This window comes from Impatiens glandulifera, chromosome 3, assembly GCF_907164915.1.
Source record: "Impatiens glandulifera chromosome 3, dImpGla2.1, whole genome shotgun sequence".
Classification (NCBI taxonomy): domain Eukaryota; kingdom Viridiplantae; phylum Streptophyta; class Magnoliopsida; order Ericales; family Balsaminaceae; genus Impatiens; species Impatiens glandulifera.
In genome coordinates this window covers 16,126,988-16,199,076 of record NC_061864.1, presented here as the reverse complement: position 1 = coordinate 16,199,076, position 72,089 = coordinate 16,126,988, and the positions used below count along the sequence as shown (strand labels likewise).

At 31.1% G+C, this 72,089-nt stretch overlaps 7 protein-coding genes and 2 non-coding genes across 12 annotated transcripts in view; 2 read left to right on the top strand and 7 right to left on the bottom strand.

Annotated features, from left to right (window-relative positions):
• Positions 1–11,723: 11,723 nt before the first annotated feature.
• LOC124929842 (aspartic proteinase 36-like) lies at positions 11,724–15,622 on the bottom strand. Its single transcript, XM_047470230.1, has 11 exons — positions 15,446–15,622; positions 14,009–14,109; positions 13,802–13,931; positions 13,079–13,299; positions 12,781–13,002; positions 12,544–12,709; positions 12,385–12,455; positions 12,206–12,315; positions 12,073–12,139; positions 11,919–11,990; positions 11,724–11,848 (listed from the first exon to the last, which is right to left on the bottom strand). Coding segments are annotated over exons 1-9 (1,200 nt in total). The 3' UTR covers positions 11,724–11,848; positions 11,919–11,990; positions 12,073–12,137.
• A 14,158-nt stretch (positions 15,623–29,780) lies between these two features.
• LOC124931515 (probable inactive receptor kinase At2g26730) lies at positions 29,781–32,280 on the bottom strand. Its single transcript, XM_047471997.1, has 2 exons — positions 30,779–32,280; positions 29,781–30,502 (listed from the first exon to the last, which is right to left on the bottom strand). The coding sequence occupies exons 1-2, from the start codon at positions 32,103–32,105 to the stop codon at positions 29,847–29,849; spliced, it is 1,983 nt and encodes a 660-aa protein (XP_047327953.1). The 5' UTR covers positions 32,106–32,280; the 3' UTR covers positions 29,781–29,846.
• A 2,226-nt stretch (positions 32,281–34,506) lies between these two features.
• Positions 34,507–43,117, bottom strand: LOC124930694 (ABC transporter G family member 32-like). The gene is made up of 24 exons (XM_047471034.1): positions 42,624–43,117; positions 42,051–42,171; positions 41,865–41,953; positions 41,713–41,797; positions 40,636–40,795; positions 40,478–40,554; positions 40,287–40,340; positions 39,632–39,722; positions 39,139–39,440; positions 38,791–39,072; positions 38,392–38,708; positions 38,146–38,306; positions 37,941–38,044; positions 37,664–37,817; positions 37,316–37,438; positions 37,137–37,228; positions 36,729–37,061; positions 36,346–36,636; positions 36,179–36,262; positions 35,949–36,082; positions 35,643–35,870; positions 35,398–35,569; positions 35,063–35,317; positions 34,507–34,984 (listed from the first exon to the last, which is right to left on the bottom strand). Exons 1-24 carry the CDS (start codon positions 42,896–42,898, stop codon positions 34,712–34,714), a joined length of 4,257 nt encoding a protein of 1,418 aa, XP_047326990.1. The 5' UTR covers positions 42,899–43,117; the 3' UTR covers positions 34,507–34,711.
• TRNAQ-UUG lies at positions 41,494–41,565 on the top strand. The gene has a single exon. It is a non-coding gene; the product is annotated as a tRNA-Gln (tRNA).
• Positions 43,118–48,268: 5,151 nt separating the features above from the next.
• Positions 48,269–48,339, bottom strand: TRNAG-GCC. The gene has a single exon. It is a non-coding gene; the product is annotated as a tRNA-Gly (tRNA).
• Positions 48,340–48,460: 121 nt separating this feature from the next.
• LOC124928680 (protein PGR) lies at positions 48,461–50,985 on the top strand. Its single transcript, XM_047468933.1, has 5 exons — positions 48,461–48,684; positions 48,773–48,886; positions 49,314–49,536; positions 49,761–50,009; positions 50,552–50,985. Exons 1-5 carry the CDS (start codon positions 48,533–48,535, stop codon positions 50,681–50,683), a joined length of 870 nt encoding a protein of 289 aa, XP_047324889.1. The 5' UTR covers positions 48,461–48,532; the 3' UTR covers positions 50,684–50,985.
• Positions 50,882–52,633, bottom strand: LOC124928679 (serine/threonine protein phosphatase 2A 57 kDa regulatory subunit B' kappa isoform-like). 2 transcript variants are annotated; one of them, XM_047468931.1, is made up of 3 exons: positions 51,434–52,633; positions 51,298–51,362; positions 50,882–51,204 (listed from the first exon to the last, which is right to left on the bottom strand). In XM_047468931.1, exons 1-3 carry the CDS (start codon positions 52,631–52,633, stop codon positions 51,036–51,038), a joined length of 1,434 nt encoding a protein of 477 aa, XP_047324887.1. In that variant the 3' UTR covers positions 50,882–51,035. The 2 variants fall into 2 exon arrangements, with proteins under 2 accessions (XP_047324887.1, XP_047324886.1); XM_047468930.1 differs by having other exon boundaries at positions 50,882–51,362.
• Positions 52,634–56,608: 3,975 nt separating this feature from the next.
• Positions 56,609–60,729, bottom strand: LOC124930744 (palmitoyl-acyl carrier protein thioesterase, chloroplastic-like). Of its 2 annotated transcripts, XM_047471094.1 has the most exons (7): positions 60,408–60,729; positions 59,162–59,731; positions 58,937–59,070; positions 57,718–57,831; positions 57,456–57,627; positions 57,299–57,367; positions 56,609–56,997 (listed from the first exon to the last, which is right to left on the bottom strand). In XM_047471094.1, exons 2-7 carry the CDS (start codon positions 59,666–59,668, stop codon positions 56,731–56,733), a joined length of 1,263 nt encoding a protein of 420 aa, XP_047327050.1. In that variant the 5' UTR covers positions 59,669–59,731; positions 60,408–60,729; the 3' UTR covers positions 56,609–56,730. The 2 variants fall into 2 exon arrangements, with proteins under 2 accessions (XP_047327050.1, XP_047327049.1); XM_047471093.1 differs by lacking the exon at positions 60,408–60,729 and having other exon boundaries at positions 59,162–59,809.
• Positions 60,730–67,073: 6,344 nt separating this feature from the next.
• The window catches only part of LOC124930757 (dnaJ homolog subfamily C GRV2-like), a 16,488-nt gene continuing 11,472 nt past the window's right edge, over positions 67,074–72,089 (bottom strand). For both annotated transcript variants that reach the window (XM_047471109.1, XM_047471110.1), the window contains 8 exons: positions 71,043–71,462; positions 70,620–70,965; positions 69,363–69,706; positions 68,609–69,076; positions 67,938–68,062; positions 67,715–67,838; positions 67,558–67,626; positions 67,074–67,479 (listed from right to left, as the gene is read on the bottom strand). In XM_047471109.1, coding sequence (XP_047327065.1) covers positions 67,258–67,479; positions 67,558–67,626; positions 67,715–67,838; positions 67,938–68,062; positions 68,609–69,076; positions 69,363–69,706; positions 70,620–70,965; positions 71,043–71,462 — 2,118 coding nt within the window. In that variant the 3' untranslated portion in view covers positions 67,074–67,257. The remainder of the gene's footprint in view (positions 67,480–67,557; positions 67,627–67,714; positions 67,839–67,937; positions 68,063–68,608; positions 69,077–69,362; positions 69,707–70,619; positions 70,966–71,042; positions 71,463–72,089) is intronic.

Sequence of the window (72,089 nt, the reverse complement as noted above, 5' to 3'; positions counted from 1 at the left end):
AAAAATTTAAGTTAATTTTTTAAAAATAAGGTTAAAAGAAATATTTATTTTATGTATCTAATTAAATTTATAAGTTTGAAACAATTCTACCTAAAACATATTTATAGTTATTTATGAAAAAAATTCACACCTTTTAAGTAAAAGGACTAATATTACACTGACACAAGCATTATGAAGAACATGAGAATAATATATATATATATATATATATATATATATATATATATATATATATATATATATATATATATATATATATATATATATATATATATATATATATATATATATATATATTGGGATCCATTTATTTGTGATTTATATATGATTAATGACAATGGACAGAAAGAATTTGCGCGACAAACATGCATATTCTCTCTTTTCTCTCACTGTTAATTATTTTTCTTTATTTCTTTTCTTTATTAATTTTTAAATGTATATTTATGTATTTTAAATTATTAATTTATTTATAATAATTATAAGGAGAATAAATTAATTAATTTAATTTAAATTAAATTAAATATAATATATATTTTAAAATATATATATCATATTTAATATATAAATATATATATAAGAATAAAAAATATAAAAAAATCTGTTATTAAACCAATGGTGAAAAAATCAGTTGCAAGTGATAAAAAAAAATATTTGATTTATTATATTTTAACTATTATTTTTAATATCAAATTATATTATTTTTAGTTTCTAATTTGGGATGTTAACGTGTTACTATGAAAACAAATTACATTTGAGTGATTATTAGGGACAATTTATGATAATATTATGTTGTTTTGATTTTATAAGAGTAAATATTTAGATAAAACACTTTTAAATACTATTTTTAAAATTTATACCCATATTTTTTTTATTAAATTATAATATAATAATATATATTTATAAATATGTCAATTATAAATTATTTTAATTACTACCAATTCCCCCATTTTTTATCCCAAATTACCTACACATTTCTCATTTTCTTCTCCAAATTATTTACATTTACATTAATATTCTCAAATTATCACGTCTTTTTAAATATATTTATATTCTCATTCAATTAATAAATAATTTAATTTTATAAATTATAAATTATTAATTAATTTTATTTAAATAATTATTTATAAGTTTTAAAACACATTTTAAATAATTATATTAAAATTATTATTTAAAAAACTATATGTTAAAATTTATATCTACATATTTTTGCCTATTTAACATATTAATTAGTTTTCTAAATAAAATATTTCACACCTTTAACTTATTAAATTAATTTAAATTTTTTAAATTAAAATAAATAAATAAATTAATAATTCTATTTTATAATTTTTATTAATAATATAATTTAATATATATATATATATATACATAAATAAATAATTAACGTGAGTATGTTAAGACAAGACATGAAACACATGAAAACGGACATCGACATGACACGAGTATGTCGAAATTTTAGTCGAAATAACATGAAACATGAATTTAAACACGAGTTAGCACGATACGAATAAACTCGTGAACACGAATTAACACGACACGAAAAAATCTGTAGATCATAATATTTTGAGTGAGTCAAGACACGACACATATAAGATTGAGACGCGACACAACACGATTGAAAGTCTAACACAACTTGCCTAAGTCGAATACGGTCGTTTATGCACGATGCCCAACTTTATTATATATTATTTGAACATCCCTTACCTTTTTATATATATATTTTTATTGTCATCTAAATTAATATCATATACAATAAATATATCATCAATAAACATGTCTTTCTTGTAATAGTTGGTTCTGCAACAATGGTTATGGTATAATCCAGAAGTTGGCACTCACAGTTTTAGAAATTAAAAAAAAAAAAAATATCATGTCAAGAAAATGTAAATAAAAAAAGAAAAAAAGAGGTTAATAGATTTGACTCACAATTATAATGAGCCCAACCAATTGTTGGTGAAGTAAATCATAAATTATGATATTGTCCTTCAATACAAGATTTGCAAGAATCATATTTTTTTTGAAATTCAATGCACATAGCTAAAATATCATCATGTGATAAACTTATAATATTCATGAAGATCAAACTAAATACTGTGTTTTTGCTTTTGCAAAACTCACGATGATGGATGTAAATTCAAAATGTAATCCTTCTCGTCAAAATCATTGATGCGTTGCCAGCAAAATTGAAAACAATGTCAGAAATCTGTCAATCCTGCACCAGAAGTGTGAAAAATACCGTTTAATTAGGAGAAACAAAATAAATAAAAAAATGTATAAAATATTGTCAACCTGGACAATTTGATAAGGTTCCATCATATAGGCAATGCATATTAAGAAACTACATTATTTACTTGAATGATTGGAAAAATCAACAAAAATTCTAAGTACTTTAGAATATGAAATAAGTAGAGAAATATTTAAAATATAAGTTATTTAAAAAAAAGAGGTTAAATGAAGTATTTATTATATATATATATATATATATAATTAATATTATAAGTTTGAAACAAATATACCTACAAATATTTACAAGTTATAAAACAATTTCACTATTTTAAGTAAAAATACTAAAGGTGATAATGTTGATGCGTGTGCAGACACTACTCCTATCGTGTATATGTTCGTGTTATGTCTGTGTTTGTGTCGTGCCAACTCGTGACCGTGTCAATTCATAATCGTGTCATAATCGTGTCGTCTCGTGCTTGCGTAGTGTCTAGCCCAAGACCCAAGTGAGATAATATTGTATAATGTCATTCTGTACCAATATCATGATAGTTCGTGTTAACTCAAATGTAGTGAAGTCGAATGTCGATGTGCTTTGTGCGCTTGTGAAACGTAGATTTCTTGGACAAGTGTATGGCGCTTTGGTTATCGCAAAACAACTCCACTTTATCGTGCTTCACCCCAAATTCACTAACGAGACCTTTCAACCACAGTGCCTCCTTGACTCCCTCCGTCACAGCGATATACTCGGCCTCCGTTGTTGAAAGGGCAACTATGGATTCTAATTGTGCATTCCAACTTACCGAAAATCCAAATAGGGTAAACACATATCTCGTTCGAGACATTCTCTTGTCCAAGTCACCTGCAAAATCAACATCAACATATACTCTCAACTTATCATCACCTACACCCGTCTGTTTAAAATAAAGAACGTCATCTAAAGATCCCCCAACGTAACAGAGAATCCACTTGGTCTCCTCCCAATGTTCTTTCCCTAAGTTCACCATAAAGCGACTAGCAAGACTGACCGTGTGAGCATTAGGCTCCCGACGACACTCTCATATGGGGTGTTTGTCATTCTCACATTTTCCTCCTCGGTACTCGGTGATATATTTGAGGAGAGCTTGAAATGAGTAGGTAATGGCGTTTGAATCGCCTTATCGTTAGACATCCCGAACTTGGTGACCACTTTTCGGAGGTAGTCACTTTGAGACACGAACATAAAGCTTTTCTCCCGATCCCGCTCAATCACCATCCCCAAAATTCCTTATTTTCTGATGCGATCAACGTATCATTCACGTATAATAATAGAAAGACTCTACAACCATCAATATACTTGACATAGACACAACTATCGAAATTGTTCATCACAAAATCGTTACGAACCATGAACTCATCAAAGAACAAATATCATTGTCTTGGGGATTGTTTCAAACCATAAAGCGAGTGTTTAAGGAGACATACATATATTACCTTCATCACCGGGTTTGACAAACCCCTAGGGTTGCATCATGAAGATCTTCTCATTCAAGTTCCCATGAAGAAATGTCGTATGGACGTCTATTTGCTCGAGCTCCAATTCAAACTGATTCACTAGAGCGAACAACACTTTAATGGATGTGTGATTCACTATCGGGGAGTAGATCTCATTAAAGTCGACCCATTCGCGTTGTGTGAAGCCCTTAACTACCAATCTTGCTTTAAACATTGGTTTATTACTACCCTCTACACCTTCTTTGCACTTGAACACCCACTTTGAACCAACTACCTAGTGATTCTTGAGTTTGTCCACCAATTCTCTTGTCTCGTTTTTGTCAAGCGATGCCATCTCCTCCGCCATAACACGCTTCCATTTGGTTCTCTCCTTACTTTCCATCGCTTCTATAAACAATCTCGACTCTGAATTTTGTACCTCATATGCCATAAGGAATGCAAAGGCCACCAAATTGGAGTAGCCAAATCTCTCTAGAGCTTGGGTTGTCCTACGATCTCTATCCCGCGCTAACTGATATGAGTTAAGGTTCTCTTCTGGATTCGTACCTTCCTCCTTTACATAACCGTTTATTTCATCCTGTTCACTAGCCTCCCCCGTGTATACCAATTCTTAGTAATCCCTCCTAGGAACTCCACCTCAAATTTTGTTCTCTCTAGCGACTTCGCCAGCTTCGACTAATTGTGTTGCTCCATAATAGTACTCAGTTTCCCTAAAGACCACATCACGACTAATGATGCACTTGGTCATCTCATTGTCATTGTAAAACAGTTTCCAACCCTTTACTCCATTAGGATATTCAACGAACATACACTTCTTTACTCTTGAATCAAGCTTTCCATCTCGTTAGTGAATGTAATCCACACACTCAAATACATCCAGGTTGTCAAGTTTTGTAGGAGTGTCATTCCAAACTTCTTCTTGTGTTTTGCATTCCAATGTCGTCGATGGCCAACGATTGATAAGATAAGTTGTAGTGTTAACTGTCTCACCCTAAAACCGTTTCGGTAGACCGACCTCAAACAACATACACTAGACACGCTCAAGTAGCGTTCTATTCATTCGCTCCGCCAAGCCATTTTGTTGCGGTGTTTTGTGACGAACCATCTCTTCTTCCTTGATAAACCGATTGAACTCATCACCTAGGTACTCCAAACTATTATTTGTTTGGAGCTTTTTAACCTTTTTACTGGTCTGAGTCTCTACCATCTTCTTCCACTCCTTGAACATATCAAATGCCTCATCCTTGAGTTTCAAGATGTATACCTAAACCTTGCGCGGAAAATCATCAATGAAGGTGATAAAGTACCAACATCCACCTAGAGTTGTAGTCCTCACCGGCCCCCACAAGTCTGAGTGAACATAATTGAGCATCTCCCGAGTCACCTCAACCGACCGGCCAAACTTCACTCTCGTAGATTTATCGTATATGTAGTTCTCGCGAAACTCCAAATCATCAAGTTTCTCCTTGACAAAATAGTCTCTCTTACTCAACTCCTTCAAACATCTCTCACCCACGTGCCCTAATCTCTTATGCCATAGACTTGTGGACGATATATCTCGAGGCTCCGTCACTATCGCTATATCACCAACCAAGGTGCTTCCTTGAAAGACGTAAAAACTCTTAACTCACATGCCTCTCATTACCACTAGCGACCTATTTGTGACCCTTAATACGTTTTCTCACCCTTACATGCAAAACCAAGTTGGTCTAGTTAGTCGAGAAAAATTAAATTTCTCCAAAGGTCTGGGACGTTTCGTACTTCCATCCATACCCTCTCGATTCCATCATGCATCTTTAAACGCACTATTCTGGTCCCCATCATCCTGTAAGACTTGTTGTTACCTAACAAAACCTCTTCCATTGAAGTCTTCTCATAGGTATTTAACCAACTCTCGTTAAGTGTCATATGGAATGAACACATTGAATACATAATCCAACGCTTGTTGGACTAATTAGAGGAGACAACGAGAACGTCTGTACTTTCATACCCATTCTCGACCTCTTGAACAACTTTCGCTTCTCCGATCTTCTTCCTATCGTTACTCAAACATGAACAATCTCGCTTAAAGATTCCCTTGTCACAATTGTAGCACATGGTAGATTTATTCTCGAGAGACTTCAAACGCCTCCTTTTCTTGATTTTATTGTCTCTCCTCTCGGTTCTCCCTCAAACTAAGAGTCCATCTCCACTTACATTGCTCTCTTCATTATTCTTCTTTTGGTCCTTTGATCTCAACACACTCATCACATCATCGATAGTAAGTTCCTCCCTCCAATGCTCAAGTATGTCTACGAACGTCTCATACGATTTTGGTAAAGAATTCAAAAGCATCAACGCTTTATCCTCATCCCGGTATTTCTCCTCGATGTTTCCAAATCAAGGAGAATTTTGACATAATCGTCGATATGCGTCTGCAAGTCCTTACCCTCAACCATTCTAAATTTGAAGAATCTCTACTTAATGTAGATCTGAGACAACATTGTTTTAGTCATATACAAAGACTCCAACTGAAGACACACCTCTATTATCGTCGTGACACTAGCAACCTCTCGCAACACTTTATCACTAAGACTAAGAATCAAGGTATTATATTCCCTTTCCAACACCTCCATGTTTTTCTCTACGTCCATCGATGCCGATAATTGTGATTCCCCCTCGAGTTCTTTAGCAACTCCCATGTTGCCTAAGTGTATCCTCTTCTCCATATTCGAACACCCAAAGTCCTTTGTCCCATTGAACTTCTCGATATCAACCTTAGAAGTTGACCCCATCTCAAATCTTCAAAATAATTGATCGAATCAAGAAAAAAACTCACAAAAAAAATATCGAACCGCGACCGCCTTAGCCCAACTTGTCTCTGATATTAGTTTATGACGAAAACTATCACCCTAAGAATGAAAGCGGAATAATAATAATCGTAGTGGAATGCAGAACAATAGTGTAAAAGTAAGAAAGAACGAAAGAACGATAAAATAATTTTACATAGGTTTAGACCAACAATGTCCTACGTCCTGCTTTCAGAGAATCGATTAAATAGAGTTATAATATGGATTACAAACTTTAATTCTCTATGTTTGTTCTAGGTTTTAGTCACACTCTCTCTTCTCGTTTACAATGTATATATAGATAGACTTTTAAAATTCATAATTAGGGTAAAGATCATTTTATATCTTTGACATCTCCACCATGATATGATCTTGTGACGATTTAGTTGACATTTTCATAATAATACGATTTGATTGACACATTCATCATTATGTGATTTAATGTCTTTTTGAATCCTAACATTGATGCACACCAAATTGGGCCTCAAAAATCCTAGACCCGATTTCACAAATATCATATACAATAAATATATCATCAATACAAATATCTTTCTTGTAATAATTGATTATGCAACATGATTAGGGTTTCATCCATAAGTTGGGGGAGACACTCATAGTTTTAGAAAAAAAAATACCATGTAAGAAGAACAAAATGTAAAGAAAAAAGGTTAATAGATTTGACTCATAATTATAATGAGCCCAACCAAGTTGTTGGTGAAGTAAATCATAAATTATGATATTGTCCTTCAACACAAGATTTGCAAGAATCATCTTTTTCTGTTTTCTGAAATCCAGTGCAGATAGTTGAAATACAATCATGTTATAAACTAATATTCTTGAAGATCAAACTATATACTGTGTTTTTGTGTATGCAAAACTCACGATGATTGGTCGTGCATTCAAAATGTATTCCCTCCCAATCAAAACCATTATGTTATATGTTGCAGCAAAATTGAAAATAATGTCAGGAAACCTGTCAATCCTGCAACAGAAGTGTGAAAAAGTCGTTTAATTAGGATAAACAAAATAAAAAATGTATAAATTATTGAGAACCTGAAAAATTTGTAACATAAGGTTCCATCATAGCTTTATAGGAAATGCATATTCAGAAATTGCATTATTTACCTGAATGAATTGTAAAATCAACAAAAATTCCAGCTACTTTTGCATATGAAATAAGTAGAGAAATATTTAAGATATAAGTTATTTTTTTATAAAACAAGGTTAAATCAAATATTTATTTTATATATCTAATTAAAATTATGAGTTTGAAACAAATATACCTAAAAATATTTATAAGTTATATTTGAAACAATTTCACACTTTTAAGTAAAAATGACTAATTGTGATAATGTTGATGTGGGTAGACTTTACTCGTATCGTATATGTTTGTGTTTATGTCGTGTCAACTCGTAATCGTGTCAATTCATAATTGTGTTGTGATCGCGTCGTCTCGTGCTTGTGTCGTGTCTAACTCACGACCGGAGTGAGATAATACTGTATTGTGTCGTTCCGTACCAATATCGGGATAGTTCGTGTTAACTCAAACCATTGCCCAACTCTACAACACGACACACAAATTTGAGCACAAATAGTAGGACACGAATTAATTCGTTGACAAGATTTAATGTGGCATGAATGAGTCTGTGAGTAATGATATTTTGAGTGAGTTAATGTACGACATGACACGCATACAACGAGTATCAACAATATGTCACGATTGAAAATTTGACACAAAATTCGAATCGAACAAGATTGGTTAGTAGGAACGTTGCCCAAATCTAAATTTCCTCTTTGTAGGCTAAAATAATCAAGAAAAATACTAAAAACACAACAAAGTAACTTTTTAATTATTCTATGAGGGAAAGAAAAGGGAATATGAAATAATTATGCTAGGTTAAGCCTTAAGTAAATTACCTTGTGATATATAGGCTTAATTACCCAATTTAGAACTTGACTTATCCTATTAAATTTGTAGGTAATATTAAAATTGGATTAAAAATATTTCTGATTAAAATCATGAATGTGATATATAGGCTTAAGCCTTAAGCAAATTACCTAATTTAAAATCAGGTCCTATCAAATTTGTAAGTAATATTTAAAAATAATCCTAACACGATTAGTATAATCTGACGTCTGTTCATCATCTCCTCCATCAAATGTAAAACATCCTTCATCTTAGGGGAAGTGTAAAGATTAAGAACTCTTAAATGCAGTTAATTGGATACAGCCCGGAAGGGCAATGCAACTGGTTAGATAGGTCCCATCTTTTAGGATCCCAATTTTTTTTTTATATAATATTATTATATTTATTATTAATTATATATTATAAAATATCTATTATATTCTTTTATATTTATTTATTCCTTTTAATTGGTTAACTTTATCTCCATATTATATATAATAATATATTTTTTCATTGTTTCTATATTAAATAATAATATATATTACTTATTTCTCTCTTTTATATATAATATAATAATTTTCTCTCTCCATATTATATCTAATATAGTAATATATTAATTTTTTCTCTCTCGTAAATATATTATTATTTTTTATTAGGCTCATTTTCTATTTATTCTTATTATATTATCACCTTTATATCACTAACCATAATTATATTATTTATATTTTAGCTGCTTTCCATCTTTAATAATTTAAATTTTCTTTTATTATAAATCTAATCTTAATTGTAAAAATCATCTTTGATGTTATATTTTAATGCTCTTAAATTAACTTTTTTTTTATTTGTTCTTATTTTTATGTTTATCTTTATAATCTCTTCTTATTTTAAAATATCAAATTATATATTTTTTTTATTATAGAGACATCGGATTAGTTATGATATCAACTGAAAAATAGTGTTTAGAGTATAATGACTTAATTGAAAATTTTGCATCAAAAAATACTAGGAATAGTTTTGTTGAATCAAATAGTAGTTAATTGATAAATTATTATGGTATATTTTTTTTTACATTTTATTATATTAATATTTTGATATATTTTTTGAAATATTTTTTTTTTACTTACGTGGGCCTCCTAATTGGGGGTGGTTTGTTAATAGTAGTTATAATCATATATTTGGGTTACTTAATGTTAGTTATGAAGTTACCTTTTAAGTTTTTAGAAGAGATGAGAGTTTTTTTTTTGGTATATTGAATTTTGTGACATTATAAATACACCAGTTTTTGTTCTTTGATATTTGCAGTTTTAACATCAATTTCTCTTATTACGAAGACTTCAAGAAATGTTCTTTAATTGGGGGTGGTTTGTTAATAGTAGTTATAATCATATATTTGGGTTACTTAATGTTAGTTATGAAGTTACATTTTAAGTTTTTAGAAGAGATGAGAGTTTTTTTTTTTTGGTATATTGAATTTTGTGACATTATAAATACACCAGTTTTTGTTCTTTGATATTTGCAGTTTTAACATCAATTTCTCTTATTACGAAGACTTCAAGAAATGTTCTTTAATTAAACGATAAAAGACTATGGAGAGAAATGAATAGTTAACCGAATTTGATTAACCGACAATTTTGCACTTTATTTTACAAACAGATTAACCGACCAATATTGATTTAGACGGTGAATGGTAATTCAATTTTAAGTAAAGTATTAAATTTATTTAAGTTGTTTTTTAATTTATTTTTTTATAATTTTATATAAATTATAATTTATTTTTTTAAAATAATTATATATAAGTTATAATTTTAAATTTTAAAATAACTAATATATATAAATTATTAAATATTGTAATATATCTAAAACTTTAAAAAAAATAATTAATATAAAATATAAATATATAATTAAATTATTATGGGTAGAAAAATAATTAACCGGTAAAAAAATTGATTAACCGGAAGTCCATAACCACTAGAACTAGTTGGTAAAATGAAATAAGTAAGTTATCTGTTTAATTCGATTTTTTATTTTTTTTTAAACCTAAGTACAATTTATAGTGTCAAAATCTAATATAGATACCCAACAAAATAAAATAAAATATAAACTCTTATTTATTCTAAAGTATCTAAACTAATTTCAAACTCAAAATATATTATATATAACTGACACTAAATAATCAAAATATATTTATAATTACTATCAATAAACAATACAATTAGTTATCTACAATTAACTAACATTTAATTCTTCTACAATGTTAAACTAACAAGTTTATCATTTTGATAAGAATGAAAGTTGATATTTGAAAAAAAAAATTGTAACAAAATAATAATAATGGATTTGTATATTAAAATGAAATAAAATGTGAAATTACAACAATGAATATGAGATGCCAATAATCTTATATTGTATTTACATTGAATATGAAACTGCAACAATATTGAATATGAGATTACACAGATTACAACAATATTGAATATGAGATTACACTAATCCCATTATTTATTTAGTATTTGTATTGCTGACTATAAATAATTTAGTATATATAGTTTAACAAGTACTACTTAGTGCATCTCATTAATTTGCTTTCATAATAGTCATGAAACCATTTTCTTCCCCTTTGGTGATTTGTATGTTAGTTTTCCTAGCTTGCACCATATCAAATTTCGCGTTGGTGGACGCTGCACCGAGTCGCGTCCCTTTGTTGATTGATAATACGGTTGATATTGGCCATGGGTCTCTACATCAGACTTTCAGTATGTATTCTCTAATAATTCCAATTTATTTATAATATTATGTATAATTCAATAATAATGAGTTTATTTGAATGTACAGGATGTCCAGATCCGGTATGTCCAGACAGCTGCTGTTATTGTGACATAAGAGTTACACCAAGAGTCTGCAGGAATTGTTGCCCTCCTTCATAAAGAAATAAATAAATATATGTTTCAATTTCATTATATGGTGGAAGCCAAATAAAACTTTGAATTCATTTTTTATTATCTCATATAACTCAATTCAATAAAAATAATAATATTAAGTTGACCTCTGTTTCTTAAAAAAAAAAAATTATCATTATAAAATAATAAAAGCTCTTCATTTTTGTTTTAAATCTCTACTGTCTCAAGACCTCTAATGAATTTTTACCACAATCATATAAAAAATATGCTAATGTAGACATACAAATAATAGTTGATACTTGAAAAATTAAAATTAAAGCACATAAAAGTAACTTACAAATTTAATGCAAAACGATTATATTACTTTTATGTTCAAACTAAAAGTAATATCATATACAATAAATATATGATCAATAAAAATGACTTTCTCGTAACAGTTGGTTGTGTAACATGGCTAGGGACCCATCCAGAAGTTGGGGAAACATTCACAGGTTTAGAACCTAAAAATATCATGTAAGAAGAACAAAATGTAAATAAATAAATAAATAATGGTTAATAGATTTGACTCACAATTATACTTAGCCCAACCAAGTTGTTGGTGAAGTAAATCATAAACTATGATCTTGTCCTTCAGTACAAGATCTGCAAGAATCATGATCAACTTCTTTTGATAAATCATAATTTTTTCTCCATAAAAAATAAATAAATGATGCTTCATCCTTACCTCCTAAAACTGTAATATTTTCATTCATACTTTTCTGAAATCCAATGCACATTGCTGAAATGCCATCCTGTGATAAAACCAATATTCATTAAGATCAAACTAAATACCGTGTTATTGTTTTCGCAAAACTCACAATGATGGGTCGTGCATTCAAAATGTAATCTTTTCCCGTCAAAACCAATGGTCAAAACCAATGATGCGTTGCCAGCAAAATTGAAAACGACGTCGGGAAACCTGTCAATCCTGCACCATAAGTGTGAAAGGTTTAATAAGGAGAAACCAAATAAAAAAAAAGTATAAAATATTGAGAACCTGGAGAATTTGTAACATAGGGTTCCATCATAGCTTATAGGCAATGAATATTCAGAAACTGCATTATTTACCTGAATGAAAGAATCAACAAAAATTCTTAAATGCATGAAGAATGTGTTAAAATTTCATTCATCAAGATATATATATATATGAACTCACAGCAATCACAAGGGAATCATATGCATCCGCAACCAAATATGCAAGAGTTGTCCCCGAATCAATAATGGTTCCTCCACCGCCATATGAACTACTGTAAATAATCGGATTGACTGGCAATGGTTTCCCTTTGACAGTAATACTTTTAAGATCTAAACTATAATAACCCCTGTTAAAATTGAGTTCAAATAAATGTTAATCTCCTTATTCTTACTAAACCAAAACAAATTGATTACATACGTTGACTGCACGAGAGGACTATACACAGTCCCCGGATCTTGAATTTCTCCCATAACGAGTACCCCTTTGTCATCTCCGCCCAAACAATGCGAGAATATTTGAGGGGTAATTCCTTGAGATGCTAATTGTAATACAACTGACGGATATATGTAACCCAGCCCCAAAGTCCCATCAATGGCATAGTTTTCTAGAGTTAATGTCCCCGATATATATGAACTACATCTGGTTAGAAACAGAGAAAACTAAATGAATTTGAGCAAATTCAATAGCATCATTAGAAAATTCATAACATTATTACCCGAAAACAATTCGAGCTGGTGTGTCATCAAAATGCAGAAAGTCGGTGAAATATGAACCCGACGACCCACTACCGTCTTCATATGTAATCGAAAAGTCACATGGACTACTACTACTACTCCCATTAGTACACTGACTAATGGAAGAAGTGCATAATGAGTCCGAACAATACAACGGTGTAGAAGAGGACGATCTCGCCGGATCAAACAGATTGGGCGAAAACTGCAAATTAGGGCTCAATCAAATTGCAAACTTACGAGGAAAGGAGGATTCAGAATAGAAATAGGCATGAATTTCAAATCTAGGAATTCCTTTCTTGTTTGTCTTTGTCATTAATTAAGGATCTTGAGTCTTGAATTTACAGAAGTCGTCTTCACCGGAAAGCTAGGGCACCGATTCGAGAATTGGGGAAAACGGATTTTTTTTTATATTTTTTTTTGAACTGAAGAGTTAACGTGCATCATTACTCATATTAACCTCTAACTAATATAACATGTCCAACTAAGGTCCCTAAACTAAAATTGTATTCAATTTTACATCAAAACTTATAAACATGTTGAAATAATTCTGAAATAACTATGGGTCTTTGAAAAAAATAAGTAAAACACAAACTGATATATGCTTTTTTTTATCTTTCAACTTCAAACTTTTCTCTATCCCACACTGAATTTAACAAACATTCATATTCTTAAACTGATTAATATATTAAATTAAAATAACTTACCCCTAAACTTGATTTTTTAGGACAATTCTTACACGATTTGCAGTTCAACCACAAAACATTACTTCCCGTATCAATATGAACATGAAACTCCCTTGGAGGAGAACCTAACTTAATTTTAGTATAATATAACCTGAGATAGATAATCAATTAATTAGTAAATTAATTCCATGATAATCGTTATTAAAACTAAAAAAATATTAATAATACCCGACAATGCTGGGATCGCTGAAAGTTCCAACAACCAACAAGTTACCAATGCTTGCATGTCTTCTTAGGTCGCGAGCTCTTAGCTGCTCGAGTTCCGCCGCCTGTTGCACTGAAACACTTTTTTCCAATGTTAGAACTTTGTTATTAGTTCCAACCGTGTAGGTTACACAAGTTAAGAATAAGAGACATGTTAAAACACAAACACATGTTGTAGTTAGCATTTTAGTTCAATGTTTAAGAGAGTGGCAACTAATCATTTTATATTTGATAAAAGAAAAAGTTGACAATCAAATGAGTTAAAATGGTGAATTTGATAGATTAGCTTAAGACTTAAGAAAGCTACCCATTTTAGAATTCTATCTACTTGTCATATGATCAATTTGTAAGTAATATTTATAATTTATATATATGGTTTCTTTAATTACCTATAAAAGACATTTTAATCATTAATTTGACATGCTTAGGTTAAATGTATTAAGCTTACAACAGATAGCAACGTGCATTAATCTTATATAGTTTAGTGTTAAGGTGGTGGGGTTATGTGAGTTTAAGTTTGTTGGGAGATTAAATCTTATAATTAATATATAATTGTCTAATATATATATTCTTCAAATTAATTGGACTATTTGAAAAATCAATATGAACATTATTATATTTTTTTTAACAGTATGGACTTCGTTTATTTAGAAATATATGTTATAGAATTAAAATATTTTAAAAACTTTTTAGATAGAACATTATAAAATAAAGCACAATTAATTTTATTTGGTTTGTAATTTATTATGATTAAGAGCTCTTCTAGAATTCGTTCTATATCAACAAGACTCTAATTATAGTTGAGTGAGTCATTCTCATATTCTTATATCCATTTTTGGAGTTACAAATCTAATTAGAATCTAATCAATTTCCATTTCATATGAGATTATAAGTCAAAAAAGAAATTGATGAAATCTAAGGATTATAATTATTTATAGTCCACAAGTTTGTGCATACAAGTGTCCAAGTTGAATCATTATATGCTAACTTTAATTATCCTTTGTTCAATTCATTCATATACATGTTTTTTTTAGAATGTTCAAAAAATTTACACTAAGTTTTGGGATTTTTTTTTTTTTTTTACATTTTCAGAATGAATTATTAAAATGTTATTTTTATTTCAATTTTAATAAAAATATCATCACATTTGTCATCACATTTGCTACAAGTGACTGAAATAAATGTATAATGAATTGAAACAAAAATTATTTACTTTAATGAAAAACTCAATAATTAGTTCGACCCATCAAATAATAAATTAATTAGCATAAACAAATATTATTAATAATAAAGAACCAGATAGTAACATAAATAAATAAATAAAATCTAGGTCTAGGTGGTCTTATAACAAAAACAATTAAGAGAAATGAAAAACAAGAAGATGAAAATCTAGGTCTCTACGGCATGCGGCGTAGTCTGTCCATCCGATTCTTTAGACGGTTGTTCATCGGATGACTGTCGTATAATCTGAAGTCTGTTCATCATTTCCTCCATCAAACGTAAAACATCCTTCATCAACGGTCTCTGATTTGGCACGTGAGAAACACACGCCACAGCAATCTGCAAAAGCTGGACCATCTCTTCTTCATTGATCAATTAACCATGTTGATTCTTGAGAGCTTCTCATGTGTATCATCGGCTTTGTTCCCTTTGATAATTAACCATTTAATTCCCAATAAATGTCATAATTCCCAATACAATGTCATAGCTAGACATTGATAATACCTGCATGCCAGTCTAATATTCTTCGTCCTTCATTGATCAACTTAGGTTTTGACAATAACCTTCGCTAATAAAGTTGGAACAATCTGTCACTTTCACATGTAAGGTTATCGTAGATAGCACCGGTGGCTAATGTTTTTGAGCATCCGACAATTAATAAAGTTATGGGTACTACCAGTATCTTTTGTTGATTAAGTAGGGTGGTTAGTATTAAAGATAAAGATTCCCTTTTACATTCTAAGGAGCCTAGAAAATATAAAGTCTCATTCATTTCCAATAAAACGTCAACACCTACCAAAGGCTACCAATTAATAAATGACGTCCCAACACATTGAATATTGTATATCATTAGTGTTGTCATTTATTTTTTTAATTTTTTAATGAATGTAATGTATATAAATAGGGTTGATGTAATATCAAATACACAAGATATAAAATATAATATCCCTTCTTCTACCATTATGCATATTATCTCTTTCTCTATCATTCACTCATTTCTACTTATCATTTAGTCTATTCTATCTAACTTGGTATCAGAGCAATCAATAGGGAAACCCCTCTTACATCGATCTCCTTCTAAAATGGCTCAAAATAATAACTACTCAACATACATCTATTATCAAACTCGACCAAAAGAACTTTGTTCTCTAGCGTTCTCAAGTTGTACCTGCTCTCAAAGGGTATGGATTCTTTGGATTTGTCAATGGAGATCTCCCAGCTCCTATTAAAACCACATAAGCATCGACTTCCATTGAGTTTCAGGTCTGGGAACAACAAGATCAACGTTTGTTAAGCTGACTTCTCGGAACACTATCTGAATTAGTGTTTGCACAGGTCGCAGGTGAAAATTGTATTTCATCTCAATACCTCTGGGAAATACTTGAGCGAAGTTTCGCTACTCAATCCAAAGCTAGACTAATGCAGTTTCGCCTTTAACTTCAAACTATCAAAAAAGGAGAATCATCCATGGAGTCTTATCTCCAAGCTATCAAGGTCATAACTGATAACCTTGCGGCTGCCGGGCAGAAAGTTGTAGACGAAGATCTTATTCTCTACGTACTTGGAGGCCTTGGACCCGAGTATGAATCTCTTCTAGTCGCAGTTACTACACGTCCAGATTCTATTACTGTCGGCGATCTTTCTGGATTACTTCTCACACATGAAATCAGACTTGAGTCTCTCTATGCCAACTCACCAACTAATAATGTTGTATATAGCCGTCGCGGAACTTCAGTGACTACGACTTATACAGATAAAGGTGTATTTTCTCCCTTTTTATTCCGCCCTTTTCACAGCCATCACCCCTGAGCCGACATGCTTCTCCTCTGCCAATAAAGATCCTTCTTGGCGTTTAGCCATGACCTCCGAATATAATGTTCTTATTTAGAATCAGACATGGTCTCTAGTTCCTCCTAACTCCGGACAAAATATTGTGGGTTGCAAATGGGTTTATAAACTCAAACAAAAAGTAGATGGCTCAATTGAGCGTCATAAAGCTCATCTTGTGGAGAAAGGCTTTCATCAACAACTTGGTGTTGACTATGTTGAGACTTTTAGTCCAGTTATTAAGTCAACAACCATAAGGACATTTTTTGCACTTGTTGTGTCCCGAAATTGGCATATTCACCAACTTGATGTTAGTAACGTCTTCCTTTATGGAAAATTACACAACGAGGTATATATGACTCAACCTCCTAGTTTTGTTCATCCTGAATACCCTAATCACGTGTGTCAGCTCCATAAAGTCCTATATGGTCTAAAACAAGCACCTCGTGAATGGTACTCTACGCTACGATCCTCACTCTTGTCGCTTGGATTTTTTGAAGCTAAGTCTAACTCCTCCTTATTCCTCTATCATACATCTACAATCACTACATATATCCTTGTGTACATAGATGACATTATCTTTACGGGAAACTCAGCCTCACATATGTCTACAATCATTTATTGCCTACAAGACAGCTTCCCACTTAAAGACCTTGGACAACTCCATTATTTTCTTGGTTTTGAAGCTTCTCGCTCATCTGATGGGCTATTTTTGAGTCAATCACAATATATTCAGGACCTTCTTATTAGGAATGACATGCAATACTCCAAACCACTTAATTCTCTCGTCTCTACTAGTTCTTCCCTTTCTAGATATGATGGTGATCCCCTTTCTGATCTCTTCTTATATAGAAGTATTGTGGGAACTCTACAATATTTAACTCTCACTTGTCCTGAATTAGCATTTGCGGTCAATCGTGCTTGTCAATTCATGCACGCTCCAACATTCACCCATTGGGTTGCGGTCAAACATATATTATGATATCTTCGTCATACCCTACACCATGGGCTTGTCTTTCGTCCATTGGCATCCCTCACCCTTGAGGCCCATTCTGATGTTGATTGGGCAGGTTGTCCTGATGATCGTCAATCTATTATAGGATATTGTATCTTTCTTGGTAATAACCTCTTCTTGTGGAACTCCAAAAAGCAGCATGTTGTTGCTCGATCAAGTACTACATTTGAATTTCGAGTCTTAGCTCATGCCATTGCCAAACTTTGTGGCTTCAATCTCTCTTGAGTGAATTACGAATTCCATCAATCCATCTACCGACTTTGTGGTGTGATAATATCGGCACAACATTTCTCTCTGTAAATCTAGTGTTTCAAGCTCGTACAAAACATATTGAGATTGATTTTCACTTTGTTATGGAGAAAGTGGCTCAAAAATCTCTACTTATTCAGTATGTCCCGACTCATGATCAAATTACTAACATATTAACGAAAGGATTGTCATCACCTTAGTTCATTTTTCTACATGACAAGCTCACGGTGTGTGCCTCCCCGTTTCGCTTGTGGGAGGGTATTAAAGATATGGAGGCTATTAAAGATAAGGATGCCCTTTTATATTTCAAGGAGACTAGAAAACATAAAGTCTCATTCATTCTCAAGAAAACGTTAACACCTACCAAGGGGCTTCCAATTAATAAATGACGTTGTTTTCCAACATATTAAATATTGTATATCATTAGTGTTGTCATTTATTCTTTTAATGTTTCAATGAATGTAATGTATATAAATAGGGTTGATGTAATATCAAATACACAAGATAGATAATATAATCTCCCTTCTTCTACCATTATTCATATTATCTCTTTCTCTCTCATTCACTTATCTCTACTTATCATTTATTCTATTTTGTCTAACTGTTAGGATGGTACGTCACCTCCTCTTATTCAAGTATGTAACTTTCCATTTCTCCTTTTTCATTGATAAAGATCATGAACAACTTGTATTCGCATCTATGGTTTGCATCATATTTCTCATGACAAGTGTAGCATATACCCTTCTTTCTACTATCATCTAGAAATTTGGGATCCATTTGTTGCATGTATCTTTGTCGTGGTTCAAATTGAACGAAGATGAATAGGGAATAGTAGGTTGGTGAGGTTTCGAATGGTTAGGCCATGGGGGTTTAGGATGGCTGGGAGTGGGTAGAAGAGGGAGGCTTATACTATATAGGTGGTCACTGTTTAGTAAAGACTTGTAGATGGTTTCTAGTACTTTGGCTACAACCATGGCTGTGTTCAATGAATCAGGTTGGAGTAGTCAAACAGAGTTTACAAACGCATCTCTAAGACCGCTCAAATAACAGTCGATTGTATATTCATCTAGCATATGTATGAGTTTTTGAGATATCGCCATATACCTGAGATTATACTCTGAACATATTTGGTTTGTTTCATGTTCATTAGTTGACTCATAGGAGTGTCACAAATAGAGGGCCCGAATTGTTGGAGTAGCGATTTCTTGAAGTTAGTACATGTTAGTGCTACGGTTTGATTTCATGCTTGCATGAAGGATCTATACCATGTTTGAGCATCACTCAAGAAGTGGATAAGAGCAATCTCGACTTTGGTTGTGTCTAAGGTTCTATCGACCTTAAAGAACTGCTCTGCTGAAATCAACCAACCCTCGACATCCACTCCATCAAACTTAGGAAAATCAACATTCGCGAGTCTTGTGGGCGGGACATACGACCTCTCCCTTTCCGCACATATTCGTGAAGACCCTGCACCATCCTCCGAACGATCATAGTTATTCTTAGTCGCCAATGTATGTAACTGTTCTTCGATAGACCCAACTTTACTCTCCATCCATTTACGTACTTCCAATATCGTCTAGTTCATTGACTCGCATGGAATCATTATCCGAGTGATGCCTTGTTTCGACCATCGTGAAGATCGACGACTCTAATACCACTTGATACACTTTTTAGAATAAGATGAGAAAAGAATATTGTTTCACCCATGTATGAAGATTAGGAGATGAGGAAAATGATGAGCAAATGCTCTTTCATTTAGAAATTACTTGATAGTCATGTAAGGGGGATGACTGATTATATATTCTCAGCGCATATTCCTTACAGTTATAACTACTACCAGTTGGCATAATAGACAGGGGCATAGTTTTAAAAAATAAATAAGTTTAGGGGCAGAAATATAAAAACATTAAAACAGAAAAGACAATTAAAAGAAAAATAGAAAATAAATGATATTCTTCCATCAGGTCATTGTGATATCGCCACGTGTTAACTCTTGGGCCGTTGGATATTTGTTTTGATCAGCTTCCCTAACACATAGCTTTTATAGGAAATGCATATTTAGAAACTGCATTATTTACTTGAATGAATGGAAAATCAAAAAAAAAATCTAATTACTTTAGCATATGAAATAAGTAGAGAAATATTTGTAAGATAATTTTTTTTAAAACCAGGTTAACTCAAATATTTATTTTATATATCTAATTAAAATTATAAGTTTGAAACAAATATACCTAAAAATATTTATAAGTTATATTTGAAATAATTTCACACTTTTGAGTAAAAATGACTAATTGTGATAATGTTGATGCGTGTGTAGACTCTACTAGTATCGTGTCTATGTTCGTATTGTGTCAGTCTTTGTGTCGTGTCAATTTGTTATCGTGTCAATTCATAATCGTGTTGTAATCGCGTCGTTTTGTGTTTGCGTCGTGTCCAACCCACGACCCGAGTGAGATAATATTGTATTATGTCGTTCCGTACCAATATCGTGATAGTTTGTGTTAACTCAAACCATTTCCCAACTCTACAACACTACACACAAATTTGAGAAAAAATAGTAGGACACGAATAAATCCGTTGACAAGATTTAATATGGCACGAATTGTTGGTGATCTTATCTCATAAAAATTACACGTAAATAATATATGAAAATAATACAATGATAATAAAACAGATACAACAGATTATTTAAGAGATGAAGAAAAATCTCCTCGTTTGCTCTGAAGTCTGTGGAATCACAGTTCCCTTAAAACAGTTTCACTGTCTCTCGTTTGTGCTGGAGAGTTTCGTCGGTGGCTGCTTCCCAGGGTACAACAGAACCTGCAATGATTTAGCACAGAAAAACCACTACAACAACGAACTAGACAAAAGTACCTGAATCACAATCACCGGGTTTTGCACAAAAATGGTCGAGTCAAGAAACTCGAAAAACACTCACAAGAATACTCACAAGAACAAGGAAAGACTTTAGAATTCTAGAGTGAAAAGTGATAAGATAATGTGTAGAGAGGAATCAAAGTGAGGGGATATTTATAGTTGAAAATTAAACTCATAATCAATTCTTTAATCCAACGGTCACTAATCCATCATCCATTCATCCAACGGTTATCCTTGCTTGCCTTTTCATTATCTTTGCAAGTTACATCCAACAATAAGTATTTTGTAGTTACAATAGCAATTAACACCATTTGTTAATTGCCTCATTCAAGACATTTATGTTAATTGTAACAATTAACAATTTAATTCACAATGAATTTGATGTGAATTTCATTTGGATGAAATTTCACCTTAATTCACATTTGAATTTCATGTGAATTTTATTTGGATTAATTTCACTTTAATTCACATTTGAATTTCATGTAAATTTCATTTGGATTAATTTCACTTTAATTCACATTTGAATTTCATGTGAATTTTATATGGATTAATTTCACACTTAATTCACATTTGAATTTGGTGTGAATTTCATTAGCCCAAATATCATTTCCATTTAATTAATGGAATTAGTTTAATTTCAACAATCCCCCACATTAATGGAAATTGAAAGATTAATCCGGTGAAAGGTTCAACAGTTGAATTCTACATAGGATAGGTAGGTGTAACCCTTTGAATCTTCCCTTATAAAAGTATATAACTTTACTAGCCGATTAGTAGACTCGATGTCCTTGAACTATTCTGCCTTTTGTGTAAACGATTACACACTTTCACATAGAATTCTTCCTAATACTTGTCAGTTCTCATGATTGTGTTCGTTTTGGCCATGAACACTCGCCTGGTTCAGTGAGAGAGTCTAGAATTGAGCCGTGCAAATTCTTTCGAAGCGGCCTCACTTCTCTCTCACATAGGTGATCTCTTTGTTCACAAAGAATCATTAAAAGCCTGTGTGTTTATCCATTCCCGAAATGCTATTTTATCGTAGGATTTTTTTATCCATAGCAATCTACCAAGTTTAGTACAATTAGGTTGTTCCATTAAACCTAGTTCTTGGGATCTCCAGTCATCAAAGGTTGGGTTTCCCTTCATACTAACTTATTGTAGGCTTAAGTCCCATTCCTTGTGAGGACTTTAACACCAACTCTCTATTTAACTCTTTGGTTAGCGGATCCGCAAAATTATCTTTTGATTTTACGTAATCAATTGAGATAATTCCAGTAGAGAGTAATTGTCTAATGGTATTATGTCTACGACGTATATGTCTAGACTTACCATTATACACATGACTCTTAGCTCGTCCAATCGCAGATTGACTATCACAATGAATATAAATTACTGGTACGGGCTTATACCATATTGGAATATCTTCTAAGAATAGACGTAGCCATTCAGCTTCTTCACCACATTTGTCAAGAGCTATAAATTCAGATTCCATCGTGGATCTAGCAATAATAGTTTGTTTAGAAGATTTCCTAGATATAGTTGCACCTCTAAGTGTAAATACATATCCACTTGTTGGCTTAGAGTCTTTCATATCTGAAATCCAATTAGCATCAGTGTACTCTTCGATAACAGTAGGATGTCTCATGTAGTGTAAACCATAATCACGAGTATTTCTTAAATACCTAAGTAATCGTACAATGGATTTCCAATTATTATTACCCAGATTACTCGTGTATCTACTTAATTTGCTTACTGCATATGCTATATCTGGTCTTGTACAACTCATTAAGTACATTAGACTCTCAATTATTCAAGAATATTCTAATTGAGAAACACTCTCTCCGCGATTTTTAGATAGATGTTGACTCGTATCTATCGGAGTCTTAGCCAATGCAGAATCATCCTTGTTAAATTTTTCGAGGATTTTATCCACATAATGTGATTGACTTAGAACTATCCCTTCCGATGTTCTAATCACTTTGATTCCAAGAATCACATCAGCCAATCCCATATTTTTCATGTCAAATTTTGGATTTAACATATCTTTAGTGGATTTAACTATTTTATCATTACTTCCAATGATAAGTATGTCATCTACATAAAGACATAAAATAACGTAACCATTTTTTATGTCTTTAATATAAATACATTTATCACATTCATTGATCTTAAATCCACTTGAGATCATAGCATGATCAAATTTCTCATGCCATTGTTTTGGAGCTTGTTTTAAGCCATACAATGACTTCATCAATTTACAAACTTTATTTTCTTGCCCTTGAGAAGAAAACCCTTGAGGTTGATCTATGTAAATTTCTTCTTTCAAGTCTCCATTTAAGAAAGTTGTTTTTACGTCCATTTGATGAACTTCTAGATTACGCAAAGAAGCAATCGCAAGAATCAATCGAATAGAAGTTATTTTCGTAATTGGAGAATATGTATCAAAATAATCAAGACTTTCTCGTTGGCGATATCCTTTTACCACCAATCTTGCCTTATATTTATCAATTGATCCATCAGCTTTCATTTTCCTTTTGAAAATCCATCGGCAACCTAGTGGTTTATTTCCCAGAGGCAGATCCACTAATTCCCATGTATGGTTTTGTAAGATAGATTCTATTTCACTATTAATTGCCTTTTTCCATTGAGGCTCTTCAGATGAGGTAATTGCCTCATTATACGTTTGAGGTTGTTCACTTTTCATCATGAAAGTAATAAAATCTGGCCCAAATGATTTTTTTGTTCTAGCTCGTTTACCTCGTCTAAGTTCAACCTCAATTTCATTCTCCTTTTCTTGTTCATCTAGTTCAAGAAATCTTTTTGGAGAACGTTGTTCTTCATTAGACTTATATGGAAGTACATGTTCAAAGAACGATGCATTTCTCGATTTCATTATTGTATTCTTATGAATATCCGGAATGTCCGATTTAAACACAAAAAAACGATAAGCACTATTGTTATGTGCATATCCAATAAATATACAATCAACAGTTTTTGGTCCAACTTTTACCTTTTTAGGTAATGGTATGGCTACCTTAGCTAGACACCCCCACATTCGTAAGTATTCATATGATGGTTTTCTTTCATGCCACAACTCATATGGACTCTTATCTAGCTTCTTACGTGAAACCTTATTTAAAAGGTAATTAGCCGTCAAAATAGCTTCTCCCCACATGTTTTGTGGTAGACCAAAACTTAATAGAAGTGAATTCATCATTTCTTTTAATGTTCTAATTTTCCTCTCAGCCGTACCGTTTTGCTGAGGAGAATAAGGTGCTGTCGTCTCATGGATTATACCATGTTGAGCACATAACTCGGCAAAAGGTGATTCATATTCACCTCCTCTATCACTTCTTAATACCTTGATCTTTTTACCAAGTTGGTTTTCAATCTCATTTTTATAGAGAGTAAATTTCTCTATGGCTTCATCTTTACTCTTAAGAATATACACATAACAATATTTTGTGTTATCATCAATAAAAGTAATGAAGTATTTTCCTCCATCACGTGTTGGTGTTCCTTTTAAATCACACACATCTGTATGAATTAAATCAAGCGATCTATTACTTCTTTCAACGTTTCGAAAGGATGATCTCGTCAATTTCGCTTCAACACAAATTTCACACTTGTGTTTTTTATTAATTTCAAATGTAAGTATACTCTTCAGTTTTATTAATCGATGCATCGAATCATAATTAATATGACCTAGTCTACCATGCCATAAAATAGAAGACTCCAACAAATAAATAGAGGAGTTATTATTTTCATTCATACTTGGCTTAACTGTCATTACATTGAGTTTAAAAAGCTCATCAATAGCATAACCTCTACCTACAAACATTCCACCTTTGGATAAAATAATTTTATCCGACTCAATCACAATTCTAAAACCATGCTTACTTAGAAGAGATCCGGATATCAAATTTTTCCGAATCTTCGGAACATACAACACATTAGTCAATGTTAAATCTTTCCCTGAAGACAACTTTAACACCACTTTTCCTTCACCTTGTATGTCAGAAGTGGCAGAATTCCCCATGAACAACTTTTCACCATTCTTCACTTCTTCAAGGCTTGAAAATACTTCTTTGTTGGAGCAAACATGTCTTATAGCTCATGTGTCAACCCACCACTCTCGTGGATTAGACCCCACCAAGTTGACCTCAAATATCATCGCACATAGATCCATGTCCGACAATCCTTGAGTCAAGTTAGCCTCTCGAACTCTTCTTGGCTTCTTGCAATCGGAAGATCTATGGCCCATGCCATTGCAATTGAAACACTTGCCCGTGAACTTCTTAGAAATTCCTCCTTTAGGATTAAGGTTCCGGTTTTTGACAAAAGAATTTTGTTTCTTCTTGTCTTTACCATGCTCAACCACATTTGCTTTAGCCACATGTTGACTAAAGTATTTCTTTGAGGCGCTTTTATTTTCCTCTTCAATGCGTAGACGAATCACCAATTCTTCTACGTTCATCACCTTTCGCTTGTGCTTAAGGTAGTTCTTAAAATCGTTCCAAGACGGTGGCAACTTCTCAATAATAGCCGCCATTTGAAAAGTTTCTCCCAAATTTATGCCCTCGGCATGAATTTCGTGCAAAATAACTTGAATCTCTTGAACTTGTTTAATGTCCGGTCTTGAATCTACCATTTTGTAGTCCAAAAATCGACCGACCATAAACAAAATTCGAATCGAACAAGATTGGTCGGCAGGAACGTTGCCCAAATCTAATTTCCTTGGCTAAAAAAATCAAGAAAAATACTAAAACACAACAAAATAACATTTTAGTTATTCTGTGAGGGAAAGAAGATGGAATGTGAAATTAATTATGTTGTGTTAATCCTTAAGTAAATTACCTTGTGATACATAGGCTTAAGCCTTAAGCAAATTACCCAATTTAGAACTTGACTTATCCTATTAAATTTGTAAGTAATATTAAAATTTGATTAAAATCATGAATGTGATATATAGGCTTAAGCCTTAAGCAGCAAATTACCCAATTTAAAATCTTATCCTGTCAAATTTGTAAGTAATATTCAAAAATTGGATTAAAAATAATCCTAACACGATTAGTATAATCTGAAGTCTGTTCATCATCTCCTCCATCAAAAGTAAAACATCCTTCATCTTAAGGGAAGTGTAGAGATTACTATTAAATGCAGTTAATTGGATACTAATGTTAGTTAGTTGAAGTTAATTAACTGTATTTTTTTTTTTGTTAATAGTAGTTATAATCATATTTGGGTTACTTAGTGTTAGTTATGAAGTTAAATATATTTTGTATTTAAAATTAGTTTATATACCTTTTAGATTTTTAGAAGAGATGAGATTTTTTTTTTTGGTACCTACACGAGTTTTTATCTCAGTTTGCTTGTTCTTCTTTGATATTGGCAATTTTAACATCAATTTCTCTAGTTATGATACGCTTTAGATAGCGCTGAAACCATCTAGACTTTAAGCAATATTCTAATTAAACGATGATTGGCTATGGAGAGAAAGGAAGAACAAGCAAAATATTACAGGTTAACCGGATTTGATTAATCGACGGTCACTTTATTTTACAAACCGATTAACCTACTGATATTGATATCGATTTTACTAGTTCTACCGGTTACGACAGTTAATTCAATATTACAGGTTAACCGGAAACGATAATTCAATTTTTAAATAAAGTATTAAATTTATTTAAGTTTCTTTTAATTTAATTTTTTATAATTTTATATAAATTATAATTTATTTTTTAAAAATAATTATATATAAGTTATAATTTTAAATTTTAAAATAACTAATATATTTAAATTATTAAATATTATAATATATATAAAACTTTAAAAAAATAACTAATATAAAATTTAAATATATAATTAAATTATTACTTATAGAAAAATAGTTAACCACGGTTAACGGAACAACGTATAATGGTTGGTAAAATGAAACAATCAAGTTATCCGTTTGATTCGTTTTCATTATTTTTTTTTAATGATTACAAATTATAGTGTCACAGAATCTAATATAGATACCTAACAAAATAAAAAAGTAAAAAAATTTATTTATTCTAAAAGTATTTGAACTAATTTCAAACTCAAAATATATTATAACTGACACTAAATAATCAAAATATATTTATAACGGCTATTAATAAACACTAGGAAAATTTTCGTACAATACACACGGATGAGGATAAAAATAAAATAAATTAAAAACATTATAATAATATTTATTCAATGTTTAAAATTATTAAAATAAAAATAAAACGCTCTCATTTCATATTTTATTCACTTCGATAAAACAACTTATTTTCTCACATGTTTCATCACATATTTTTTCCGAATGAATCTCTCATTTCGTGACTTTACACTTTCACTTTGTCAATCAAATATTTGATTCATATTTTTTAATAATTAGAATCGTGACCTCACACTTTGGTCAATTAAATATTTGATTCATATTTCTTTAACCACTTTCAAATGTCAATCACATTTGGTTAAAAGTTGTACTTGTTTTTGTTAGACTGTAAGTTTGAAACCTACAAATAACATTTTTAAATTTATTTTTAACCGTTTTAAGTTTATGGGCGGGTCAACCCACAATTCGACTCAGGTATCCATTTACTCTCACATAAATATCCAAATTAACCACAGCTCTCGACCCCGCAATCCGGACACTTTAAAAATTAAGCATCATTATATATATATTAGTTAGTTAAAAAATTGAACTTTTATTGTTAAAATGTCTTGTGTTCATCAAATTTGGTGTTGAATCTTAAATATAAAATGTTGTTAGCCTAATAAGTTAAAGAGTTGTACTTATTTTATTAGGTTGCAAGTTTGAAACCTACAAATAACATTTTTAAATTTATTTTTAATCATTTTAAGTTTATGGGCGGGTCAACCCACAATCCGACTCAAGTATCCATTTACTCTCACATAAATATCCAAATTAACCACGGCTCTCGACCCGGCAATCCGAACACTTTAAAAATTAAGCATTATTATTATATATATATATATATATATATTACCATTAGTTATTTACAATTAACTAACATTTAATTCTTCTACAATGTTAAACTAACAAGTTTATCATTTTATAAGAATGAAAGTTGATATTTGAAAAAAAAATTGTAACAAAATAATAATAATGGATTTGTATATTAAAGTGAATTTAAATGTGAAATTACAACAATGAATATGAGATGCCAATAATCTTATATTGTATTTACATTGAATATGAAACTGCAATAGTATTGAATATGAGATTACACAGATTACAACAATATTGAATATGAGATTACACTAATCCCATTATTTATTTAGTATTTGTATTGCTGACTATAAATAATTTAGTATATATAGTTTAACAAGTACTACTTAGTGCATCTCATTAATTTGCTTTCATAATAGTCATGAAACCATTTTCTTCCCCTTTGGTGATTTGTATGTTAGTTTTCCTAGCTTGCACCATATCAAATTTCGCATTGGTGGACGCTGCACCGAGTCGCGTCCCTTTGTTGATTGATAATACGATTGATATTGGCCATGGGTCTCTCCATCTGACTTTCAGTATGTATTCTCTAATAATTCCAATTTATTTGCAATATTATGTATAATTAAATAATAATGAGTTTATTTGAATGTACAGATTGTCCAGATCCGGTATGTCCAAACACCTGCTGTTATTGTGACATAAGAGTTACACCAAGAGCCTGCAGACATTGTTGCCCTTCTCCTTTATAAAGAAAGAAAGAAAGAAATATATGTTTCAATTTCATTATATATATATGGTGAAAGCCAAATAAATTAAACTTTGAATTCATTTTTTATTACCCTCTACAAATTTTAATTATCTCATATAATTAACTCAAACATATAAAAATATGATAACATGCATAGACTTGAAAGGTTATTTACTATGACTAAAAGCTGATACTACAAAAATTAAAGCGATTATATTAACCTGATACTTTACATATATAAGAAGAAAAAAGAAGAATTTAAGGAAACTTACTTCTTTTTCTAAAGAATTATATTTCAATGATAGTTGAGTCATTCTCATCTTCTTATATCCATTTTTGGAGTTACAAATCTAATTAGAATCTAATCATTTTCCATTTTATATGAGATTATAGATGTCAAAAAATCAATTGATGAAATCTAAGGATTATAATTATTTATAGTCCACAAGTTTGTGCATACAAGTGTGAAGTGTCCAAGTTGAATCATTATGCTCTCTTTAATTATCCTTTGTTCAATTCTTTTATATACATGTTTTTTTTAGAATGTTCAAAATTTTACACTTAATTATCCTATAACTAAGTTTAGGGATTTTTTATTTAATTTTTTTACATTTTTAGAATGAATTATTAAAATGTTATTTTTATTTCAATTTTAATAAAAATATCATCACATTTGCAAACAAATTCTTCTTTGATGAAAAACTTAATAATTAGTTCCAGCCCCATCAAAATAATAAATTAATTAGCATAAATAAATATTAATAATAATAAAGAACCAGATAGTAACATAAATAAATAAATAAAATCTAGGTCTAGGTGGTCTTTTAACAAAAACAAATAAGAGAAATGAAAAACAAGAAAATAAAAATCTAGGTCTCTACGGCGTGACGTCACGCGGCGTAGTCTGTCCATCCGATTCCTTAGACGGTTGTTCATCGGACGACTGTCGTATAATCTGAAGTCTGTTCATCATTTCCTCCATCAAACGTAAAACATCCTTCATCAACGGTCTCTGATTCGGCACGTGAGAAACACACGCCATAGCAATCTGCAAAAGCTGGACCATCTCTTCTTCTACACCATTTTCATATCTCATCAAATCCACATCAAAAACCTCCGCCGTCCATTCCTCTCTCACCACCGATTGAACCCACCGTGGAAGATCGACGCTTTCATCGCCGCCGATCGAACTTTGATTTGGAGATTTTCCGGTCAAAAGTTCCAATAACAGAACACCATAGCTGTACACGTCAGATTCCAACGTTGGTTTCAGATTCGCCATTAACTCCGGCGCACGATACCCGGCCGCTGCCGCCGCCCTGTTCGGCGGCGATGTATTGCCGAATAGTGGGTTTAAGCCGAAGTCTGAAACGGCTGCATCGTAATTGTGACGGAGAAGAACGTTGGAAGCTTTGATGTTGCCGTGAACTATGTTTTCTGTTACGTGTAGGTGAGCTAAACCTCTTGCGACACTCAGGCCAATGGTTATACGGTTGTCCCAGTCAAGTGGTGCTCGGCCGGAACTTCGGTTACCTGTAGATCCACACATAAAGAAGATAACTTTAATTATTGGTTTTGTTCATAACAATGGTGTGATAGTTAATTTTCAAAAAAAACCCTAAATATCAAACAAAGTATTCCGTTGACTATTACGAACTCCACGTCAAAGCTTTAAATATCACGTCAAAAGAATGTTTTGTAAAGAATTCTTTGCCGGACAATTAATTAATTATTTTTTAAACGAAATAATTAAAAATTAAGATGAATGAATGAATAACCAGTAGAGAGAGGAGAGAGAATAGTAGTTACCATGAAGAAGAGAAGATAAGCTGCCGGCGGGAACGTAATCGGAAACCAACAATTTCTCATCAGTTGAATAATAATAAGCCATAAGAGATACAACATTATCATGTCTAATCTTTCCAAGAATCTCCATTTGTATCAAGAAATCTCTCTTACTCAAGATCACATCTTTAACCCTCTTTACAACCACCGCCGTTCCTTCCTCCAACACCGCCTTATACGACGTACCAACGGTACCTTTTCCTAAAACTTCCGCCGACGCCCTAAGAAGATCTTCCAAATCGAAACTATAATTCAAACCCTCAAAGAAAACTAACTTGTTCCTCTCTTCAACAGAACTTCCAACAATATCGTCCTTCGATGTCGACGATGTTCCCGTTTCGATCATCGAACCCCCCGCCTCCGCCGCCGCCGATCTAACTGTTGCCGGTGGTTTCTGGGAAACTACACGCCTCTGCTTCCGGCGAAAACAGAGTACAAGTAGAAGCAGAAGTAACAAGATTAAAACACCTGACCCAATTGAAATAGCAACAATACTAGCTTTGGAGAGATTTCTCGACTTCATTAACGTCGGCTTCTCCGGCGGGGAGATAGGAGAAGGCGACGCCGGCGATGGAAAAAAAGGGTTGCATGACTGCAATGGTAGGCCACAAAGATCATCATTTCCGGCGAAAGCCGAAGCTGGGAAACTTGAAAACGTTGTTGGAATCGATCCGTTGAGATGGTTATTGGAGATGTTGAAATTTACCAGGGTTGAGGGAATATCACTGGGTAAGTTACCGGAAAAACCATTTTTCTCGAGGAAAAGACCAGTGAGGTGAGTTAGATTATTGATGGAGAAAGGAACAGACCCAGTGAAGTTATTGGTAGAGAGATCAAGCCGAGTCAAGTGGGTTAAGTCAAGAATAGTAATCGGAAAATCCCCTGAAAAATTATTACCCTGAAGGTAGAGACTTCGGAGGAGTTTCAAATTAGAGAAATCAGAAGGAATCTGGCCGGTAAAACGATTTGAACGGAGACTAAGAACACGAAGCTGAGAGAGTTTGCCGATTGTATTAGCCGGAATTGGACCGACGAAGCCGGAGCCGGGAAGTCGGAGAGATAGAACAGAGGAGTGATTAGCGTCGCAACCGACGCCGACCCAATTGCAGGCGGATTGATTAGAGTGCCATTGAATACGATTAGAGTGAGGAACGAGAGAGATGAAAGAAAGGAGTATTTGTCTGTCTTGAATCGGTTCGGCATTGATAGAAGAAGAAGAAGGATTCGTTAGGAAAAGGAAGATGAGATAAAAGAAAGGATTTTTATTCATAATTCCTGTAAACATGGCCATGGGAGATGAAATTTTTTAAGAAAGAGAAGAAGAATGATACTAGTAATGGCGGGAGAGATAGAGAGAGAAAGATTTGCAGGAAAATCACGGGAGACTCAAGAATCGTGTCAAATGTTGGGAACTATGAAAGAAAGAAAAAAGATTTTTGATTTTATTTATTTTAATGAATGAAACAGTTGTTAATCCACTCATTGACTGATTTGGTCTAAACACTGTGTGGCAAGTAATTGTTTTTTAATATAATAAAATTGTCTTGTATTATATAGAAAATGATTTTGAGTGTTTTATGTTATAATGAAACATATTAAATACTATAATAGGGGTTATATACCATACTATATTATACATGGTCATTAAAATATGAACAAAAAAGGGTAAATATTTACATAATGGATTTGATTTTAGTCAAACTAAATTGATTAATTAGCGTGATATTTTATATTTTGTGTTAAATTTGGTTTTCTTTTATAACGTCCGGCCAGTCAAGCTTAGATTTCAATTTAATTGCATGGATTAGTGTGATATTAAATAGAGCTGTTTATTATTATTTTAAATTTGAATTAAATGAAATGAAATTGTAATAAATGATTGAAAATACAAAATTATTATTGGAAGGGTGCAAGTGTGGGGAAGTGAAAAAGAGTGAACATTACTCTTCTTCACTCATTCCGATCTACCATTTTATTTGTTTGCTTACACTTCAAACCCAAATCAAATTCAAAACAAAATAATCAAACTTTTGGATGACCAACTTCTCAAAATTAGTATTCTTGTACTCTACTACTCTCTTTATTTCTTGTACCAAACAATTTTATTTATTGCAAAAGTCAGTTTATGCCAATACAAGAATAAATTCTAGTTTAAAAAATATATATTTAAATAGTTTGATTATTTTTTAAAATTAAAGACAGATTCAAATTGTTTAGTAGGTCATGCATGCCAGAGCAGCATAATGAGCATTTATAGACTATTTCTACATTGGTGATATTTTAATATTATTTTGATCAAATCAACTTATTCCATATGTAACAAATGTCACAAGTTAATTCTATGAAAAGCTTTAACTTCCCAATGGACATATATATTATATTTTCTGTTAAATTTATAGGAATATAAATTCATAGTTGTAATAATGTTATATATATTAGTCCATTTGGGAAATGAGACTTGGTATAAAATGGATGACAGGCAGAAGAAGATTAATAAAGCTAATTCCACAAATGATGACAAATGCTAACTTACAATTTCATATTAAAGGGAATTGGTCAGAAAATTAACATAAAATCAATGAAATTAAGGTCCTCTTGAATAAATTTTGTTTAATTTTAAATGATTTTATAATTAAAAGATGATTATGAATATTTTGGATTCATCTGTTATTTTCTTTATTGAGATAGTTAGATTCTGTCGATATGTAAAGCAGCCTATGACTGTTGTTAGTATTATTGGAAGACGCAGAAAGCTTGTTGTATTCAGAGTGAAAAAGTATTTGCAGACAAAAATATATATATATGTCAGAAATATGAACTTGCATCAGACCTCTGCTTACTACTTTTTTGGCACTTTTTTTAATGGGTTATTTGGATAGTCAGATGATTTCTAAATATTTCTTTATTAAAAAAGGGTTTTAAGGTTATTTAAAGATTATTCAAATAAGGCAGAGTATGAGGTATAAATAAATATATAATAAAAAATATTATTTCTTTTGAAAACATTAAAGTAGATGATATGTGAAAATGAAAATAATTTATTATGGTCTTCTTCTTATTACCAAACACTGATCAACGATTCAGTAAATGAGTAATGTCTAATAAGTATTTGTTCACAATACACATTTAAAATAAAAGACTATGAAATGAAGAATATTAATTATTATTTATTATACAAACTTAATTTTAATATAATGTGTTTTTTAATTTAATGATCTTACCATTTATGAACTATTAACTGAGTCGACCCATTTTGGGTTGCCCAAGTAGAAAAAAAGATAATATTTTGTTATTGCCTTACGTCTAGTTTTAAAAAAAAAATTGATGAAAATATTTATTTTTGGTAGATTTAAACTCATATTCAAATAAAAATTATAAGTTTGTATATTAAATCACTGTCCTACAACATTTTACAACCTTTATATTTAAAAATTATACATTTATTTAAATATTTTATTAAATGGACTGCAAAGCCTCATTTCATTATTCATATATTGTTACATAATATTATTATATATATATATATATATATATATTTAAACTGATGTTTTAATTTGAAGTTAAATAAACCGATGTCAACCATATGGATGTATATTTCTGTCAATTAACTAACCAAACCAAACTAAACCAAACCAAATCAAACCAAACCAAACCGATTACACCTTTAATATCAAATTTAAAATATTTCTCAATAAATATTAGCTAAATGTAATTTCACATTTCAGTCAAGATCATATCATTTTAGAACAAAATGAATTGGTTGGAACAATGTTTAATTTGATATGAAATGGATCACAAAGCACTTATACAATTTTAGCACAAAAAATAAAATTAAAATTTATCATTGGCTATTTGCACTATATATATATGTATTATAGATGATCATACCTGTCTGAATCATCTCTTTTGGAAATTAAACGTCTTTATTGCATAGGCGAAGATAACAGCAAAAATCAGGCAGAAACTCACCACCACAATCCCCGCAATTCCCACAAACTCATGCCTGAAACCAAACACTTCCTTAATCAATATCTTTGCCGGCAATGTGTGAATTCCATCCGCTAGTTTCACAGGATGATCACTATCGCCATATTGTGAAGCCAGAAGACCGTAAAGGCTCCACGCCACAGGGTTCGCCCAATAATACCATCTCCACCATATTGGTATCCTCTGAAAAAATTATATCAATTGATAATCAGAATATTATTTAAATTTATTTTGAAACTTGTTTACCGAGTTATTATATACCTGATGAGGAATCATAAGGCCACTAAATAGATTCCACATCATATAGAAAGGAGCAGCAATGATGGAGGCGACATTATGATTCGGTGTGATAGCAGTTGTCATCATCCCGTAAAATGTGAAGTACATGATTGTGAAATACATGAAGAATAAGTACCATAAGAACTTGAAAACACTCCACTCAAACGCAGCCAATGAGTAGAATATTGCACAGTAGATAAGCGTTTGCCCAAAAACATATGGAAACTCAATCACCACCTGAAAATTGGATTTTAGTCAAAAAAAATATAAGAGACATAACTTATATATGATCAAGTTATAAGTTAGTTGCTGCTTGCCTGAGCAAATGCAAATGGTAGAGCTGAATACATTCCGGCAGCTCTTTCTCTGTACGATACAAATCTTTCAACAGAAACAACAGGTTGAACGGCAGTTGCATTCGTTATACCTATGAAAAGGACTGCGGCGTACATAGACCCCATAGCGTTAAATATATCTTGCTGTGTATCCCTGTAGATAAAAACAATTGAATTAAGAAAATGAAAAATAACAGTTAACAAAGCTCAAGTATGAGATATAGGACCTTTTTGCTCCAAATCTCCAGCAAATGGTGCCGAGCATTATGGAAATAATGATGGTGTAGAAGAAGCGAACTGCTGTATACTGTGGGTTTCGCCAATAAGACAAGTTTTGCTTCCACAAACATGCCAGAAATTGAGAAAAATATGACCGTGAATATATGGTTGGGAAGTTCAGGTCTTTTGATTCACTATTTGGCTGGCTTAGACTTTCAACAAGTTCTTGATTATGTCTGGAAGAAAAGTTAAACATCAAAACAAATAGAAGTTGTCGAAAAACAAAATGGAGATAAAAAAACACTAATTCATACAGAAAAAGGTTTGATCTTCTGTAAATTTCGGCAAAATCCACTTGAAGGCGATTCTCTTCTGCTAACGATGTAACATCTAGCATCCAAGCAGCAGGATTATGTCCAGGTTTGATCTTTTGAACACCTTCTATAGCCTGTTCTTATACAACACAGTTTTCATGTTGTAGTTAACAATACAATGAACAATCATGTCTAGTCTAGAGAAGTTGATCTTTATTTTTATGAATTACCTCAAAGTACTCAATGAGCTTGTGAGATTTGGGGCCAAGTGGACCAGCATAAATGACTTCTCCTCCACGCTTCATGAACAAGAGCTGAGAAACATAGGATAAAAATGAGAACCTTAAAAAGTTGAATAAATGGGAAAAATAAGTTGTATTCATTTTCATTGTATGACCTCATCAAAGGATTCGAAAATGTCAATGCTGGGTTGGTGAATTGTGCATACAATAGTTCTTCCTGTATTTACTATATTCCTCACTGTCCTCATCACAATTGCTGCAGCTCTTGCATCTAAACCTGATGTTGGCTCATCCATGAACACTATAGAAGGGTTAGCAACCAGTTCAACACCAATAGTCAACCGTTTTCTTTGTTCTGTTGATAAACCATCAACACCCGGCAAACCAACTAAAGCCCCACGTAGTTGTGTCAGCTCCACAAGTTCCATCACTTCATCAACAAAAGCCTGCAGAATCGAATCCAGTCTTAGCCCCCACAAAAGATAAATATATATTGGAGGAGGCTAGCACAAAACTAGGAGAAACTAGTTGTGCTTACTTTTTGTGTGTCCAGGTCAACCTGGTGTGACAATCGAAGCCAAGCAGAGAAAAGAAGTGACTCAAAAACAGTTAAGCAAGGGGAGTGGATGTCGTTTTGTTCGCAGTAACCAGAAACTCTAGCAAAAGTTTCTTGCTTCTTAGGGTAACCAGAGATGTATGTGTTTCCTTCGATAAAGCCTCCAGTCTTCCTACCGGCTAAGACATCCATGAGAGTGGTTTTGCCAGCACCACTCACGCCAACCAATGCTGTAAGCACTCCAGGCCTGAATGCTCCAGTAACATTAACTAACAACTGTAACTTATCTTCTAATAATCCTTGCTGCTTCAATTCCTGAATCAACAACACTTGCCAATCAGCTTCACATATTCAAAGTTTGGAATTACAAGCCAGGGCAAGAAAACACACCAAGGGCACGTCTACAAAGTAATTGATATTGCTGAAGGCCATAGAGAGTGGTTGAAATGGAAGCACCATTCCTCTCTGTTGAATGCCTTTGACTGTTAAGTATCAAGTCAAACGTATTTAGATTTTGACCAGAAACATACACTAATCATTAATGTAGGCAATGTTGCATTACTACAGACCTGTTAGTGGACCTGAAAACTGAAAGTACTCTCTCAGCTGTCTTTCAACAGGTTCCCCAACTTTACCCCTGGCCCTCTCTTGGAGCTCTTCTGCAGACACGACAGCTTGCGGTCTCCCTAGAGCTGAAGGTAACATTATCATGCATATAAGTAGGTGCAAAGAATCATTAAGTCACCTAGAATTCTCACCACTCTTAGGCCTTGTTTTGATGTGGGTTATTTGAGATTAATTTGGACTAACCCACTATCCAATCAACTTTCTACTAAGCATTCAAATCATCAACCAAAAAATCATAACCCAAAATCAAACAAGGCCTTAGTGTACAACATTCAAGAAAATAGGCTTACGATTTAGATAAGTGAGGAAAACTGTGAAAAGAATGTTGAATAAAATTGTATATCCAAGCAAGGCACCAACACCAATCCAATACCAATACGATTCAGTGAATAAACCGCGGGATTTTAGTAATGCTTCTCCTAAGGTTATGTTCTCCCCAATTTTCTGCATGTATAAGATGAAGAAGAAAATATGCATTTAATACTAGAATAAGGGTGAGAAAAGGCAAACAAACATCATTTCCATCAAATATGTAATTGTTGGATCTTAAAAATTCATAAGAATTACCTTATCCCAAGCATGTCCCAGAAATTCATTCACAGAAGCTGCATTTTGAGCGTACATCAAAGGAGAAATCCAGAAACCCCAAATCCACCAACTAGATATACTATCTATGAAAGAGAGAGAAAAAAAAGGAGGGAACATTGTCATTGGAGCTAAAATATGAAAGCAATGCAATGACTGAAATGAAACATAGAAATGACATTTTTACCCCTGGAAATTACATATCCTCCAAGACCCATGACGACCAACATGGCAAAAGATCCAAATGTGTTGGAAACTATCATATTTCGACCCAAGGAGCCCATCACCCGGAAAAGGGCCAAGGACATTTGGTGCAGAAAGAAATATAGCAGAAACTGGGAAAGGAATCTGCAATTGCAGTGTTAACATCAAGTGTTAACCAAACAATGTGTCATAGTGCCTATACTGGAGTCTGTTAGTGTTCAAGTCTTACCTTGTGATGTTAGGATCAAATCCAATCACATAATATGTGGCTGCCACCCAAAATCCAGACTCTATAATTGAAGTTGGGATACTTAATAACCAAGAAGGAAGAGTATACGCCCAACATGGAAAGAAGTGAAGATCTCTGTATTTATAGAGAACTGGAAGCTTAGACACCAACATTGGGACCTCAGTAAATCCATTAAAGAGAATAATAACCATAGCAAAGTAAATCGCTCCAAGATATAATCCTCCGTCATCAATAGTATTGTGATGCAATGTTGTCCGTAAGAAAACACTCATTGTAATGAGAGAAACCAGAAACAACTGGAGATAAGAATCCAGCGTTAAAATATCTCATGAATAAATGAATTTTGGATATATTATGGTATAACTGTTTTTCAATTACCTGAATGAATTTGAAAACATAAATAAATGAATTCCTTTTCATCAGCAACAATTGCCAATTATAGCTGGTCCTCAAAAGCTCACTCTTTTTCATGCCGTAGCGAGAAGTTGACAATGCTGCTTGATGATTGTGGCGTCTATCGAAGGGAACACGAAGTTCTGAAGACAAGCTCTTCCCAACACGATATGCATGAAAAGCTTCAGAAAATTTTGGGACAGTTACATAAGTATAAGGACGATCATAAGCAACCCAATACTGCTCCTGATCCTTCTTTGATACCACCTGGAACCATTAAGATACAGTAAGAGAAATGTAACAAGGCTAACGATAATTATGATCTCATCTAACCTCTTGAAGAAAATCTGCCACATTTTTCCGGATGGGACATTTAAATCCCATCAATGAGAAAAAATCTAGAGCCGCATCACGTGGCCCTTGGTATACAATTTGACCCTCGGCTAGAAGTATAATATCATCAAACAACTCATAAGTCTCGGGAGCAGGTTGAAGGAGAGAGATGACTGTGGTCCTATCAAGTGCAACTGTTGAGTGCTTGAGATACTTAATTATTTGATGTGTAGTTGAACTATCTAAGCCAGTAGATATTTCGTCCATAAACAGTACTCTTGATGGACCAACTAATAATTCACCTGCAGTAAGTGTTTAATATGAGTGTTCTGTAAGCAACTATTTTTAAGTCCGATTATGATTCTTATGATGATTTCAAATGGACAAGGGTGTGAAAGTTTATACACAAAACAAAACATAAAATGAAAAGGAAGGAATAAATGAGCAACATGGAGAAACAAAAGGTCAATTAATTATCTGCAACAACAAGTACCAGTAGTAAGCCTCTTCTTTTGTCCTCCTGAAATTCCTTTAAGCATTTCATCACCCGCCAATGTGTCCGCACAGATGTCCAATCCTAGAATCTTTGTCAGATGAAGTTTAGTAAAGGGTTGTGAATGATAGGGACTTTCTCTAGAATCCTAAATCTTGTTTGATAAAAAAAAAAGTGGGGTTTTTGGAATTATTTGGGCAAATTACTAAAGAGTCCTTTGTTAAATTTTATAAATATAAAATAAAGGTATTTTTGTTGATGAATTAAGTGATTTGATGGTTGAAAGAATATGTGATGTGTTTTGTAAATAACCCAAATAATCAAACAAGATCGTAATTCGAAAAACTTGAGCATGCTATCATTAGGGAGTTGATTTTATTTCTATTTAAGGAAGAATTTGTCTTTAAAGCGCCCTTTGATAATATCACACTGTCTTAAGTAGATGAGAGGATCAAAAGAAAAGGAAGGTGAACATAATTTTTTTGAACAAAAGTTAATTTCATTTTATAGAAAATTGTAGTTTGAGCAAACCACCACAAAGCAAAGAAAAACATTTACAAGGAAAAAAAAGGAAAATAAGACAAGAATGAAAGGTGAACATTATTAGAGACTTAAAAATGGCAACCAATATTACAAAATGCTATTGATGGTGTACCTTTAGAACATATTCCACCATGAGGTTTGTCTCATGTCCACCCAAGGCCATTGCCTGCAAAACCGACCAAATGAGGCAAAAAAGAGTTTGTTATAGAGATAAAACCGTCAAAAAAGGGATAGAGAAAGGCAAAAAGAAAATAATTATATTTAGTAAGTTTGTGATACTGTGTATATCATATGCAACTATACCTTTATAAATATATCAAGGTCTTCATCAGGTTTTACTCCACGGTTTTTCTCTCTTCTTGAAAGCTCCATAAGCATATCTATCCAGTTATTCATGTGATAATTCAACAGTCAAATGGTTTAAGGAATCAGATCCAGTTATATATATAATTGAAGCTTACCATAATTACGCCCTACCCCCTGGCATTGTGCGGAGAAGGTCAGAATTTCCCTCACTGTCATCTCTGCAACGTGACAATCTTGTTGGTTAACATAGGAAGATGTTTGTTGCGGCACAAATTCCTTTAAACCATGTCCATTGTATGTAATTTCCCCTGACACCTTCAAAATGTGAAATGTTGTAAACGGTCAACTTATATTAAAAGGATTTAAAAAGAGTTATGAACACAGTGTACACATTGTTACAGGAGAGAAAACAACTGAAAAGACAACATCAAAGATAAGAGTGTTAGATTCCTATCAAATCAAATATAATCATATACAATTGAATTTTAAGAATATATAGTGTCTAATAAATAAACAAAAGGTTCTTTTTTTAGAAGATGAAAGGTTGGTTATAATGTATGACATTGCTATTTTTATTAGAGAGCAGAAAAGAATTGACAAAAATATGCAGGGAAATGATGTGTTATCCCTTCATTGGATTGAAAATTTTAAAATTCTTTCTCCTATTACATTTTCAATCCAATAGAAGGATGACACATCATTTCCCTACATATTCCTGTCAATTCTTTCCTGCTCTCTATCATTTCCCTTTTTATTTTTACATGGTGTCGAAGTTTTAGGTTCTGATTCCGTATGTTCTGACTGCTAACACTGATGGGGGATTCTACCATATTTTGTGGTCTATTTCCCTTGTTCTTTCAACAAAATCCACTTCATAAATTCTTATTATATAATAGAGGGTTGGAAATTGGAATGCAGCATATAATATATTTTTAAAATTATCAAAAATATCTAATACAATAATATATGATATCATTGAGAATAATCATATACAATAGAGTGGTGTACAACAAGGTTCTATGGTGTAGTGGTTAGCACTCTGGACTTTGAATCCAGCGACCTGGGTTCGACTCCCGGTAGGACCTCTTTTTATTTTCTACCAAATAAAACAGTGTCAAAACTATTGTTTTTATGAAATCTGTCTTAGTGGTGTATTTATTGACTATGAATGCAATAGTTAGACTAAACTCTTGATGCAGTGATTGCAGCTCTAAAGAAAAAAGTTTGCTTACTTTTAAATCAGACCCAAGACGGCCAGCAAGGGCCAAAAGCAGCGTCGTCTTCCCAGAGCTCGGAGGACCCAAAAGCAGTGTCAATCTGAAATAGTATAAAAATAATAATAAACATAATATTGGCAAACTTGGTTATTTCAATGCAAATGTACCTGGAAGGCCTAATAATCCCACTGATATTATCTAAAATTGACAATTTCCTTCTCCTGCCTCTACATATTTTCAATTGCCTGAAGAGAACCTGGAGGGGCAAATGTACAAACGATTGCATAATCGCAGAATTAGGAAATGAAATCATCCAAATCGATTTCATCCTGTCTATTACATTGAAATGTTACCTCAGCCATATTGAATATAAAATTGGGAATGGTCGGCAAAGCGCTACTTCCAACAAGGACAAATGAATCCACTGTTAGATTTTGAAATCTAACCTCAATTTTAGGTAATTCAAGCTCCACTCTGCATCATCATGAAAGATATGAGTCGACCAATAGTTGTAATTCATTTTAACAAGAGCAAGGAACAAAAGAGAAAGGCAATGACTAAAAACATATAGGTATTGATTCTCTCCACTTCATTACGAGAAGATACTATGTTAAATAACAGATACATAAATCATCTGCTCCATATAGATGCAATAAGCAAATGACAGAATTTCAGTGATAAATTGATACTTTGCACCTGCTTATATGAAATTTACCACAAAAGTTAATAAATCTGAAAAGAATATTAGATCTAATATGGAAACTGAATTCAGTTTTCGATTTAACCAAATCCTGTTTAGTTGAGACGTATAATTTTCAAAACAGTCTCAAAAGCAATAAGCTAGTAAGTAGAAACGAGTTCAATATAATACAATTCAGTTCATCTTCAAAGAAGAACACAATCAATCAAAGAAATCGGAAACTTACGCATCGAAACGTCGACGAATCCTATTGAAAAACTGATCAGTGTCATCTTCTACAGAATTGACTAATCGATCCAAAAGCACCATTCGCTCTTCCGTTTCTAGCTTATGAACGTCGATTTCTCTAAAATCTCCTGCAACATTTCTGAAAATTCCCTTCCGAATCCGATTATACGTCGGCAGCCTCTCGATTGCTGCCCAGCGCAGCTCCTCCTCGTCATCAACATCCTCCCGAAATGAAGAAGACCTAGCCGCAAGGTTCTCCGCGAAATTCCACATTACTGCTGCTCAATCCGCATGCGTCTCGGAGAAGTGTTTGCCCTACTATGTAAAGTGTGAGAGATTACAGAAGATCTAGTGGATTGGTTGGGATGATTCAAGATAAGTGTGTATTTAATCTCAGTATAATGCTGATGAAGGTAGTTGAGTTAAGTTATGCATTAAAAGCTACACTCTCTCTCGTGTTATCTATACACAAATTTTCTCTTTTCTGTTTACTCTGTACTTTCTCTCTCATATATGAATGATGATGAGAGAAAAATGAGGACGTTGCATTTAATGCACCGGAGGAAGGACAGAATGGCGGGACTCAAAATTAATTAAATATAAAACATTTAATTTACAAAATGAAAGAAGATGGAATCCACTACATGCTTGCGCATAGTAACGTCACTGAGCTGTAACCAATTTATTAGATACCTGGCATTGAAAACTACTTTAATTAATCTACTTTGACGTATCTTAGGCCTTGTTTGTTTCGTAACAGTATTTTTTTTAGATTGATTTTTTCATTAATTCATATTTCAACTTTAAAAGTACTATTAACAATTTCGAAAAACATACATAAAGGTTTTTGTAAGTTTCATTCAGCATCTACACTCAATTTATTTATTGTTTAATATTTAATAATTAATATTATATTTATATATAATGTTATATATAGTTAATTAATAATATATTTTTAAATTTAATATTTTTTAATTATAATAAATTGAATAGTTTTGTTAACATTATTTTAAATATTAATAAATTGGTTAAATTAAAGAATAAATTATATGAACATATTAATTTCTATAAAATTGTATATTATTTTTTATTTTTGTTAGTATATTACTTTCTTATTGTCTAATTTTTATCTATTTTTTTAATTTATTTATTTTAAAATTTAATTTATTAATTTTTTTGATTATTATAAAACTAAGAAAATATATAATATTATTAAAAATATATTTTTTATTATAATAATAATTAAATAAAATTATATAAAAACTGAATAATAATAAATAAAAAAGGGGGTAAATAATGAATAAAAAGTATTAAAAAAAAAAGTGATAAGAAAGAAAAAAAAAAGAGAGATTATAGCTATATTATATTTAAATATAAAATAGGTTTGATTATAATTTTTTTATATTAATTTACTGTTTAAATAAATTATTAAGCACACTTAAATTGTTTGGATTATAAGTTGAATCAAAGGTGCCCAAATTTTTCAAAAATAAAAACAACTGAAAGTTTTATTAAATGCTATAATTTATTTGTTTATACACTAAAAATTTCATTATACAAACTTATTTAAGCTTATAAACCAAATGAAACTAACCCTTAGTTTACGGATTTTTAATCCCTTAAATTCAATTTATTTTTATCTTATATAATTTTATACAGTTTTTATCATAATATTTTTCCAAAAAATCCCAATTTTTGTAATTATTTGTTCAGACTATTTATATAGTCAAACAAGGTTTAGTAAGAATTTATGATCTCAATTGAAATTCAAACCAAGGCATAAGGAGTGTCAAAAGTAGGTGAATGGTAAAAGTTGCATGACTTGTCCACGTGGTAGGATTCATTGGTGATTTATGATGTAACCGTTTTCAAATACCAAGTATTAATAATATAGACTTTAACGGTTGTTCAAAGACGACTCTATTTTTTCTTGAGAAAATACATAAAACACGACTTTAACGAGTTGTCTCAATTAAGGACTGTTTGTTTGCAAGTCTACCATTGGAGAGTGTGATTGATATTGATTTTTTTTTAATCTAAAATTTAATATTTTTTTCTTTTACTTTATTTATCTTATATTCTTTTATTCAACAAAATATTATTTATTTAATATTTTCACTCTCTTATTTATATATCATCTCTTTCCTAATAAAATGATAATTCAGATAAAAATTCAAGATCAAACAAGTTCTTAGTTTATGAAGATGAAAACATATTTTTATTGTGAATTCACTTTAGTTAGTAGGAAGAGATTTTTGATGCTGGTTATCTAGTTTATTTTTTGATTTTTGGGATTTTGTCTTGAAAAATGATAAGTAAGTTATTTGAGTTAATTAAATTATTACAATATTTTGTATATTTAAATTTTATAAAAAAAAGAGAGGATAATTTAATATATATATATATATATATATTTTATAAAATGATTAATTTAATGATTAGAATGATATTGATATAATATCAATAAAATTTATATTTCTTTTCAAAAATTTAAAAAAAAATATATAATCATACAAGCTCTTAGATATATATAATATAGGGTCGAAATAATAAATTAGGTTTTTTTTTATTATTGTGGACCAATTACAATTTGGGACCTCTTCGTCCGAACTTTACAGTTTGGAGTTTAAGTCAATTGTAATTTAGACATCTTCTTTCGAACCTCACAATTTGGGCTCTTTATTGAGACCAATTGTAATTTGGAAATCTTCTTTCCAAACTCACAATTTAGGGCTCCAAATTGTCAAGTTTGTACAAAATAAGATTTGTATAAAAGTCACTCTAAATTATGAAGTTCGAAAGAAGATGTCCCAAATTGTAATTGACTTCCAATAAGAAGAGTCAAATTATGAGGTTAAAAAAATGTCCCAAATTGGGATTAACTCCTAATAAGAAACCCCAATTTATTATTTCAGTCTAGCCTAGAATATAGTGGTTGTCAATAAATATGGAATATACAAATATTATTTATTAGACGGTTAAAGTTAAAGTACTTTAATTGACTTTATTTAAAAAAAATATTTTTTTTTATTTTTTAAAGAAAGCTTTAGATATATAATATTATATAATTAAAAGTTATTATAAAATGGTTGATTGTTCGGTAAACGAACTATAGATATCCAATGACCCAATGTTCAAACACACGATAATCATTTATTTTAATAAAAAAAATTCACCTACAAAATAAAAACAATCTAATAATTAATTGTATAAGATATGAACCCAAATTTTCTTTTTATGTTCATCCAAAATACTAATAGAAGTTTAACCGACAGAAATAAATGAGTTGAAATGTTAAGAAAAATGTAAATGCAACTTTTGTTTATGCAGCAGCCCATTTTCTATAATTGCAAGAGACTTTAAGTCACCTTCATTATAAATTCACTTTACCAAAAATATACAAATAAACAAACTTACCAATTAACACGAAAACATAGAAAAAAACAAGAAAATGACATTTATTTAATACATATTAAATTAAATTAGTAGTTGCCCTTGTCACCGGGTAGATGGAAACATGTAAATGAAATAATTGTTGTCAATTGTCATTGTCGGCTGATTAATACTTTCAACTATAAACATTTTGAGTTAAGTTTAAACAAGGAATCACATAATTCTATTTGTAACTGATGATCTGTATCTATCTCTAAATAGCAAATGAAAACCATCCTCTTAATTTCCTCAAATAGCTCTAGATCTAATATGTGTAATCCATGCTTAGTTTATCCTCTTCTTGGCTCAATAAAAATAAAAAATAAAAATATTTTTAGTTAGGAAATAAACATTTGAAATTAATATTGTACAGGCTCTTGTTTTTTAATGATTTATTTATAATAAATAAATGATGAGAGACATTTAATCACAACACAAATATATGAAAAAATAAAATATTACAAAGAAGTCACCAAACATTAAAATAAGAAGAAAAAATATAAATATATTGCTAACGTATTATCGAGCTCGTAAATATTTGAAAATAACGATTAGTTCTTCAAACTAGATTATTTCTTCAAACTATTCCACCAAATTGTTTGAATGAACTTCGAAAATTGTTATAATAATAGTAGTATGTTTGGTTTAACTCATACGAACTTGAAAAATATGAACCGAAAATCCAAATTAAATAAAAGTCTTAGAGAGGATGACTCCTATTAATAGAGGATAAGAAAAAAAAAAAAAGAGTTAAAAAAAAAGAGAAAATAAATTAATAAAAGTATGTTAGATATTTAGAGTTTGTGTGTCTAATGGTTGAATTTTTACGGTATTTTTTACAATTTAACCCGCTAGATCTTTGTTTTCACTTCTTATATGAGTATTCCATTTCAGTAAAAAAATTATATCCTTGAACCTTTAGAGTGTTAGAGAATATTTTGGCGTGATTTTTTACAATAAAATGAAAATGTTATTAAAAGGCCTACGAGTCCCGTGGTTTTATCTTTGTTAGATTTTCTACGTTAAAATTGTTATATCGATGTGTGCTTGATTTTATTATTTGTTATTTTCTTAATTAATTTGGCATACAAATAGGAAAAAAAAGATTATTCCCCAATCATTATTAAGTGATTTTTCTTCTTATCTCTCTCTATATATAATGATGCTTAATTTTGAAGGTGTCCGGATTGCCGGGTCGTTAGCTGTGGTTAATTTGGATATATACGTGAGAGTAAATGGATTAATTTGGATATATACGTGAGAGTAAATGGATACTTGGGTCGAATTCTGGGTTGATCCGCCCATAAATTTAAAACGGTAAAAATAAAAATAAAAATGCTATAAGTATGTTTTTAACTCGCAACCTAATAAAATAAGTACAACTCTTTAACCAATTAGGATAATAACATTTTATATTTTAAATTTAACACAAAATTTAATTAACGCGAAACGTTGTAACAAATTAACAATATATTTTTATCCGTGTGCATTTTACGGGGATCTTCCTAGTTATAAATAATATGCATAATTAGTACAATAGTCTCTTAGTAATGCATGAATGGATGTTTTTTTTCTAATACTCTCAAATAGATTAACTTATATTTAAATAAATTTACTAACTCAAAATTTTCAATTATCATAAAATAAAAAAATAAAAAAAAAAGTTGATGTTGAAGTGGGAGCATGCTTTAATTATAACTTATAAAAAACATATATTAAAAATATCAATTTAGGTTTAGAATTAGGTTAACAACCTGTGTATAAGGAATGAATTTTATTTATATGAAAAAGATATAACTCTTTTTTTCTTTTTTTTTTTCTAGCATATGTATTTTGTTATTATTTTGCTTACCCGATTTAGAATCAGATTCCTATTTATAGAAATATATATTTTTAGTTCAAATCTACTAATGTAAGTTTTTTTGGTTTAAATATTTAGAATTATAATCACTTTATTGTCTTTCATTACATGTGAAATTTTGAAATTATAGTTAGACTACATAGTAGACTACATAGCCGATTTAGTCCATTCCACGTTTAAGAGATACACAGGATGAAAAGCAGTAAAATTAATAAATTAATATATTTTTGTTCGATTTATATTAAATTCAAACTAAATTTATTCAATCCGTAATTTAAATAATTTTAATAAATAATACAAATCGAATATAAATATCAACTTAAAATAAAATAGTTAATTAAAAAATAACTTGCACCAGCCGGGAATTGAACCCGGGTCTGTACCGTGGCAGGGTACTATTCTACCACTAGACCACTGGTGTCGAATGAAAATTTTAATATATTAAATAAATATAAATAAAGGACAAAATAGAGTATTTAACATTTTTAATCATAAATAAAACAAGGTTATGAATTAAAATCGAAAATAACCGTAAACTAATCCGCCTTCATCTTCTCCTCCAAAGCTGGAGTCGGAAATCTAGCGATCGCAATCGGAAGAGGCGGAGAGAAGGGATGGAGGATTATACGCATCTTCTTCAGCCTGTGATAGCTCTGCTACTTTCATCATTCATATCCTTCAGAGCTTATAGAAAGAAATCTCTTGATCTTTCAGGTGCTCTTACAGGATTCTTCATCGTCGGAATTCACATCGCTGTAAATTACAGGTTCTCTTTTCTCTCCTATCATTCATTTCATATCATTTCAACTGTTTTGAGTTTTATATCTCTATATCTTCTTTTGTCATCACTTCAGGATCGGAGCTCTGATACTCGTTTTCTTCTTTACTTCGTCTAAGCTCACCAAGGTCGGTCAGGAGAAGAAGAGGAAAATCGAAGATGAATTCAAGGAAGGAGGACAACGGAATTGGTAATTCACCTTATTTATGTTCCATTTCTAGTATCAGTTACAGTTAACATTCCTTAGATTTATTAAACCTAATATTCTGCAACTATTTTAGGAATCTGTAAGTTTTGAACTCATTAATGCACAAATTCTTGAGATGGCTATTGATTTCAGAAATTTGCATATAAAATGTAGACAAGGATTGATTTCTGTAACTAATCCAAGTGCTGTGAATTTCTAGTGGTACAAGGATTGATTTATTAAACCTAATATTCTGCACCTGTTTTAGGAATCTGTAAGTTTTGAACTCATTAATGCACATTTCTTGAGATGTCTATTGATTTCAGAAATTTGCATATGAAATGGATTGATTTATTAGGTCATTATGAACAACAATTATATAATTAAGCACATAGTTGTTGTTCCTTTATTAATGAAAGTTTATTTTTAGGGCACAAGTTTTATGCAACAGTGGTGTTGCCACTGTTCTAGCTTTGATTTTATGGAAGATCAATGGCTCTGAAGACATGTGTTTGAATACTGAAGAATCAGTTTCTATAACATGTCTACTTGGCGGTGTAATTGGTCACTACGCCTGCTGCAATGGAGACACGTGGTCTTCAGAGTTGGGTGTACTCAGTGATTCGCAGCCTCGATTAATCACAACCTTAAAGGTGAATGATTTTATAGTTCTCGAAGTTATAATATTATCTTTTATCAAGTTAGGAATGAATCATTACTTAGTTCTGCCTCATGTCAATGCATATGAAGATATTGAAAAACACTGTGAATTACCAAAATATTTCAATAATAATTGCCACCCACCCCTAAGCTTGCTTATTCAGTAAAATCCGAGATTTTGGTTTGAATTCTGACAAGTTTTCTGGACTGTCATCAGCCAGTTAAGAAAGGAACTAATGGTGGAGTGACAAGAACCGGATTTCTAGCAGCTGCTGCAGCTGGCGGTGTTGTTGGGTTAACTTTTCTGGTTTTAGGTATTTTCACAACAAGATGTGCTTACAATGTAGCTTTGAAGCAACTACTTGTCCTACCATTATCTACTCTGGCTGGAGTTTTTGGAAGCCTTATAGATTCTCTCCTCGGAGCTACACTACAATTCAGTGGATTTTGCACTGTCCGCAATAAGGTAAGTTTTATCATACTCCAATTCAGAAATTCGACAAAGGCCTTGTTTTTGGAGGCTTTATTCAGTTTTGGTTATTTGGATAGTTAGTAGGTTATTTCAAAAATAACTTTGGTATGTGTAAATTATTTAAAATTGGGTCATTTGAGTAAAATAATATTAGGAGTATAAATATTTAATAAAAAAATCTAGTTAATGATTTTAATGATGATGGGATAGTGATTTATTTGAGATCAAATTCAAATAACTCATATCAAACAAGGCTGTATAACCCCTTATCCCATTTTCAATCCTATTATAATCAAACATTAACTTAAATATTAAAATACCTCTATCTTAATTATTTGACCCAAAACACTACTTTTCATCCTGCAAGATTTATTTTAGATAACCCACATTATTTTAAATGAGTAACAATCACTTCGTTTAGGAAGTTTAGAATCGAATATGAAACATTTGGTTTATTTTCATTTTAATTATTCTGCTGTGTTTTTGAGTAAAACATATACCAGAAAAATTGAATTTGGATGAAATTTGTGTAACAGGTTGTGGGGAAACCGGGACCAACAGTGAAGAAGATCTCGGGTCTTACGATTCTCAACAACGATGCAGTAAACTTGGTATCAGTGCAATTGACAACTATCCTTACTTCCATTGCCTGTTCCTACATTTTCTAATAATTCCGGGCACGGCACTATATACTTACAGCCAATATGATAACCATTCACGGAATAGTTTATCAAGCAATTTCTCGCCTAACTCCCTAAATAGTAGGAAGAGGGTACTTTACAAATAAGTGTAATTTCTTCCAATTCTATACATTTGTCAACAACACTAAACTTCCTTTTGAGAAGTGTTAGAACAAAGGATCCTCCTGCAAGGAAAAAAGCGTGCATTTGACATAAACTTATTTATTATTGGCAAAAGGACATGCATATTCATTAGCGTGAAACACAAATACACTAAATGTTTACAATTATGAAACTCGGAAAATACATAGACTACAAAACAACAACACAGAAGGAGGATTCAGCAAGTAGCAGCTATGCATGCAGAGATATTACCAAGGGCAGTTATTTCCAACCGCTCCCATGTCAATCTTCGTCTCTCGGCCTCATCAACCGACTTGGAATCTTCCTCTTGAATCTTATCGCGGCATGCAATCACTAGTTCTTCGTCTACTTCGCTGAACATCGATCTGACATTTTGCGTCAGGTTAAGAACTGTTTTGTTCCAATGGTTCTTAGTGTTCCATTCCAAGGCGGAGAATACTAGAGGTAATATTACTTGCCTGTTCTGCATTATAAGTTTCAGGACGTGGTCATTGTTCCACATGAAATGAGCTCTTTCCGCTACCTGAAATTGTGCCATAAAATGTTGAATTTTGAAATATACCGAACAAGATTATTTGAAATGAAGATTTTTACCTGAAAATGGGAGCTGTTGAGACAGGATCTTATTCGAGAAAACAGAGGGACAGCCACTTTCTCAAACTCTACTATGTTTATCATCTCGAGGAGTTCTTCCAATTCACTCAAGAACATTAACTGCTTCTGGGTATTCGTAACGGGCCAATACTTCAAGATACCTTTAATCACGTAACTAACCAGCTTCGGATCTTTCTCGACAAACTGAACGATACAATAAGTCAACTGCTGATGATAAATCCCAACGGTTTTCGGCTTATGTAACGGAATCAAAGCCCGACATAGAAATATCCTGTGTTCCTCCTTCAAAGGAACAGCAAAACCGCTTATTACACTTCCAAATATCTCCAAAAGCTCAGCAATTCCGTTATGTCGTTCGGTCTCGATAACGAATCTGTAGAAGACGTTGCTGACGGATTTACGAATGAAGGGACGATGAACCATGAACTTGCCGTAAACGCGATGGAGGATCGTTTTGAGACAGTCTCTTTCTCTTGGATCGTCGGACTCGAATAGATCGAGGAGTTTAGAAATGAAGGAATGGTTTATGAATTTCTTGGCCAATTTGATGTCGAGAGAGTTTGAGTTGATGAAACGGAGGAGTATGTCGTAAACAAGCTGTAAATGTGTCCAGGCTGGATCGAAGATTGGATCTTCGTCGTCTGATTCGGTGCGGTTGTTGGTGTGTGAAGTTGATTTGGGTGGGAAAGATCTGAATAAGTTTGATGAACACATTTTGCAGATTGATTCGATTGATGATTCGGTGAACTTTGCTGAATCGGAACCCACGAATTCGACTAGATCTATGAGTATTTTTCGTTTGAGATCTTTGTCTGGATGGATGAAATCGAATGTTTTAGGAGAGGTGGAAGAAGAACAGAAGTTGAGCTTGGCTATGAATAGGTTTTGTTTGTCGGAATTTGATACATTCTTGAAGGGTAGATCAGGGTCTATGATGGTTTCGGCTGCTGCGTTTGTTGTTGATGTTGTTGTTGTGAGGCTGGCTGGGAAGATTGAGGAGGACATCCTTTTGATGGCGTTTAGTCTGACTGAGACTACATTGCAGCTGTTGGTAAAGGGAAATCCGTCTGGCGGAGGATTGTTGTTGGAGTTGTTGTCGGCGGCGGCGGCGGAGGAATCGGTTGTGGTTTCGGATCTTGATGATTTGCGAGGGATTTTACTTAGGATTTGCTTAAGCATGGTAAAATTGAAGTGGACACACCTAAAAGAAATGAAATCAAGATTTTGAGATCGGCTGCTGCTGCTGCGGCGGCGAAGAAAACAGAGGAGGACCCATTTGGTCAAATTAAGATCTGATTTCAGGTGAAGCAATATTGAAGCAGATGAAACATAGTATAAATCAAAGACAGTAGAGAGAGAGAGTTGAGGTTACCTGGATGGATTTGAAGTTGAGAAATGAATTAGGGAAGAGAGAGAAGTAGAGAAATGTTCATGTGGATTTGGATTTGGATTTGGATTTGGAGAAGATGATTATTAGATAGAGGAAGACATAATGATGAAAAAGGAGGAGCCCTCCATTGTTGATCTTTAAGGGAAATGAATGGCACCCAGCTGATGAACTTTTTGATGATACCCACAAGAAGAAAATGAAGAAGAAGAAGAAGCAGCAGCTAATTATATCAACAACAACTGTATATTTTGGTTAATAAAGATGTCATCTTTATTTATTACTCTTCCTCATAAACCCCCCTTAATTTCGAAATCTAGTCCTTTTCTCTTTGTTTCAATATGTACTCCACTCCCCACTCCATCCATGGCATTTTTTTTAATTTGTCCTCTCATTTATTTTGATATCACTCTTTCAAATTATAATTTATATTTCATATTCTAATGTTATTTACTTTTTAATATGTAATTATTTTTAACTCAATAACACAGATTAAATGTGCTTAAAACTTAAAAGGTTATTTACTATGTGGGTAAAAATATTTTTTTGATTATTTATAGGCAGTGAGGTTATTCAAGCAAATATAAATATATTTTTTTTTCTTATAATTGTATTACTAATTGTATTTTTTTTATATATTTGTTTGATAGAGATATGTTATGCTTTTTGTGATTTTACTTAAAGCAACTTTCATCATTTTTTATTATGAAATATTTTCAAAAAAGAAAATACATTAAAATATTTTATCTAATAATTCACTTTTAAAAAAATTTAGTAGAAGAAAATTATTTAAATAAAAGATATTAATATATGATGAAGATTTATTTATCTTCTTAAATTTGGTTAGGTGTTAATCATTTTTCTTTTTCTCTTGAAATGTAAATAAGTAGATAAATGAAATAATTTTATACTTTAAGAAATTAATAAGTTTGGTATGTATTCTTGACCCTTCACCTAGAACACTCCTTTGATCATAAATCTTCTTAGGAAAAAAAAATTGGATAAATTTAATTAAAACATTAATTATTCCCTATCAAGAAAAAAAACTGGTCTAATCTATGTTTTTTTTTTTTGTTAAGGAAACCAGTGAAGTTGACTTGGGAGGATCTTAAAACCATGCTACTTAATCTAGTATTCAAAGTAAAAGTTTGACAAATTAAGAAATAGCCGACATCAGTACGTCACACTGTGATATAGAACAATTTAAGATAAAAAAAAAATCATTTGAAGTATTAGTTAATATTATTGTATACATAATGTGGAAAAATAATAAAATTCTAAACAAGAAAAATAAATTAATGACAAGCAATATAAGAGAGACAATGAAAGAGACCTAGACCAAAGTGTTTTTTTTTTTCTTTTGGTTGAAAACAAGAATGCTTTCACTTGATTACCGACAAGGACGTAACGATGTGTGTCAAGGATATAAAAAACGTTTTTTTAGACTAGGAATTGACTATCCATAAAAAAAAAATTGGGTTAGTCACTAATTTAAAATTTATTACAAAATGAAATATCAATTTTTTAATACTCACGATAAAATAAAGTCTTTATGAAATTGATTATGATAATTTAAGTGAAACAAGTTTTGTTTAAAAAATTAAAAATCTCAAGTTCAAAAATAAATATCTATAACAATAAATATTATGCTAACTTCTTAGAATTCAAGAAAAGGAAAAAAAAAAATATAATAAACTAACTATAAATCTTGTAAAAAAAGTATGAAACTAAACAAGTGTATAATAGAAACAATTTATTGCCAAAAAAAATCCATACACCATTACATGGAAATTGTTTACATAGTATGGGAAAAATATGAAATAAAAATTCTTGTATTACACAAAAAAAAAAATGAGATCTAATTACAAATTAGTCCTAAACTTTCTTGGAATAACTTGTAAAATGCTTAATCACAAATTATCATTCCTAGGGACATATAAGGAAAAAAAATGAGTTTATGATTGGCTATAATACAAAAGCATTAGCTACCAAAAAGAGGACAAAAATATCAACAAGAATAAGAAATTTCTAGTTATCAAAAATAAAACAGGCCAAATTACAAAATTAATATGACTAAATACTTTTAAAATCAAATGTTTTAAATTTGAATGCTCTAAATTAAAAATGTAGTCATAATTTTAAAAAATATTACCACTGATTTAAAAATAAAAATAAATAATTTAAAGAAATTAATATATTTATTTTATTTTGCTTGCTTCTTTTGATTGAGCCATTATTTGATGAAAATGGATGGGCTCCTCTAAACATGTGAAGTCTCATGTGGTTGCTTTGTACCTCCATGTGCATGTACTTTCTTTATTTTTTAAATTCTATTTCTTATTTCAATTTTTCAAACATTGGGTATTTTCCATGTCTTTAAATTTTGTTTTCAAAATATTAAATGTTACTCTTTCTATATTAAAAACATATACATCTACTCAAATCAAATAAAATAAAATATCATTTTTTTTTCATATTCTTAACCTTTATTGGATTAAGGTTAAGAGTAAATAAATGGGACCAACAAAATAAATAAAATAATAATAAGGCAATGGGCATGACAAATTGACAATGATGAAACTTGACTAATTTTAAAGTTGATACAAAACATAGGGGAATCCGAGAAGAACAATGTCCGCATAAAATGGGTTACATTCAATCTAATTATATACATTGTGAAAGATCAATTCAACTTTACTCTTTTTTTAAGCATGCTTCTTCTTCTCCTATCATTTTTCTTTTGCATCTTTCTTTAATAACTATAAGTTTTCATTTTCAAATAGTACATAGAATACTAATAAGATAATTTTTTCAGTACCATAATAATTGACCCAAAAATCACTATTTTTCATGGCATTAGGAGTGTTATAACGTTAGGTGCTTAAATTATTATTACTTTCACTTTTATTAAGATAATTCAAGTGATAAAAGTGGTTCTTAAAAAATCGAAAGTCACATGTTTATTTTTTACTTCAAACGTCTTAAATGAAAATGAAAGTTATAACAGTGGGTATCATGAAAGCTATATTAGGAAAAAATAATTAGATGAATTGAGTTAGTTTGTTAGATAAGTTTTAAAAATGATAAAAAAAAATGATTTTGGGTGAAACAGCTAAATTACACTCTCTTATAGTTTAATGTTTAAAATTATAATAAATCTAATTAAATCCTTACTATTTTTAATAAATGAATTCCTAACAATTAAATCACAAACACAAAATGATATAATTATATTAAATAAAATAAATTGTTATTATACTTGATGTATAAAGGACATAATTGAATCAAATTTATATTTATCAAAGAAAACAACCAAACTTGATCAAGAAGTGCTCCACCATACAAAGAAAAAAACAAAAATTGCTTAACATTTTTACATGATGATATAAACTTCAAATCGATTATTTGATAGATACATTTCAATTGTTAAGATGCCAATTAGAAATCTTAAAAGATTTAAAATGAAAACCCTTAGAAACATGTCTTAGGTTTCTTGACAACCAGATTCCAATGAATAGTGAATCCATTTTCCAAGATCAATGAAAAATAGACAGAATTTCAGTCCTATTTGAAAACAAAAGCAACTAAAAACAAACAAACAAACAAAACCTCACCATTTGATATATATTTTTTTCGTGAGTTTTTAATCAACAAATTTTTACTTATTTACAATATAGATACAAAACTAATGGAAGATTTTTGGACGGACATATATATATATTAAATAAAATAATAAGAGAACAACACCACACATTTGAATAACAATATGAATATTAATAGATATATTGGTAGAAAAAAAAATATTCAGACCGAGTGAGAAACTGCAGGAAGGAGAGGATGATGATTTTTACATGATGTTGGAACCTTATCTTTTTTTTCTTTTTTTTGCTTAAGCAGTTCCTCCTCCAGCTGGGAGATGACCGATATTAATCGCGAATTTGGGCCTCCATTCGGTCCGAGCCTTGAGAATTTCTGCACCATCTTCGAGTCGGAGAAGATGCTTACACTCAACATAGCCAGAATCGAGAAGACTTCCCACGCTGTTGTTACCCACTGAAGTCAGTGACTGCAAAACGCTCTCCCTTCCACATTCTCTCCTGTATTCCAGCGTCACTCCGTAGAGCTCGTGACTCTCCATTATCGCAGGTGGAGCACTCTGTAGTAATCGATTCATTTATCAATTTATCATAATCCAGATCACTAGATATTTGATCATATAATATAATCAAATATATGGAGTTGTTAACATTGCACCAACAAAGCAATGCCAGCAATCCAGATTAATATTATTTAGGTTAATGTTTTGATTGATAAAGGGATAAGGAGTTATTTGGATTAGATCCAAACAATCCTTCATCAAACAAGGCATTTAGTTTTGAATCATTTTCTTCTTTATTATCTTCATTAATCCGGAATGCTAACTTGTGTTCTCTAAGAGGAGAAAAGGGGAGAATTACCTCAAGAATCCAACCAATGTACTTCACATTGTTAACATGCTGATTGACATCTAAATCACTCCATTTAGGCTGGATTCACAGAAATAATTATTATTAATCTGCGAGTATAGATGAAATGATGAATGAAGCCTTGGCAATGAAAGAAGATTCGACTTACAGTTAAACCAGAACGAACATAATCTGCAGATTTTTCATCTAGCTTAGGTAATTTCCTGCCATCATCGTCAACAACAGGAGGTGAATCGACAAAATAAGGCTCTATCTCTTCTCTCACTTCATCCGGAATCTTGGACAGCCTTCTTGTCTGTTTATTCATCATAACCCATATGCTGTAATATTTTCATCAATCATTAGTTGAAACAGAAGATGATCAAAGGATAAAATGGCCAAAATATCAGAAATTGAATCTAAATTCCAACCTGGAAGCTCTTGTTAATATCTCTCCAGTATTATAGTTGCGAACGAGCCAGTCTCGTCGCATTCCATTCTTTCCAGATTGAGCCACCCACGTGTCTACTTGAACAACATCCCCCCTTTTTTCAGGAAACAAATAAAAAAGTATCAGATGTTGCAAATCTATAGGTAAAACAACACCTTTACTTTTGTATATTAGAGGCTTGATATAAAATAAATCATGTGCAGAACAAAACGATAAATAACCACCTTCTTCCTTTAATTGGAGTATTATATGGTGTTCTAACAATTCCTCAATATTTGGTAATGAGAAAAGGAGACCCTATTGTTGAAACAAGCTATAGTAGTGATCCCTAAAACAGGTTGGCAAATATGGTGTTCTAACAATTCCTCAATATTTGGTAATGAGAAAAGGAGACCTTATTGTTGAAACGAGCTATAGTAGTGATCCCTAAAACAGGTTGGCAAATATGGTGGAGATTTGGATTGATTGGAGAAATGGTTCCCACCCTTAATAGAATATGGTATTCCATCTCAATTATTATTTGGTGGATCATTTGGAACATAAAAAAAGAAGATTTTATTGATTAAAGCGAAGACACACTGGGTGGTTATTATTATGTTTAGGAGCTTGTTTGATGTAGTTTTTTTAAATATTCCAATTTTGTGGGGAAAAACCGTGTTGGATGAAAAAGTGGATTATTTGAGGTTAAATGACTTAGCCTCGTTTGATCTTTGGGTTATTTGAATAACCAAGTGGTTATTTCTAAATATCTTGTTTGATGTTAGACTACTGAAAAAATGAGGGTATGGTAGTGATGCGATCGATGAATAGATTATTTGAGTTACTTGATATTAATCTCAAATAACCCACGTCAAACAAAGACTAAAATAAAGTAAGGATATCATTTGTATTTATTATTTAAAAATATTATATAAAATAAAGTAAGGATATTTTAGTAATTTAGTAGATGATTTGGATGACGATGGAATAAGGGGTTATTTGGATTAGTATTTTAGTTGATGAGTTATTTGGTGGATTAATTCGAAAATGAGGGATGAAGTGAATGATGATGAGATAAGGATAACCTAGGTTATTAGATTATTAGATAAGTTTTAATTGGTATGGTAGGAGTATAACTTCCTTATTATAAATAGAAATGTGGTTTTGTGCCAAGAATTCATAAAGTTGTAGATGAACTAGAAACAAGATTGCAAACTTACCAAGTAGGATATTGATCAACCAGAACCTGCATTTTTGTAACCACCCAAATTAGGTTCCTTTTGCACATCTCTGGAGTAGAACCAAACCCATCACCAAGAAGACCAGCAGTCTTCACATGATTAAGGGCAGTTTCCTACATAAACAAACCCATTTTGTAAGCAAATGATAATATTTCAAAAAATGTCTAGAAGACATAGAAACAAAGGGTTTTATTTCATTTATACCTGTAAATGATTCATTAACGTTTCTATAGACGCTGTTCGATCAGCCCCTATTTCATAGGATCGGATGGAGAAGTTTTGGCGGAACACAAGACCATCTTGAACAATTTTCCCCAAACCAAACGGATCAATAAGCATATCAGGACGCCTAGGCTTCCAATCAAGCGTCGTCCACTGCTTCTCAGCAGCCAAGAAGATTGTTGTAATTGCAGCTAGAAGCATGCTCCAGTCTGGTAGTTGATTGATGATTGTTCTAGAAGGTGGTGATGAATTAGTTTCATCTTCGCACTTTAATCCTTCCATCACACCAACTTTACTACCATTAACCTTGTGAGGCGCTTGGGCATTAGTCTTAACCTGAATACGAGCAGAATTAATAGATTTTGACTTGATTCCTTGAGCACCTATATTTGTAGGGATTCCACTAATCTTTCCAGACGTTTGGGCACCAGAATCTGGTGGAGTTGAAGCCACCGTGAAAAGCGCAGATGTTGCAGAAGTAGCAACCATGGTGAATGTCAATTCAGCTAATACAAGTTGTAAATAATATATCCGAATCTCTTCTGGTCAAAACTGGAAGGAGGAAAAAACGTGAATAGTCAAATAATTGTTGAAGAACTCTCTATTCCAGCCTGGAATGTGTAAATTACATGAGATTGTTCACACGCGTAATCCTCACAACATTGAGATGCACATCAAACTTTGACTAAAAAGACCCTAAAAATTTATCTATGATACTACAGAACTCAAATACCAAATTATTGTTGTTAGGAGCTAACTATTATTAAGTTTCTTAAGAAAAACAAGGCAAGTTCACACATCTCACTTCAATTCTAATTTAAATTTTGTCAAAATCCGATTGTTCAGGGAGATGCATACATAGCATAAGATTGATTAAAATTGATGTCAAATCCTTGATTATCCTCCAAAATCTAATTATCGCTAGAAAATGCCGTAAACCGATCAAACACAAATCACTCGAGCAAGCGGTTGAAGAATGAATAACGAGACTAAGAAATTCAATAAAATCAGACAAATGTAGAATGTAACTATGACATGAAATAGATTTAGGTTAGATCTGACTCATCTAAGCAATAAATCACAAAAGAAAAACAAATGACTCGTCATATTTGCAATCCACTCGCGTCAACACGCGGAACAAACACATAAACATTACGTCAATCTCCACATTCAGATGAAGAAAACAAGGAATTTTCAATCAGATCAATTTAGAGATCCAAACACGTACCTTCTTCTCTCAGCTTATGAAACTTTGGAGACAAAACTTAAGCAAATTCAATACTCGTCAAGGAAATCGCCATTTGTTCTTGATATCAGCAGCAGCTCTCGGTCCCTCTCCTACGCTTTACCTCGTTGCTCTAGGATTCGCGATTCGCCTTCAGCTTCCTTCTTCGTATTACTATTCTTCAATGTTGTGCATATAGCCTTTACAAAAAGCTGCAATTTCCTAGAGAGAGAAATTTCCTAGAGAGAGAGAATAGAGAGAGGAAAGAGAGAGAGAGAGTTCGGGTCAAGCGGTTTTCGGGTGGTTGAGGCGATTTGGATTTTGGCTTCCAGCGCCAATCCTTATATGTCGATCTGGCACACTTTTTCCTCTTTTGAGTTTGCCCCTTCTCCTCAACTTATTTACAGATATATCCTTTTATTTATTTGGCGACGGTAATAATTAATGACTTATTTAATTATTTTCAAGGAATAGTACACCTGGATTTATTTTAAGAAAGTATTATTATTTTATTACTAATTTTTTCCTTTATAAGACATATTTTAAATTTTATTAATTGTTTATTAAGTAAAGAAAATAATGATATATAAAATTTTATATGATTATTACAGAAATCTACAAGTAACCGTTGTGACTTGTGATTGTGATGTGATGTTTTTTTTTCAAATTATATATTCTTTTGTAAAGTATTGCAATGAATAATTTCTAAAATATTTATTTACAGATGAAATCTATTTTATATTATTATTATATTTTGTAAATAAACATAAAATTCATTTAAAGTTTTATTTATCAAATTTATTTTTTATTTCATGAAACTAACACATAATCTTACCAAAATAATTATTATTTTATTCAACATAGCATACTTTTTTTACTTTTTTTTTGTTTATCAAAAACATATTATAAGATTTAGATAAATTGTATTTTAAAGATAAAATCAATTCAAAACAAAGCTTTGGAAGATATTTTATTATTTATTTATTTATTTATTTTCAAATGCAATTGACTCTGAAAATGACAACTCCATATAAATAGGCACATGGTATTTTAAAAACGTTAAATTCCTACCTTATTTTACACAAACATTAAAAATAAAAATATTGACATCGGTCTCTATATATATTAATAATAATATAAAATGATAGTTTAAAATAATAAATTAAATGTTTCTTTTATATAATATAAACAAATAGTTACAGAGATAAAACAAATTCATTCTAACTAGATTATTAGTCTTTTTAAACAAAAATAAATTAATATTGAAATTTAATATGTTTAAAATGTTTGGTTCTTAATAAAAATATTTTAAGTTTGAGTGAAAAATATGACTATTCACATGTGATCATGGAGACTTTAAAAAAAAATCATTCAAAATAAGTAGTTGAACAATATTATTGGCCTTACATTCCCTGACTTGTAGCTTTAAACTTGATTTTTATATTCAAATAATTGCATCAATTAATCAAGCAGTCAACACTAATAAAATGTGGGAATTAATATCAATTCAAATGTTTAGAATTGATTAAATAAAATATACTAAACAAACAAACAAGATAGAGTTTGAGCTGAATCAATAAGTCTAATAATATGTTACTAATAAATGATCAATTTATTATCCTTTAAAAAAAACACCAATTTGAAAATAGATACGATCTCTTTAATTTTTTTCAAATAACCTAACAAAATCAATTATCACATCACTTCTTCTCTCATTCATCAAATTAATTAATTTATTAATCAAAATACTAAAATACTTTTTATTTTAAATTATTATTTATTGTTTTATTTATATATGAATACCTTTTAAATTTTTTAACAAAAAAAAACATCATCTCTTCAAAAATATTATCCATAATTAACAGGCTTATGTTTGTTCTAATTAAATTAATATATTTGTATCTATTCATTTTTATTAATTTATGAAAGAGTTTAATTTTCAATGAGAATTAAAAATACAATTTTATAATTTATTTAATATCAAATAGACTAAAAACTTATATATTAATGCTTATCTTTAATTCATAATTTTTTTTCTCTTCTTTTATACTTTATCCTATCATTTTTAAATTAATTTTATATCATGAGTATATAATATGTATTTTATTTTTTAATATAAACAAAGTTTTTTCACTTAAGCATAACAGATATGTCTAAATTAACTCTATAAGAATGGATACATACAAATGAATTTGTTATACAACTACATATTTCTAACTTTTTATTTTGTTGGTGGGGATGCAAGAAACTAAAAAATGACTTTTTGTTTTAATATTTTATAATTTTTTATTATAAATTTGAAAAATGTATTCATATGTTGTCTTTTATATATAGTTTTTATTGGGCATATCTTACTCTCAACATATGAGCAAACAAGAGATGCAATTGATTGATTATTGTTAAATGTTCAAGTCTTCATGCAAAATACAATTTATCTTTTTTTTCATAATCATACTAATCAAAATATATCAATACCAAAAAGATAATTTGAAATAAAAAAATATTACAAACTTAAAGTAAAAATACTTAAAATTAGCAGTTTTGTTTTAAAATCTCTAATCCATAATATTTAGAGATGTAAAAAATGTGAGCAAGATGTAAAATATATGAGCACTTTTTATATTTTATCCAATATAAGATTATGTTCATATTTTTTTTTTTTATAAAACTGTATTAATTTTATATTGTTTTAAATTTTGATTTGTTTTTGTCTATTTGAAATATTAAAATTTAAAAATCAATTAATGATTTAAGAAAGACTTATAATTTATTGAGAATTTATGAGTGAAAATAATTTGAGAATATTATTAAAGTAATTTTTAGCGGTGACTTGCTAATAGACAAATAGAATCTTGTTAGAATCTTGTTATAATAAATAAATAGCTGCTGTCAATATTCGTGGCCCGCAGCACTAAGGAAAGTTCTTCCACTTTGTTTTGTTTGATTTCCATATTAATAAAATAATAAATAATATGACTAAAATTGTTTTATTAATTCCATACAACTCAATCGACGTAAAATATTTTTTATGTTTATGTTATTTATGTTATTTTTTAAAATATTTATAAAAATAATCTCAATGTTACATCGTCGAAATAGTCGACCTAAAACTAAAAGGTCACGGTTTTTATTCCATCGAAACCTTTGAACTGAGGCATAAGATTAGATAATCGAAAAAAAAAAAATATAAGATAATTGTATGTGAGTTTTTATTATTAAATCAGACATGGCCTACTTCATTCATTTATTTTAAAATAGATTAGTATTTAAAAAAATGAATTAGAACAAAATATTTAATAATTTTATATTAGAAACAGATAATGTTGATTAAAAAAAGATTTAAATTTAAAAAATGAATATTATATGAAAGAAAATAACTGTAATCAAGAAGACCTAGCTGTAATCACATTCCAGAATAATGTAGGAAAAGACATGAAAGTGCATTTAAGTGTTTGGGTCTCTATTTCATTATTATTACAATTTCGACCCTACATTATTAATTCTAATTTTAAATCTACCAATTTCATAATGGTAACGGCATGGATGGTGAACTACCATAGCTTCATTTAATTTATATATATATATTTTTTAATAATTGAAGGTTATATTTAAAGAATTTTGGACTTTAGTTTTTAATTTAATATATATAGTAATATCTAAATTAATACTTTTATTTATATTTGAGAATAAAGAAATATTTATATTGAAATATTTATTATTAATTTACCCATCATTTAAAAATATTATATAAAAAATATCCAAACTTTAATTATAAATATAGTATTCTTTCTCATTTATTTTTATATAATATTGTTTTCTCAATTAATTGACTGGTTAATTTAGTATATATATTTTATATTATATGTGGTTGTGTATGAATATACACAGTTTGATATTTGAGAAAAAATATATAATATCCAAAATCAAATGATCATTTAACCGACCTTAATTCTAATTCCACCTATCTTTTGAAATAAGTGGCTCCCTAAGATATGTATTATTGTTGACTTTGTGTAATTTTGAATTCCTCTATAAAGTTGTTAATTAAGAAAAGAATGTCATAGGGTTAATAGTTAATACTATTTAACTTAATAGTACAAATATGAACCCAAAATTCAAACATTATTCGATAATTCGAATTGTTATTATTTTTTTTAAGAAAGTTATTGCCTCTAGTGATCTTTTGGAGATGGCATTTTAAATGATTAGAAATTACAAATATTTTGACTATAAGAAAAAACAATCAAAAACTTTGAGGATTATATCATCTAGAATGTATTTTATTGGGTTATGTAACTATGTTTGACTTATTTTAATATTTGTTTAGTGCCATTAATCTCGTAGTTTAAACCCATAGTCACGGATACACTTAACTAATTTAACTTGACGTGTCGCCTGACGGGTTCAAACTCCGGAGGATGACGAGGATATTATACATTTTTTTATAATGTTAAGCTAGAAGGGAGATTAGTTTGTCTAGTTTGTTTGATTTGTGTGTTCTTTCATTTCATTGTATTTATGGTTAATTAGATATATATAAAGACAAAAATATAAATATCAATTTGATTAATAAGGGGAAATATGAATATATATGAAACTTTATAACAAATAATATTTTTTTGGACTTTCATACTAGTGATGGCTTGACTATGAGTATGATTGACATTTACAAAGTTCACATAGCAAATTAATTAATTAATTAATTAATTAATAAATATATTTTGTTAGACACTTGGCAAATTATGACCGTTAAAACTGAAGTAGGAGCACTTTAATGATTTCTATAAATAGAAGTTGTTGTTTGATGGCAAACAACAACTTCTAGAAAGCTTCACAAGGTTGTATTTGTATACGAGCCGTGTTCAAGTTTTCCAACTTCAATATAATAAATAAATAAATAATATTTGGTCAAAAGCTGCAATCCAAACACGTCACAAGGTGTTACCTCAAAATCCAGAAATTTCCTTTTCTATTATAACAATAGCAAAATTCAATATGTATTTGAAATTAGAAAATGGTCATGTATCATTCATTACAAATAATTTTAATATAATTTCAAAGTTCAGTTATCCATATACATCAATGAATTGTAATGCAACCAAATAAAAATAGGCATATCATTGAATTGAAATAAAGTATCATAAAAATAGGGCCACTTATAATATTTATTCAACATTAATTTCCTTGATGTGTCAAATTTGGGCTATAATTTAGTGTTGTTTAATTTTGTAATGTTTGGCAATTTAGCCTAAAATATAAATAATTAAATAATTTTTTTTACATATTTTGGGTGAATCAAAAGAACTGAATTTGGAGAACTTGTATGATAGTATTAAGTAAATCTATTTGAAATACAAGTATTTTTTTAAAAATATTTCCCATTTGAATATAGATTCATATAATTCATAATATAAATGCTCATGTTCAAAACAAATATAAAATAAAAGTGATCAATTATAATTTCTATTTTGTTTTTGTGGAATTGGTACTATATGCATGTGGTGACATTGCATCTAAATTTTATATTTTAAATAAATAAATAAATATTTGTGTTCAAAATAACAATTAAATATTAAACTTTATTTGAATTTTAAAAAATTAGTACAATCTCTTACATTTTTATCTAAAGGTTTTTTTAGTAATATCAAACTTACTACTATTGATCATATTTGAGAAATTAAACATAAAGAATATCCTATTTTGACTATTTAAAAAAATTATTTATTGAAAGAAAAAGAAAATGCTACTTTTTAACAATTTATATAAGCAAAAGCAAAAACATCTCTATTTATTTTCTTTCACTTTCATTTCTTAAAAAGAATAAAAAAAATTGAAGAGACGGGTCTTGTTAGGCTAAAGTTTGTTGAACCACATAGCATTAATATATAAGTTTTTATTTATTTATTTATTTATTTAATTTTCTAAAATCATCATCTCTTATTTTTTTTAATACATGAAAGAGTTTAATATTAATTTAAAATAACTACAAAATCAATTAAAGCTGCTTCCAAACTTAAAAAAGCCAAATTAAAATCATAATCAATATTTTCCCTATTATATAATAAAAAAAATGTACATGTATAATATGTTCTGAAACTTTCTGAATTCTGACTATTTAACACGTTTCCAGATTTATACTTTTCAATTTTTAATATATTCCAAGCAAATACAAATAAATTACAATAATAATTAATAGGAAAATTTGTTGTCAAACAAGAATATCAGTGAGGAGTTTTATTTGTGTGACATTTTTATCTATCTCAAGCATTATTTATGATGCTTTATTAAATTATTCCAAATTTGAAAATAAGTTAGTTGAATTCAAAATAAATCATTTTTTTACTGAGTAAGAACAAAAAAAAAATATTTGGAGTGTTTGACATGTGATAATTGACCAAATTGAAGTGTGGGTAGACGAGAAGTGACAACAACCTATCATGAAAGAAAAAAAAAAATAACATAAAAAATAAAAAATATATATTTTTTAATTAAAGAGAACTAACATAACAGCCCATCCTCCGCTTCTATTCATACAAGTTATACGACCCCACATTTAAAGCCCTCTCAGCGGGAGTTACGGGAATCAAACCTAAGACTAAAAGCGGGAATCAAACTAAGACCCTTGGTCTTTTAGGCAAGACTTTAGAACCGTTATCAGCAAAAGACCAAGACTATGAGAAAACAAAAATATAATAAAAAAAATGAATCACTGTACAACAATGCTCTATAGTCTATACAGACGAGTGAAATATATGTAAAAAAACCCTAATAGTATATGATGAAGAAGAACACAATTTTCATCTATCTGCAGTATATTAAGATAGTATTTATTTATATATTATTGTCTCTGTTTTCACAGATCCGATTTTCCATTATTAAAATTAAAATCATAAGCAATTGCTGATGGAGGTGGTGACCTTGATAAGCTAGTAGAAGTAGTAGTAGTAGGAGCTGTTAGGGCATAGGTAAGCCCGGATGATGAATTCTCTATTAGACCTGCAACTCCAGCTGCAGATGACTGTGCATTCGATGGAAGAAAAAGATCGTGTTTTTGATCTTTATAAGCTGCCCATACCTGTCCCCGCCCCAAATTCTATTATTATTAACCTAAACCAAACAAACAAACAAACAAAGGTAGGTTTCGGCTACTTACATCAGAAGCATTCAATATTTCTCGCACTTTAGCACAATGGGCTCCATCTGTTTTAAACGCGTGTAAAACCTGCAAAGAAAGATACACCATTTCATTCTTAAAAACAAAAAACAATTTACTTTTTATGTCATAATAGGATTTTTTGAGACAAACAAACCTCGATAGCAAGAACACGGCCAATGGATGCTTCAGATTCACTCCACTTCATCTGTGAGCAAAGACCACTTCTTCCTCCAGCCCTCCAATCAAGAAGGGCAAGAAGCACCTCAACAAGACCAGCTCTGCAAATTCCCCCATTCATTCGATCATTATCAGTAACTAGTAATGTAACCCTATTTCATAACCAAGTTCATATTTCTATATAATAGATTTTAACTCACTTAAGTCCTTGGGCAACAAGGGCATCTCTAGCTCGGTTTCCAGCAACTACAACTCTTTTTAGTGTCTCCAGAGCCAGTATACTTCCACCAGGCCACCCAATAGCTTTCATTAGAAGAGGAACAACCTACAAAAAAACAAGTCCTTAAAAAATCTTTATGAAAAATCACAATGTTGTAAGAAATAATTAGATCGTGATCGTAAAACACTAAAATGAAAAAAGATTATATCAATGAAGCACAAAATAATTACATTATTATTTGAATCATGATCTTAAAAAGTAATTTGTATACCAAATGAAGATAAAAATATTTAAAAAATATCTTATACCTGCGAAGAAAAAATCAATTTCAATTTTGACAATTTTTAATAGGATCGTGATTGTGACAAATACAAGCTTCAATTAGGCTTGAAGATTAACACCAACTTTTGTTCACATATACCTCTTTGAGACCATTTTTTTTTTATAGAGGAGGCTAGCACAACATCCCACAACATCCTACCGTCATGACCTCACATTTCAATCAACATGCTTTCAGTGGGAATCAAAATTGAGACATCAACCTCTTAAGTTCAAGACTCTTACCACTTGATCTATCCTAGGTGGGTAAAAGATAATAAGGAGGGTATAACCTTTTCCAAGGAAAAAACCATTGTTTAAAAAAAAAGATACCTGAGGTGTTCCTACACTAGTAGCAGCCATAGCTTCAGCGCATGTTGTACTTGCTGCAAGTTGATGCAGGACTCGTAGGCAACTAAGACGAACACGTTCTTGAGGAGTTGGTGAGCTCGGCCTAGTTTGACTATCATCAGTTTGATATGTTTCATCTGCATAATGCCCATTATTCATAGTCTCTTCAGTGGACATTGTTTCCCTTCTTCCTTCATAGGCTACTGCAGTCACAAGTTTCGGAACATATCCAAGATACCCTACATGATCTGCAAGAGCAGGGTGTACCCGCAATAGTGAAACCAATGCAGCAGAAAGAAGTAGAGCCAACTCAGAATCAACGGCCTGATCAAAATGCGTTGCAGCAATAGAAGATAGATACTGATCCAACAGCCCTTCCAAAAACTTCTTAGGGTTCCTAAGAGGAAACTGGGGATCTTTCAAGAACAGTCTCACATAAATTCCACCCACCTAAAGTTAGAAAAAGAAAAGAGAAAAGGGTTAGTTTAATTCAGTTTATTCGTAAATCGCTGATATATGTTTGATTGCATTAAGCTTTTCGCTAACTTCTCCAGTAGCATAAAGAGAGAGAAAAAAAAGTGTTAGGCCTGTTTGATTCAGCTTATTCGCTCATACTGTACCAGCTTATTCGTCGAGAATAAGCCGAATCAAGAATCAAACGAGGATGAAGTCTGATAAGAAACCCTAAACTTCAAATGCAATCACAAAAGAAGATTAGGCAATCATAAAGACCGACCTGAGGTTCATCTCTCATTTCCTGTTGGCCAGATGCCTGTTCCGGTACATCCCAATCAACTACACGGCCTTTCATCTGCTCACGATATATGTCTGATGCCATTGTAGCAATTTGTGCAGACAAAGAAGCTGCCATTGCTGGTGTCCATACAAGCTCAGGAGTCTCTGTAGTTTGATCAAGGACAACTACAACAGCTTCGCCAGGACCATCCCTAATAATAGAAACCAGACCATCTGGCAAAAATCTTGCTAGTGTTATCGCCACTCTTGGTCCATGCATTGGTTGCCCAACAAGCTTCCCAAGCAAAGAAGCAGCTTCTGCTCTTTGTTGTACAGGAATTTCCTCTGCAACAAGTACATTTACATATTCAGCATTGTTTGAATAACATCTGAACCAAAAGAAGTTATAAATAGTAATTTATTTTAGACCACCTTCCCTTCAATCAAAGTATTCTCAGTGAATTGAACTCTTAGATTGTTCCCACTTGAGCTACCCTGAGTGGGTGGTAATGATATATATATATATATATATATATATATATATATATATTGTTACGAGTCAAACCAGTGGAGACTCGTGAGATTTATTATGGACTCACTAGTGTAGTATTTCTTATGTAATTGTTTCCTTTTCAAAAGTCCAGTTGGCCATGGTACATTAGCTGGTAGATTCTTTCTGTATGCTGGGATACTTGGGGCCCACTAGATGGTTATGGCTATGGGTGAATAAACCAGAAAATCCTATCTATTTTACCCAATTCATACTTAACCCAAACTAAATTTATTCAATCCATTATCCAAACCATTCTACTCATTAGTATGAATTAGGTTGAGAATGGTTTGGATAATCCAAACTAAATATTGTTACTATAATTTTTTTTTCTATCCCTTAATCTGCAACTAATCACAACCTGTAGTAAAGGAATTCATTTTTTTTATATCCCTTAATTTGTTGTTAATCACTACTGTAGTTACAGATTACAGTTTTTGTTTCAATCTACTAATCTGCTATTGACAAAATGAAAAAAAAAATTGAACATAAGAAAACGGGTAGTTCGTGTGTCCCAAACCCAAACCAAATCAAAATGTATTTGAGTTAGATTGGATTGGGGTTCTGGGTAAATCCATTTTTGCTCTAATTGGTATCAATCGCATCTCATTTTCTCGTGTCTCATCTCCTTCTCAAATATTTCTAACATTCTCAATTCATTATAGACTTATCTATTGATCCTTAATTACTACATATGTATATATATACCTTGCATGGGAAGGAGAAGCTGAAGAATGTAGACCACTCCACCATGTTTGGCTGCTGCCCATGCTAGTTCTGGTGTGCTTGCCAAGGCATAGAGAACATGAAGTACGCCTTCACGACAATTAGGCGAAGAGTGAAGCATTTGTAGCAGAAGCAACAGACTCGACCCATCAGCAACCATGGCTTCCAAACAAGGGGCGTGTGTAGTCAACAGAGAGAACACTTCCAAAGTAAGCTGAGGAATGTCGCGCTTTGACGTAACCGTTACAGAAAAACATTCAAAAAGAGGCAATAACTTTTCTTTGGTAGTGAATACAGATGCCAAACTTGGATTGGTTATCAGCAAGTTCTGCAGTAACAAAACATGAAAGAATGTTAGAAGAGTAATGCTTCAAAATTTTCCATTGGAAACTAAGAATTCTTAACCTGGAGAGAGGTCAATCCAAATTCAAGTTTCTTAATAAGTTTTGGATCCTCCTTGTTCATCATTCCATCATCAAATTGTGCCAGAGAATCATCAGAAACATGCTTCCCATTATTTGAGGTATCAACGTCACTACACTGAAGGTTCCGAGCATCTGAACTGGTAGTCAAGTGGCTGTGGACCAATATTGATATGAAATCAACCAGAGCTAAGCAGAAAGCTTCTGGCTCAGTAATTTCTGAATCTGGCTGATCATTGTAGACTCTCAAATAAACATTACCAACAAATAGTTCTTTTGCTAATGCTTCAAACATAAAAGATTCTGCATCTTTTAGATCGTATGAGCCATCTGGACCTTGGTTTGCACGCTGCTGATCCACAAGTTTTAATAATTCTGTCCGTGTTGAAGAGTTCCATATAATCTGCAAGAACAAATGAGCGTACCTGAAAACATATGACTAGGTAGATATCTATATATTAACATAACTCCATTTAGGAAACTTGGACAACTCAACAAAATATTACTTAGAGAAGATCTACCCCAAACGAAACACCCTTAGGAGAACTACACTTTGAAATCTAGTTGTAAGGGTTGGAGAGCTCCAGGGTTATTAAATCCCCCACACTTTGAAATAATTCTAATGTGAGAACTCCAGTCCCATTCATTAACCAATTGGGTCATAACAGACACCTAAAGCAACAAAAAAGTGAACAAAAAAGGAAGGTAGAGCATGGTCTAAACCATATAGCTTTATTTGTCAAAAAAAAAACTCCCTTCCTTGGGTTTAGCTACCATTTTAAGTATCATTAAAACCAGAATCCAAACATAAGTTAGTAAACTAGAAGAGCAAGGCAAAACGTAAAACAATTTGCGATCCATATATCTGAAGGAATATAGACTAGAATAGACACAATGACAGAATAAGATCATTTAAAACAGCTAAATAATAATATATCATCTCTAACATTTCTAAGAATTTAATATCATCCAAGTATACAGGTGATGTATAGTCCCTCTATTCAAGAAGACAAAAAGAAATAATGAAATA

Bases quoted from the DNA above. Each gene is read 5' to 3' on its own strand.
- LOC124930694 (XM_047471034.1), bottom strand. From the start codon at position 42,898: ATGTGGAATTTCGCGGAGAACCTTGCGGCTAGGTCTTCTTCATTTCGG. The intron at 37,229-37,315 runs GTCTGTAGTAAT...GATACTTAACAG, and splicing joins GTTTTCAGGTCCACTAACAG to TCAAAGGCATTCAACAGAGA. The intron at 37,062-37,136 runs GTGTGTTTTCTT...TTGTTGATTCAG, and splicing joins ACTTTGTAGACGTGCCCTTG to GAATTGAAGCAGCAAGGATT.
- LOC124931515 (XM_047471997.1), bottom strand. From the start codon at position 32,105: ATGGCCATGTTTACAGGAATTATGAATAAAAATCCTTTCTTTTATCTC. The intron at 30,503-30,778 runs GTAACTACTATT...GTGGATCTACAG, and splicing joins CTTATCTTCTCTTCTTCATG to GTAACCGAAGTTCCGGCCGA.
- LOC124928680 (XM_047468933.1), top strand. From the start codon at position 48,533: ATGGAGGATTATACGCATCTTCTTCAGCCTGTGATAGCTCTGCTACTT. The intron at 48,685-48,772 runs GTTCTCTTTTCT...TCATCACTTCAG, and splicing joins CACATCGCTGTAAATTACAG to GATCGGAGCTCTGATACTCG. The intron at 49,537-49,760 runs GTGAATGATTTT...GACTGTCATCAG, and splicing joins GATTAATCACAACCTTAAAG to CCAGTTAAGAAAGGAACTAA.
- LOC124928679 (XM_047468930.1), bottom strand. From the start codon at position 52,633: ATGCTTAAGCAAATCCTAAGTAAAATCCCTCGCAAATCATCAAGATCC. The intron at 51,363-51,433 runs GTAAAAATCTTC...GCACAATTTCAG, and splicing joins TCAACAGCTCCCATTTTCAG to GTAGCGGAAAGAGCTCATTT.
- LOC124929842 (XM_047470230.1), bottom strand. From the start codon at position 15,622: ATGGTCCAGCTTTTGCAGATTGCTGTGGCGTGTGTTTCTCACGTGCCA. The intron at 14,110-15,445 runs GTAGAGACCTAG...TCAGTGCAACAG, and splicing joins GACAGACTACGCCGCATGCC to GCGGCGGAACTCGAGCAGCT. The intron at 13,932-14,008 runs GTATTATTAATA...TATCTATCTCAG, and splicing joins AGCGATCCCAGCATTGTCGG to GTTATATTATACTAAAATTA.
- LOC124930744 (XM_047471094.1), bottom strand. From the start codon at position 59,668: ATGGTTGCTACTTCTGCAACATCTGCGCTTTTCACGGTGGCTTCAACT. The intron at 59,071-59,161 runs GTATAAATGAAA...TTGTTTATGTAG, and splicing joins CGTTAATGAATCATTTACAG to GAAACTGCCCTTAATCATGT. The intron at 57,368-57,455 runs GTAAGTCGAATC...CTGTGAATCCAG, and splicing joins ATGTTCGTTCTGGTTTAACT to CCTAAATGGAGTGATTTAGA.